General features: G+C 38.2%; 2 protein-coding genes across 2 annotated transcripts in view; both read right to left on the reverse strand.

Moving 5' to 3' along the window:
* Positions 1–1,628: 1,628 nt before the first annotated feature.
* LOC137257590 (uncharacterized) lies at positions 1,629–37,735 on the reverse strand. Its single transcript, XM_067794908.1, has 29 exons — positions 37,621–37,735; positions 37,166–37,297; positions 36,674–36,694; positions 35,394–35,426; positions 33,499–33,519; positions 32,741–32,798; positions 32,381–32,457; positions 30,848–30,880; positions 30,547–30,567; positions 29,712–29,769; positions 28,684–28,727; positions 28,389–28,409; positions 26,720–26,786; positions 26,152–26,195; positions 24,188–24,254; positions 23,620–23,663; positions 21,656–21,722; positions 21,088–21,131; positions 19,124–19,190; positions 18,556–18,599; positions 16,592–16,658; positions 16,024–16,067; positions 15,729–15,749; positions 14,060–14,126; positions 3,656–3,743; positions 3,091–3,214; positions 2,826–2,893; positions 2,398–2,592; positions 1,629–1,772 (listed from the first exon to the last, which is right to left on the reverse strand). The coding sequence occupies exons 1-29, from the start codon at positions 37,733–37,735 to the stop codon at positions 1,638–1,640; spliced, it is 1,887 nt and encodes a 628-aa protein (XP_067651009.1). The 3' UTR covers positions 1,629–1,637.
* Positions 37,736–48,896: 11,161 nt separating this feature from the next.
* The window catches only part of LOC137258309 (uncharacterized), a 31,637-nt gene continuing 8,444 nt past the window's right edge, over positions 48,897–72,089 (reverse strand). Inside the window, exons 11-31 of the mRNA XM_067795944.1 lie at positions 71,628–71,685; positions 69,945–69,988; positions 69,650–69,670; positions 68,820–68,886; positions 68,248–68,291; positions 67,953–67,973; positions 67,123–67,189; positions 66,551–66,594; positions 66,256–66,276; positions 64,706–64,772; positions 64,134–64,177; positions 63,839–63,859; positions 62,289–62,355; positions 61,717–61,760; positions 61,422–61,442; positions 52,600–52,666; positions 52,116–52,203; positions 50,929–51,052; positions 50,064–50,131; positions 49,664–49,858; positions 48,897–49,072 (exon numbers count right to left, since the gene is read on the reverse strand). Coding sequence (XP_067652045.1) covers positions 48,938–49,072; positions 49,664–49,858; positions 50,064–50,131; positions 50,929–51,052; positions 52,116–52,203; positions 52,600–52,666; positions 61,422–61,442; positions 61,717–61,760; positions 62,289–62,355; positions 63,839–63,859; positions 64,134–64,177; positions 64,706–64,772; positions 66,256–66,276; positions 66,551–66,594; positions 67,123–67,189; positions 67,953–67,973; positions 68,248–68,291; positions 68,820–68,886; positions 69,650–69,670; positions 69,945–69,988; positions 71,628–71,685 — 1,328 coding nt within the window. The 3' untranslated portion in view covers positions 48,897–48,937. The remainder of the gene's footprint in view (positions 49,073–49,663; positions 49,859–50,063; positions 50,132–50,928; positions 51,053–52,115; positions 52,204–52,599; positions 52,667–61,421; positions 61,443–61,716; positions 61,761–62,288; positions 62,356–63,838; positions 63,860–64,133; positions 64,178–64,705; positions 64,773–66,255; positions 66,277–66,550; positions 66,595–67,122; positions 67,190–67,952; positions 67,974–68,247; positions 68,292–68,819; positions 68,887–69,649; positions 69,671–69,944; positions 69,989–71,627; positions 71,686–72,089) is intronic.

Genomic DNA, 72,089 nt, shown 5'->3' on the forward strand with positions numbered 1-72,089 from the left:
TATTGTTTGAAATGGGACATGGAGATCAATATCGACAAAACAAAAGTGATTGACTTCAGAAACGGGGGACCATTATCACGATATGAAAAGTGGACTTAATATGAAGAACAAATAGAAGTTGTTAATGCATACAAGTATTTAGGCATCATGATGACCCCTAAGCTTGTATGGACAAGAGCCTGTACCGTTTTATCGCAACAAGCAAACAAAGCCTTATTCCCTTTGAAATGTGTTATTTGCAAGTTTAGTATAGATATTACAGATGCCTTTAAGATGTTCGATGCGAAAATTGTACCGATTTTAATGTATGGTAGCGAAATATGGGGATTCAAGGAAATGAAGCAATTAGAAACTGTTCACCGATCATTTTGTAGATATTTATTAAATGTTAGTAAATCATTTTCAAATATTGCTCTGTATGGCAAATGTGAGAGATATCTATTATACGTGAACTCATATAAGAATTGTAATAGATATTGGTTGAAATTAATCTCCATCCGTCATATAGATATCCTCACCAATCGTACCTTATGATGAAAAAATCCTGTAATAGAAAACGGTCTAATTGGGCAACTAATATAATGCAACTATTATTTACTTACGAGTTTGGCCATGTGTGGATGCAACAAGGGGTAGGGGATATTGATATGTTTTTGAATGCTTTTAAAGAAAGAGTCATTGACTGTGCCAGGCAAGATTGGCATTCTGAACTATCTGATAAAGCGTCATTACAATTTTATTCCTTAATAAAACATTCACTTTCTCCAAAATTGTACATATACAATGTTAAAAATATTAAATATAGAAAAGCGCATCTCTTATTTAGATGCTGTCTTAATTGATTAGGCATACAGCGTATTAGAAAAGACTTAAGCGATTATCAAGATAATGATTTGATGTGCTCTCTTTGAAAAGTTACCGAAGATGAATGTCATAACATATATCATTGTCCTTTGTACAAAAACATTCGTAAGGATGTTCCACACATTTCCACTCATAGCAAAAATACTGATAATTTAAAATCATTATTGATTTCTACCGATTGTGACCACTTGTTTAAGTTGTGAAAATATCTATATAATGTGTTTCGCATAAGAGGAGAATATCTTTGACTATGAGAATATGTTAGCAATTAATGTATAAAACATGTAACGATGTATTATGGGTCATATGGCCTTGAAAACAATAAAGTGAACTGAATTGAATATTTTCTACATTCTAAGTACATATATGTTATGAGCAGTCTTAAAATTAGGTTGCTCAGTCGGGGATTCTATTTCTTTCTATACATTTTATAGTTTTACAATATGTCGTTTTGTCACTGTGTAACGAAGGAAAACTCTTGTTGTGTCTGAGTGGATATTAATTTAAACCACAATGATAATCACAAAAAAGCTTCATATATATTCTTTACCCAGTATACAGGTTCTTAAAAAAATATTGCAATACGTATTGTTTGAAAGTGTATTGTGATATACCAGTATGCGGGTAAAACCGTGGTAGGAGGGAGTAAATGGTCTTGGAGCGTCACTCTTCATCTGTGTATGTTGCCGCCCTATACTTCCCTTGATTCTGTATTCATGTTTAATAAAAAGGCAATGTTTCATTGTGGGGTTTTATTTGATATCCCTTGACATTCATTGACCCGTCAGTTTTGCAGCTACATTCTTGATCTGGGTGAAGACAGATCCGAGTTGAGTCTGGAATGGCTGGAAGAACTTGACGGCCTCAGCAGCGACCTGTGCAGTGGCTTGTCCAGCGTGGGTCAGGAACTGACAGACACCGAGAGTTAGAGCGTGTAAGAGTGTACACCCACATAATACTTAGCACCAAGTGTATCAACATTTTGAAAGATAGTAAGCTTATATTTGAACATTATCCATGGCAGATGTGTGATGTTGAACTGCGATGTGATACAGTACGTGTCATATCTGTGTACATGGTGTGAACGGAGGTATAATATAGGTCATGTCTGTGTATGTGATGTTGAATTAATATTTGATATTGTATATCATGACTGTGTATATACATGCGATGTTGAATTTAGATGCCCCAGTATACAGGTGTCTCTGCACACCAGCTGGGCGATACTTAACATTGCTTCATGAAATACGGCGTACGTTTACATGAAAGATCCCTGTTTGTCGATGCATGCATTCTCTTGGCAAGGTATGGACATGGTGAAAAATGCTTTTCTCTGGTGGAGGCCGAGCGGTGGAGTATGTTTACAAAAGGCGAAGTATACTAACAATCTGTGTGTCCGTGTGCATAGGCATTACAAGCCACTGAATGCAGTAATTCGATGGCACCTAGTCTCCGGGCAACCACCAAGTTTGGATGAATCTATACATTTCCGTCTATGAGGACCATTCAGTTCAATGTTGATAAACAACTTACTGTCTGGGCAAGAGCCTTCAAGTTACCCAGTGCAGGACTCAGAGATTGCACAGCAGTTGACTCGATGTTTGCGATGAATGTTTTAAGATCCCCAAACGCGGTCCCAGACAGGAGACCAAGAACGTCACTCAGAGAGTCCTTCAATCCGTTGATAATACCGCCTATAAGATAACGACGGCTGTGCTTGGAGAAGAGCTGAAACATAAATAACTGAATGTGTAATATGAGATGAATATCCCCAGTGCGATGTCAATACTGCATCTGGAAGCTGCATCTCATGTTTTACTATGTTCTCTATCATGAAACGTAAAACCCAATGAGAGTGATTTAGAATAAACACTGCTTTATGTGTAAATACGAATATGAATACATATAACGGCTTTGTGTGAAATCCCACTAAGGCTGCATTGGAATCATATGATATATACCTTTGAAACAGCGTTGGGGACAATATTCTTGATCAATGAATCAATGTCAATGTCAAATGTGCCTTTGTCTGAAACAATCAAGAAAACGAGAGTTGTGACATCTTCTTATGTTTTTTGTAAAGGCTATTTATCTGAGTAACGTCATGCTTGAAAATGCAGCATATGTGAGCCTCATTGAAACATTGACACATATATGACATATAATCTAGTTATAAGTTCGCATTTACATCATTAAAGCAAGATTCGTGTATGCCTATGCACCCACCCATCACTGACTTGACATCCGCCTCCAGGGAAGACAGCACCATCTGGGCCAGAGCTTTGACATTCTGGCCACTGGTCACACTCTGGGCAGCTGTCTTCAGATTGCTCTCAAGGTTCGTGGCGATCTTAACACGGACATATGAGACCTTAATTGCATTTCTAGAATGTTGTCGTGTAATGGTTATACTGACAAAGTAAAAGTAGTCTTTCCGCAAACTGAACTGCCTCAAAATCCAGTAACAATGTTTCTGTCTTTGTTTAACCCAGCATGACTTTGGGCTGTACATCCATATCAGCATATGGACTGTTTACTTATTACCTATATGAACATTTGTCCATCCCACTAATTACCCTTCGAAATTGCACACTGGACGCCAAGTAGGCCTGTGATTAAAGGAGATCTTTATAAGATTGATGGATGATATATGACGCACAATTTGTAAATCTGAGCTCTGGATACAAGATGCCTGAGCTGCTGGAATAGTGCAGAGTATTGGAGAATAGCTAACTCCTGAAAAGATAAACCGATGCCTCATAGTGTTTTGGATGTTAATGCTGCTACTCACCTTCTCTGCCCCCTCCACCGACTCCTTCAGCTTGTCCACCACACTCAGCATCTCATCCTTCACGTGCCCCAGAAGTCCAGCCTCCACACTGTCAACAAACATGAACAACACTCTCACACCGGACATGTCATCGACACCAACGGACTTGAGTACAAGTGCTACTCTATAACTCCTTCCACTATAAATACGAAGAATCAGAGTCCACTCTTGCAATAGAACAAAAACACCTTTTGAGATTGCGACCAGAATCAATCGTTTATTCCGGCTTCATAACTCACATGTCACGCTTGCCAACACCAGACAGAAGAGAGGGCAATGCAGTCTGAATCACTGTTGGTGCCAGTACTGGAAATAATGGCAAGTATTTATAAACCACACACAATAGATTTCGTCTTACTCGGGCTCTTAACTGTGCATTTAGGACACTGGGTAATTGTACTACGGGTATCTCCCGATCGGCAGACACACATTTGACAGACAGTCGATTGACAGACTCTGGAGTAGAAATTCAATTAGGGTAACACCTACCTGTAGAATGGAACAGTCCACTACGTAGTGAATAGATTAGGCTGAGTCTTAAACAGGTTCGTTACCGAGAAGTTTCATTGTTTGTAAAAATAGAACTTTCTGTTGAGTAAGCGATAATCTTTATTCTCTTCTCACAGTTGCCTTTACCATCAATTACTATCGAATATAAAACAGGTTTCCTGAATGGTAGACAATGGACATTCAAAAAAGTAATGAAAACTTTCCTCACATCGATATCCATGGCCACACTGACCTGAGGCGTCATTTGTAATATCTATTTTAAATAGATCATCATTAAATGTACTCATCATGTCTCTTAATCTTGTCTGCAAAAAGTTTAACTTTCTCATTTCATATGAATAATGTGCAAGTGCACAGGTTTCTTTCACGTGGATATTAGATTTAAATGATGCAATTTCTAATAATTAAGGGAACATTATTCCACATTTTAGCTGCTGATGGAATAAAAGATGACGTTGAATAACTCGGTCTTGTACGTGGTTGGCTAAAATTATTGGTCTTTCTTAACTGCAACCTTGTCCGGTTGCCTACGACACGTTGAAGCAAATCCTGAAGAAAAAACACGTGTAAGAACTTTAATCTGTGAAATGCTCCAATCATTTTAGATGCCTGTTTGACATCATTTTTTCAGTTTGATGCCACCAACACCCGTTAGAGAAGAAGGTTAAACCCAATGTTTATCAAACTCAACTTTTTTAACCCCGCAGCAATCAAAATCCAAATACATGTCTTTTCGACCATCTTTCGAATTAGATATTAGACGTAAACATTTGAGTTTTTCCTGCGTTTTTATTTGGACTATTCCTTCGTAATGTGTAAGCAATAGACAGTAGCTAATCTGTTCAGTGAACCGTAAATGTTGTTGTTATAAGGCGTCTGCAAAATACGTGTGTGCCTAATGAGAAGACACCGATACTACAATTCCATGAAGGTTCTTTTTAATTGAAACATGTACACTATATATGAGGCAGACAGCATACATATGTACATATATATGTACATGTAACACGAACAGGTACATTAGCGCTCAATAAAACTGTCGTTGCAGGCTTCCATCTGTTCCATTATTTAACCTTTGTTCTCTTATTACTTTTGTTGCTCTTATGTGTAGACATATATGCGTTCTGTCTTACACCATTCTTTCCCCTGATTAAAGAGTATATTTATACATTGCAACGTTTTGTCCCTCACAATAAATAGGTTGACATCCATAAGAAACCCCGTCTGTATGCTCCTAAGTGTTAATTTTGATTAGACTGTAAGTGTGTGTATGAGGACACAATGCAGTTACATTGCAATTTCACAAACGTTCTCCATATCTCCTATATCCCACTGGTTGCTACCCTTGAAACAGTTCGCTTAGAATTATTCACAACATAATAGATGTAGTATTCTCACCCTCAACCTCGTGAAGAATGCCTGTAAATTGAAACAAAGTATTAACCTTCAGCAAAATCATCTGTACAGAGTTAGGTAGTGTGGCATATACCATGTCTGTTTGAATGGGTTCCTCGGATTAGTATGGATAATTCCAAGAAACACACACGGACGTGAAACTATAAAGAATATAGATAATCAGGATGTATATCTAGCATGTATTTATTTAAGATATATTTCGGCAAGTTCCTGTGATGATTACTGAAGACCCATACTCTTAGTTTACGTTAATGAGAACTCAATTGCTTTTGGGTACCTTGGCCGACTTTCTTCAGCTCATCCAGAAAGTTTCTGCGGTCACTGGAATTAGGAGAAATAGATATGTAAGTTGTATCAGTTTTGTGTGAATTATACATTGCCTAGGTTAGACGAAAAAACACTAAATATATCCGACCTAGTAAAGAGTGTAATGAATTTATCTTCTAAGGTTGTAACACCTTTGAAGCTTTGGTGAGTAAAAATCCACCCTGGAATGAATTGTTCCTCTAGCATCAACATATTTGAAGAGAAGGAAACGTTTGAGCCATACCCATGTCACTGATTAACTGGGCTCTCTAGAGTGTTCAAAAATGTACCTGTTGTGACAATGTGTTTATTTCCATCCGGTAATAATAACTATACCATTCTCTCTGTTGAGTTAACACATTGAATCGCTTGCATATGTAACTCAATAGCGTTTTCTTTGAAGGGGCCACACTTGACCATCAATGTACCAGATCAACATTTAAAAAAGAATCCATAGGATGCAAATGTGCACTCCTGCAATAGAATGAAAAAAACATTTTGCGATTGCGACCAGAATCAAGCCTATATTCATCACTCACATGTCACGCTTGCCAACACCAGACAGAAGAGAGGGCAATGCAGTCTGAATCACTGTTGGTGCCAGTACTGGAAATAATGGCAAATACTTATAAACCACACAAAATAGATTTCGTCTTACTCGGGCTCTTAACTGTGCATTTAAGGACACTGGGTAATTGTACTACGGGTATCTCCCGATCGGCAGACACACATTTGACAGACAGTCGATTGACAGACTCTGGAGTAGAAAATCAGTTAGGGTAACACCTACCTGTAGAATGGAACAGTCCACTACGTAGTGAATAGATTAGGCTGAGTCTTAAACAGGTTCGTTACCGAGAAGTTTCATTGTTTGTAAAAATAGAACTTTCTGTTCAGTAAGCGATAATCTTTATTCTCTTCTCACAGTTGCCTTTACCATCAATTACTATCGAATATAAAACAGGTTTCCTGAATGGTAGACAATGGACATTCAAAAAAGTAATGAAAACTTTCCTCACATCGATATCCATGGCCACACTGACCTGAGGCGTCATTTGTAATATCTATTTTAAATAGATCATCATTAAATGTACTCATCATGTCTCTTAATCTTGTCTGCAAAAAGTTTAACTTTCTCATTTCATATGAATAATGTGCAAGTGCACAGGTTTCTTTCACGTGGATATTAGATTTAAATGATGCAATTTCTAATAATTAAGGGAACATTATTCCACATTTTAGCTGCTGATGAAATAAAAGATGACGTTGAATAACTCGGTCTTGTACGTGGTTGGCTAAAATTATTGGTCTTTCTTAACTGCAACCTTGTCCGGTTGCCTACGACATGTTGAAGCAAATCCTGAAGAAAAACACGTGTAAGAACTTTAATCTGTGAAATGCTCCAATCATTTTAGATGCCTGTTTGACATCATTTTTTCAGTTTGATGCCACCAACACCCGTTAGAGAAGAAGGTTAAACCCAATGTTTATCAAACTCAACTTTTTTAACCCTGCAGCAATCAAAATCCAAATACATGTCTTTTCGACCATCTTTCGAATTAGATATTAGACGTAAACATTTGAGTTTTTCCTGCGTTTTTATTTGGACTATTCCTTCGTAATGTGTAAGCAATAGACAGTAGCTAATCTGTTCAGTGAACCGTAAATGTTGTTGTTATAAGGCGTCTGCAAAATACGTGTGTGCCTAATGAGAAGACACCGATACTACAATTCCATGAAGGTTCTTTTTAATTGAAACATGTACACTATATATGAGGCAGACAGCATACATATGTACATATATATGTACATGTAACACGAACAGGTACATTAGCGCTCAATAAAACTGTCGTTGCAGGCTTCCATCTGTTCCATTATTTAACCTTTGTTCTCTTATTACATTTGTTGCTCTTATGTGTAGACATATATGCGTTCTGTCTTACACCATTCTTTCCCCTGATTAAAGAGTATATTTATACATTGCAACGTTTTGTCCCTCACAATAAATAGGTTGACATCCATAAGAAACCCCGTCTGTATGCTCCTAAGTGTTAATTTTGATTAGACTGTAAGTGTGTGTATGAGGACACAATGCAGTTACATTGCAATTTCACAAACGTTCTCCATATCTCCTATATCCCACTGGTTGCTACCCTTGAAACAGTTCGCTTAGAATTATTCACAACATAATAGATGTAGTATTCTCACCCTCAACCTCGTGAAGAATGCCTGTAAATTGAAACAAAGTATTAACCTTCAGCAAAATCATCTGTACAGAGTTACTTAGTGTGGCATATACCATGTCTGTTTGAGTGGGTTCCTCGGATTAGTATGGATAATTCCAAGAAACACACACGGACGTGAAACTATAAAGAATATAGATAATCAGGATGTATATCTAGCATGTATTTATTTAAGATATATTTCGGCAAGTTCCTGTGATGATTACTGAAGACCCATACTCTTAGTTTACGTTAATGAGAACTCAATTGCTTTTGGGTACCTTGGCCGACTTTCTTCAGCTCATCCAGAAAGTTTCTGCGGTCACTGGAATTAGGAGAAATAGATATGTAAGTTGTATCAGTTTTGTGTGAATTATACATTGCCTAGGTTAGACGAAAAAACACTAAATATATCCGACCTAGTAAAGAGTGTAATGAATTTATCTTCTAAGGTTGTAACACCTTTGAAGCTTTGGTGAGTAAAAATCCACCCTGGAATGAATTGTTCCTCTAGCATCAACATATTTGAAGAGAAGGAAACGTTTGAGCCATACCCATGTCACTGATTAACTGGGCTCTCTAGAGTGTTCAAAAATGTACCTGTTGTGACAATGTGTTTATTTCCATCCGGTAATAATAACTATACCATTCTCTCTGTTGAGTTAACACATTGAATCGCTTGCATATGTAACTCAATAGCGTTTTCTTTGAAGGGGCCACACTTGACCATCAATGTACCAGATCAACATTTAAAAAAGAATCCATAGGATGCAAATGTGCACTCCTGCAATAGAATGAAAAAAACATTTTGCGATTGCGACCAGAATCAATCCTATATTCATCACTCACATGTCACGCTTGCCAACACCAGACAGAAGAGAGGGCAATGCAGTCTGAATCACTGTTGGTGCCAGTACTGGAAATAATGGCAAATACTTATAAACCACACAAAATAGATTTCGTCTTACTCGGGCTCTTAACTGTGCATTTAAGGACACTGGGTAATTGTACTACGGGTATCTCCCGATCGGCAGACACACATTTGACAGACAGTCGATTGACAGACTCTGGAGTAGAAAATCAGTTAGGGTAACACCTACCTGTAGAATGGAACAGTCCACTACGTAGTGAATAGATTAGGCTGAGTCTTAAACAGGTTCGTTACCGAGAAGTTTCATTGTTTGTAAAAATAGAACTTTCTGTTCAGTAAGCGATAATCTTTATTCTCTTCTCACAGTTGCCTTTACCATCAATTACTATCGAATATAAAACAGGTTTCCTGAATGGTAGACAATGGACATTCAAAAAAGTAATGAAAACTTTCCTCACATCGATATCCATGGCCACACTGACCTGAGGCGTCATTTGTAATATCTATTTTAAATAGATCATCATTAAATGTACTCATCATGTCTCTTAATCTTGTCTGCAAAAAGTTTAACTTTCTCATTTCATATGAATAATGTGCAAGTGCACAGGTTTCTTTCACGTGGATATTAGATTTAAATGATGCAATTTCTAATAATTAAGGGAACATTATTCCACATTTTAGCTGCTGATGGAATAAAAGATGACGTTGAATAACTCGGTCTTGTACGTGGTTGGCTAAAATTATTGGTCTTTCTTAACTGCAACCTTGTCCGGTTGCCTACGACATGTTGAAGCAAATCCTGAAGAAAAACACGTGTAAGAACTTTAATCTGTGAAATGCTCCAATCATTTTAGATGCCTGTTTGACATCATTTTTTCAGTTTGATGCCACCAACACCCGTTAGAGAAGAAGGTTAAACCCAATGTTTATCAAACTCAACTTTTTTAACCCCGCAGCAATCAAAATCCAAATACATGTCTTTTCGACCATCTTTCGAATTAGATATTAGACGTAAACATTTGAGTTTTTCCTGCGTTTTTATTTGGACTATTCCTTCGTAATGTGTAAGCAATAGACAGTAGCTAATCTGTTCAGTGAACCGTAAATGTTGTTGTTATAAGGCGTCTGCAAAATACGTGTGTGCCTAATGAGAAGACACCGATACTACAATTCCATGAAGGTTCTTTTTAATTGAAACATGTACACTATATATGAGGCAGACAGCATACATATGTACATATATATGTACATGTAACACGAACAGGTACATTAGCGCTCAATAAAACTGTCGTTGCAGGCTTCCATCTGATCCATTATTTAACCTTTGTTTTCTTATTACTTTTGTTGCTCTTATGTGTAGACATATATGCGTTCTGTCTTACACCATTCTTTCCCCTGATTAAAGAGTATATTTATACATTGCAACGTTTTGTCCCTCACAATAAATAGGTTGACATCCATAAGAAACCCCGTCTGTATGCTCCTAAGTGTTAATTTTGATTAGACTGTAAGTGTGTGTATGAGGACACAATGCAGTTACATTGCAATTTCACAAACGTTCTCCATATCTCCTATATCCCACTGGTTGCTACCCTTGAAACAGTTCGCTTAGAATTATTCACAACATAATAGATGTAGTATTCTCACCCTCAACCTCGTGAAGAATGCCTGTAAATTGAAACAAAGTATTAACCTTCAGCAAAATCATCTGTACAGAGTTCGGTAGTGTGGCATATACCATGTCTGTTTGAATGGGTTCCTCGGATTAGTATGGATAATTCCAAGAAACACACACGGACGTGAAACTATAAAGAATATAGATAATCAGGATGTATATCTAGCATGTATTTATTTAAGATATATTTCGGCAAGTTCCTGTGATGATTACTGAAGACCCATACTCTTAGTTTACGTTAATGAGAACTCAATTGCTTTTGGGTACCTTGGCCGACTTTCTTCAGCTCATCCAGAAAGTTTCTGCGGTCACTGGAATTAGGAGAAATAGATATGTAAGTTGTATCAGTTTTGTGTGAATTATACATTGCCTAGGTTAGACGAAAAACACTAAATATATCCGACCTAGTAAAGAGTGTAATGAATTTATCTTCTAAGGTTGTAACACCTTTGAAGCTTTGGTGAGTAAAAATCCACCCTGGAATAAATTGTTCCTCTAGCATCAACATATTTGAAGAGAAGGAAACGTTTGAGCCATACCCATGTCACTGATTAACTGGGCTCTCTAGAGTGTTCAAAAATGTACCTGTTGTGACAATGTGTTTATTTCCATCCGGTAATAATAACTATACCATTCTCTCTGTTGAGTTAACACATTGAATCGCTTGCATATGTAACTCAATAGCGTTTTCTTTGAAGGGGCCACACTTGACCATCAATGTACCAGATCAACATTTAAAAAAGAATCCATAGGATGCAAATGTGCACTCCTGCAATAGAATGAAAAAAACATTTTGCGATTGCGACCAGAATCAAGCCTATATTCATCACTCACATGTCACGCTTGCCAACACCAGACAGAAGAGAGGGCAATGCAGTCTGAATCACTGTTGGTGCCAGTACTGGAAATAATGGCAAATACTTATAAACCACACAAAATAGATTTCGTCTTACTCGGGCTCTTAACTGTGCATTTAAGGACACTGGGTAATTGTACTACGGGTATCTCCCGATCGGCAGACACACATTTGACAGACAGTCGATTGACAGACTCTGGAGTAGAAAATCAGTTAGGGTAACACCTACCTGTAGAATGGAACAGTCCACTACGTAGTGAATAGATTAGGCTGAGTCTTAAACAGGTTCGTTACCGAGAAGTTTCATTGTTTGTAAAAATAGAACTTTCTGTTCAGTAAGCGATAATCTTTATTCTCTTCTCACAGTTGCCTTTACCATCAATTACTATCGAATATAAAACAGGTTTCCTGAATGGTAGACAATGGACATTCAAAAAAGTAATGAAAACTTTCCTCACATCGATGTCCATGGCCACACTGACCTGAGGCGTCATTTGTAATATCTATTTTAAATAGATCATCATTAAATGTACTCATCATGTCTCTTAATCTTGTCTGCAAAAAGTTTAACTTTCTCATTTCATATGAATAATGTGCAAGTGCACAGGTTTCTTTCACGTGGATATTAGATTTAAATGATGCAATTTCTAATAATTAAGGGAACATTATTCCACATTTTAGCTGCTGATGAAATAAAAGATGACGTTGAATAACTCGGTCTTGTACGTGGTTGGCTAAAATTATTGGTCTTTCTTAACTGCAACCTTGTCCGGTTGCCTACGACATGTTGAAGCAAATCCTGAAGAAAAACACGTGTAAGAACTTTAATCTGTGAAATGCTCCAATCATTTTAGATGCCTGTTTGACATCATTTTTTCAGTTTGATGCCACCAACACCCGTTAGAGAAGAAGGTTAAACCCAATGTTTATCAAACTCAACTTTTTTAACCCCGCAGCAATCAAAATCCAAATACATGTCTTTTCGACCATCTTTCGAATTAGATATTAGACGTAAACATTTGAGTTTTTCCTGCGTTTTTATTTGGACTATTCCTTCGTAATGTGTAAGCAATAGACAGTAGCTAATCTGTTCAGTGAACCGTAAATGTTGTTGTTATAAGGCGTCTGCAAAATACGTGTGTGCCTAATGAGAAGACACCGATACTACAATTCCATGAAGGTTCTTTTTAATTGAAACATGTACACTATATATGAGGCAGACAGCATACATATGTACATATATATGTACATGTAACACGAACAGGTACATTAGCGCTCAATAAAACTGTCGTTGCAGGCTTCCATCTGATCCATTATTTAACCTTTGTTTTCTTATTACTTTTGTTGCTCTTATGTGTAGACATATATGCGTTCTGTCTTACACCATTCTTTCCCCTGATTAAAGAGTATATTTATACATTGCAACGTTTTGTCCCTCACAATAAATAGGTTGACATCCATAAGAAACCCCGTCTGTATGCTCCTAAGTGTTAATTTTGATTAGACTGTAAGTGTGTGTATGAGGACACAATGCAGTTACATTGCAATTTCACAAACGTTCTCCATATCTCCTATATCCCACTGGTTGCTACCCTTGAAACAGTTCGCTTAGAATTATTCACAACATAATAGATGTAGTATTCTCACCCTCAACCTCGTGAAGAATGCCTGTAAATTGAAACAAAGTATTAACCTTCAGCAAAATCATCTGTACAGAGTTCGGTAGTGTGGCATATACCATGTCTGTTTGAATGGGTTCCTCGGATTAGTATGGATAATTCCAAGAAACACACACGGACGTGAAACTATAAAGAATATAGATAATCAGGATGTATATCTAGCATGTATTTATTTAAGATATATTTCGGCAAGTTCCTGTGATGATTACTGAAGACCCATACTCTTAGTTTACGTTAATGAGAACTCAATTGCTTTTGGGTACCTTGGCCGACTTTCTTCAGCTCATCCAGAAAGTTTCTGCGGTCACTGGAATTAGGAGAAATAGATATGTAAGTTGTATCAGTTTTGTGTGAATTATACATTGCCTAGGTTAGACGAAAAACACTAAATATATCCGACCTAGTAAAGAGTGTAATGAATTTATCTTCTAAGGTTGTAACACCTTTGAAGCTTTGGTGAGTAAAAATCCACCCTGGAATAAATTGTTCCTCTAGCATCAACATATTTGAAGAGAAGGAAACGTTTGAGCCATACCCATGTCACTGATTAACTGGGCTCTCTAGAGTGTTCAAAAATGTACCTGTTGTGACAATGTGTTTATTTCCATCCGGTAATAATAACTATACCATTCTCTCTGTTGAGTTAACACATTGAATCGCTTGCATATGTAACTCAATAGCGTTTTCTTTGAAGGGGCCACACTTGACCATCAATGTACCAGATCAACATTTAAAAAAGAATCCATAGGATGCAAATGTGCACTCCTGCAATAGAATGAAAAAAACATTTTGCGATTGCGACCAGAATCAAGCCTATATTCATCACTCACATGTCACGCTTGCCAACACCAGACAGAAGAGAGGGCAATGCAGTCTGAATCACTGTTGGTGCCAGTACTGGAAATAATGGCAAATACTTATAAACCACACAAAATAGATTTCGTCTTACTCGGGCTCTTAACTGTGCATTTAAGGACACTGGGTAATTGTACTACGGGTATCTCCCGATCGGCAGACACACATTTGACAGACAGTCGATTGACAGACTCTGGAGTAGAAAATCAGTTAGGGTAACACCTACCTGTAGAATGGAACAGTCCACTACGTAGTGAATAGATTAGGCTGAGTCTTAAACAGGTTCGTTACCGAGAAGTTTCATTGTTTGTAAAAATAGAACTTTCTGTTCAGTAAGCGATAATCTTTATTCTCTTCTCACAGTTGCCTTTACCATCAATTACTATCGAATATAAAACAGGTTTCCTGAATGGTAGACAATGGACATTCAAAAAAGTAATGAAAACTTTCCTCACATCGATGTCCATGGCCACACTGACCTGAGGCGTCATTTGTAATATCTATTTTAAATAGATCATCATTAAATGTACTCATCATGTCTCTTAATCTTGTCTGCAAAAAGTTTAACTTTCTCATTTCATATGAATAATGTGCAAGTGCACAGGTTTCTTTCACGTGGATATTAGATTTAAATGATGCAATTTCTAATAATTAAGGGAACATTATTCCACATTTTAGCTGCTGATGAAATAAAAGATGACGTTGAATAACTCGGTCTTGTACGTGGTTGGCTAAAATTATTGGTCTTTCTTAACTGCAACCTTGTCCGGTTGCCTACGACATGTTGAAGCAAATCCTGAAGAAAAACACGTGTAAGAACTTTAATCTGTGAAATGCTCCAATCATTTTAGATGCCTGTTTGACATCATTTTTTCAGTTTGATGCCACCAACACCCGTTAGAGAAGAAGGTTAAACCCAATGTTTATCAAACTCAACTTTTTTAACCCCGCAGCAATCAAAATCCAAATACATGTCTTTTCGACCATCTTTCGAATTAGATATTAGACGTAAACATTTGAGTTTTTCCTGCGTTTTTATTTGGACTATTCCTTCGTAATGTGTAAGCAATAGACAGTAGCTAATCTGTTCAGTGAACCGTAAATGTTGTTGTTATAAGGCGTCTGCAAAATACGTGTGTGCCTAATGAGAAGACACCGATACTACAATTCCATGAAGGTTCTTTTTAATTGAAACATGTACACTATATATGAGGCAGACAGCATACATATGTACATATATATGTACATGTAACACGAACAGGTACATTAGCGCTCAATAAAACTGTCGTTGCAGGCTTCCATCTGATCCATTATTTAACCTTTGTTTTCTTATTACTTTTGTTGCTCTTATGTGTAGACATATATGCGTTCTGTCTTACACCATTCTTTCCCCTGATTAAAGAGTATATTTATACATTGCAACGTTTTGTCCCTCACAATAAATAGGTTGACATCCATAAGAAACCCCGTCTGTATGCTCCTAAGTGTTAATTTTGATTAGACTGTAAGTGTGTGTATGAGGACACAATGCAGTTACATTGCAATTTCACAAACGTTCTCCATATCTCCTATATCCCACTGGTTGCTACCCTTGAAACAGTTCGCTTAGAATTATTCACAACATAATAGATGTAGTATTCTCACCCTCAACCTCGTGAAGAATGCCTGTAAATTGAAACAAAGTATTAACCTTCAGCAAAATCATCTGTACAGAGTTCGGTAGTGTGGCATATACCATGTCTGTTTGAATGGGTTCCTCGGATTAGTATGGATAATTCCAAGAAACACACACGGACGTGAAACTATAAAGAATATAGATAATCAGGATGTATATCTAGCATGTATTTATTTAAGATATATTTCGGCAAGTTCCTGTGATGATTACTGAAGACCCATACTCTTAGTTTACGTTAATGAGAACTCAATTGCTTTTGGGTACCTTGGCCGACTTTCTTCAGCTCATCCAGAAAGTTTCTGCGGTCACTGGAATTAGGAGAAATAGATATGTAAGTTGTATCAGTTTTGTGTGAATTATACATTGCCTAGGTTAGACGAAGAAACACTAAATATATCCGACCTAGTAAAGAGTGTAATGAATTTATCTTCTAAGGTTGTAACACCTTTGAAGCTTTGGTGAGTAAAAATCCACCCTGGAATAAATTGTTCCTCTAGCATCAACATATTTGAAGAGAAGGAAACGTTTGAGCCATACCCATGTCACTGATTAACTGGGCTCTCTAGAGTGTTCAAAAATGTACCTGTTGTGACAATGTGTTTATTTCCATCCGGTAATAATAACTATACCATTCTCTCTGTTGAGTTAACACATTGAATCGCTTGCATATGTAACTCAATAGCGTTTTCTTTGAAGGGGCCACACTTGACCATCAATGTACCAGATCAACATTTAAAAAAGAATCCATAGGATGCAAATGTGCACTCCTGCAATAGAATGAAAAAAACATTTTGCGATTGCGACCAGAATCAAGCCTATATTCATCACTCACATGTCACGCTTGCCAACACCAGACAGAAGAGAGGGCAATGCAGTCTGAATCACTGTTGGTGCCAGTACTGGAAATAATGGCAAATACTTATAAACCACACAAAATAGATTTCGTCTTACTCGGGCTCTTAACTGTGCATTTAAGGACACTGGGTAATTGTACTACGGGTATCTCCCGATCGGCAGACACACATTTGACAGACAGTCGATTGACAGACTCTGGAGTAGAAAATCAGTTAGGGTAACACCTACCTGTAGAATGGAACAGTGCACTACGTAGTGAATAGATTAGGCTGAGTCTTAAACAGGTTCGTTACCGAGAAGTTTCATTGTTTGTAAAAATAGAACTTTCTGTTCAGTAAGCGATAATCTTTATTCTCTTCTCACAGTTGCCTTTACCATCAATTACTATCGAATATAAAACAGGTTTCCTGAATGGTAGACAATGGACATTCAAAAAAGTAATGAAAACTTTCCTCACATCGATGTCCATGGCCACACTGACCTGAGGCGTCATTTGTAATATCTATTTTAAATAGATCATCATTAAATGTACTCATCATGTCTCTTAATCTTGTCTGCAAAAAGTTTAACTTTCTCATTTCATATGAATAATGTGCAAGTGCACAGGTTTCTTTCACGTGGATATTAGATTTAAATGATGCAATTTCTAATAATTAAGGGAACATTATTCCACATTTTAGCTGCTGATGAAATAAAAGATGACGTTGAATAACTCGGTCTTGTACGTGGTTGGCTAAAATTATTGGTCTTTCTTAACTGCAACCTTGTCCGGTTGCCTACGACATGTTGAAGCAAATCCTGAAGAAAAACACGTGTAAGAACTTTAATCTGTGAAATGCTCCAATCATTTTAGATGCCTGTTTGACATCATTTTTTCAGTTTGATGCCACCAACACCCGTTAGAGAAGAAGGTTAAACCCAATGTTTATCAAACTCAACTTTTTTAACCCCGCAGCAATCAAAATCCAAATACATGTCTTTTCGACCATCTTTCGAATTAGATATTAGACGTAAACATTTGAGTTTTTCCTGCGTTTTTATTTGGACTATTCCTTCGTAATGTGTAAGCAATAGACAGTAGCTAATCTGTTCAGTGAACCGTAAATGTTGTTGTTATAAGGCGTCTGCAAAATACGTGTGTGCCTAATGAGAAGACACCGATACTACAATTCCATGAAGGTTCTTTTTAATTGAAACATGTACACTATATATGAGGCAGACAGCATACATATGTACATATATATGTACATGTAACACGAACAGGTACATTAGCGCTCAATAAAACTGTCGTTGCAGGCTTCCATCTGATCCATTATTTAACCTTTGTTTTCTTATTACTTTTGTTGCTCTTATGTGTAGACATATATGCGTTCTGTCTTACACCATTCTTTCCCCTGATTAAAGAGTATATTTATACATTGCAACGTTTTGTCCCTCACAATAAATAGGTTGACATCCATAAGAAACCCCGTCTGTATGCTCCTAAGTGTTAATTTTGATTAGACTGTAAGTGTGTGTATGAGGACACAATGCAGTTACATTGCAATTTCACAAACGTTCTCCATATCTCCTATATCCCACTGGTTGCTACCCTTGAAACAGTTCGCTTAGAATTATTCACAACATAATAGATGTAGTATTCTCACCCTCAACCTCGTGAAGAATGCCTGTAAATTGAAACAAAGTATTAACCTTCAGCAAAATCATCTGTACAGAGTTCGGTAGTGTGGCATATACCATGTCTGTTTGAATGGGTTCCTCGGATTAGTATGGATAATTCCAAGAAACACACACGGACGTGAAACTATAAAGAATATAGATAATCAGGATGTATATCTAGCATGTATTTATTTAAGATATATTTCGGCAAGTTCCTGTGATGATTACTGAAGACCCATACTCTTAGTTTACGTTAATGAGAACTCAATTGCTTTTGGGTACCTTGGCCGACTTTCTTCAGCTCATCCAGAAAGTTTCTGCGGTCACTGGAATTAGGAGAAATAGATATGTAAGTTGTATCAGTTTTGTGTGAATTATACATTGCCTAGGTTAGACGAAAAAACACTAAATATATCCGACCTAGTAAAGAGTGTAATGAATTTATCTTCTAAGGTTGTAACACCTTTGAAGCTTTGGTGAGTAAAAATCCACCCTGGAATGAATTGTTCCTCTAGCATCAACATATTTGTAGAGAAGGAAACGTTTGAGCCATACCCATGTCACTGATTAACTGGGCTCTCTAGAGTGTTCAAAAATGTACCTGTTGTGACAATGTGTTTATTTCCATCCGGTAATAATAACTATACCATTCTCTCTGTTGAGTTAACACATTGAATCGCTTGCATATGTAACTCAATAGCGTTTTCTTTGAAGGGGCCACACTTGACCATCAATGTACCAGATCAACATTTAAAAAAGAATCCATAGGATGCAAATGTGCACTCCTGCAATAGAATGAAAAAAACATTTTGCGATTGCGACCAGAATCAATCCTATATTCATCACTCACATGTCACGCTTGCCAACACCAGACAGAAGAGAGGGCAATGCAGTCTGAATCACTGTTGGTGCCAGTACTGGAAATAATGGCAAATACTTATAAACCACACAAAATAGATTTCGTCTTACTCGGGCTCTTAACTGTGCATTTAAGGACACTGGGTAATTGTACTACGGGTATCTCCCGATCGGCAGACACACATTTGACAGACAGTCGATTGACAGACTCTGGAGTAGAAAATCAGTTAGGGTAACACCTACCTGTAGAATGGAACAGTCCACTACGTAGTGAATAGATTAGGCTGAGTCTTAAACAGGTTCGTTACCGAGAAGTTTCATTGTTTGTAAAAATAGAACTTTCTGTTCAGTAAGCGATAATCTTTATTCTCTTCTCACAGTTGCCTTTACCATCAATTACTATCGAATATAAAACAGGTTTCCTGAATGGTAGACAATGGACATTCAAAAAAGTAATGAAAACTTTCCTCACATCGATGTCCATGGCCACACTGACCTGAGGCGTCATTTGTAATATCTATTTTAAATAGATCATCATTAAATGTACTCATCATGTCTCTTAATCTTGTCTGCAAAAAGTTTAACTTTCTCATTTCATATGAATAATGTGCAAGTGCACAGGTTTCTTTCACGTGGATATTAGATTTAAATGATGCAATTTCTAATAATTAAGGGAACATTATTCCACATTTTAGCTGCTGATGAAATAAAAGATGACGTTGAATAACTCGGTCTTGTACGTGGTTGGCTAAAATTATTGGTCTTTCTTAACTGCAACCTTGTCCGGTTGCCTACGACATGTTGAAGCAAATCCTGAAGAAAAACACGTGTAAGAACTTTAATCTGTGAAATGCTCCAATCATTTTAGATGCCTGTTTGACATCATTTTTTCAGTTTGATGCCACCAACACCCGTTAGAGAAGAAGGTTAAACCCAATGTTTATCAAACTCAACTTTTTTAACCCCGCAGCAATCAAAATCCAAATACATGTCTTTTCGACCATCTTTCGAATTAGATATTAGACGTAAACATTTGAGTTTTTCCTGCGTTTTTATTTGGACTATTCCTTCGTAATGTGTAAGCAATAGACAGTAGCTAATCTGTTCAGTGAACCGTAAATGTTGTTGTTATAAGGCGTCTGCAAAATACGTGTGTGCCTAATGAGAAGACACCGATACTACAATTCCATGAAGGTTCTTTTTAATTGAAACATGTACACTATATATGAGGCAGACAGCATACATATGTACATATATATGTACATGTAACACGAACAGGTACATTAGCGCTCAATAAAACTGTCGTTGCAGGCTTCCATCTGTTCCATTATTTAACCTTTGTGTTCTTATTACTTTTGTTGCTCTTATGTGTAGACATATATGCGTTCTGTCTTACACCATTCTTTCCCCTGATTAAAGAGTATATTTATACATTGCAACGTTTTGTCCCTCACAATAAATAGGTTGACATCCATAAGAAACCCCGTCTGTATGCTCCTAAGTGTTAATTTTGATTAGACTGTAAGTGTGTGTATGAGGACACAATGCAGTTACATTGCAATTTCACAAACGTTCTCCATATCTCCTATATCCCACTGGTTGCTACCCTTGAAACAGTTCGCTTAGAATTATTCACAACATAATAGATGTAGTATTCTCACCCTCAACCTCGTGAAGAATGCCTGTAAATTGAAACAAAGTATTAACCTTCAGCAAAATCATCTGTACAGAGTTCGGTAGTGTGGCATATACCATGTCTGTTTGAATGGGTTCCTCGGATTAGTATGGATAATTCCAAGAAACACACACGGACGTGAAACTATAAAGAATATAGATAATCAGGATGTATATCTAGCATGTATTTATTTAAGATATATTTCGGCAAGTTCCTGTGATGATTACTGAAGACCCATACTCTTAGTTTACGTTAATGAGAACTCAATTGCTTTTGGGTACCTTGGCCGACTTTCTTCAGCTCATCCAGAAAGTTTCTGCGGTCACTGGAATTAGGAGAAATAGATATGTAAGTTGTATCAGTTTTGTGTGAATTATACATTGCCTAGGTTAGACGAAAAAACACTAAATATATCCGACCTAGTAAAGAGTGTAATGAATTTATCTTCTAAGGTTGTAACACCTTTGAAGCTTTGGTGAGTAAAAATCCACCCTGGAATGAATTGTTCCTCTAGCATCAACATATTTGAAGAGAAGGAAACGTTTGAGCCATACCCATGTCACTGATTAACTGGGCTCTCTAGAGTGTTCAAAAATGTACCTGTTGTGACAATGTGTTTATTTCCATCCGGTAATAATAACTATACCATTCTCTCTGTTGAGTTAACACATTGAATCGCTTGCATATGTAACTCAATAGCGTTTTCTTTGAAGGGGCCACACTTGACCATCAATGTACCAGATCAACATTTAAAAAAGAATCCATAGGATGCAAATGTGCACTCCTGCAATAGAATGAAAAAAACATTTTGCGATTGCGACCAGAATCAAGCCTATATTCATCACTCACATGTCACGCTTGCCAACACCAGACAGAAGAGAGGGCAATGCAGTCTGAATCACTGTTGGTGCCAGTACTGGAAATAATGGCAAATACTTATAAACCACACAAAATAGATTTCGTCTTACTCGGGCTCTTAACTGTGCATTTAAGGACACTGGGTAATTGTACTACGGGTATCTCCCGATCGGCAGACACACATTTGACAGACAGTCGATTGACAGACTCTGGAGTAGAAAATCAGTTAGGGTAACACCTACCTGTAGAATGGAACAGTCCACTACGTAGTGAATAGATTAGGCTGAGTCTTAAACAGGTTCGTTACCGAGAAGTTTCATTGTTTGTAAAAATAGAACTTTCTGTTCAGTAAGCGATAATCTTTATTCTCTTCTCACAGTTGCCTTTACCATCAATTACTATCGAATATAAAACAGGTTTCCTGAATGGTAGACAATGGACATTCAAAAAAGTAATGAAAACTTTCCTCACATCGATGTCCATGGCCACACTGACCTGAGGCGTCATTTGTAATATCTATTTTAAATAGATCATCATTAAATGTACTCATCATGTCTCTTAATCTTGTCTGCAAAAAGTTTAACTTTCTCATTTCATATGAATAATGTGCAAGTGCACAGGTTTCTTTCACGTGGATATTAGATTTAAATGATGCAATTTCTAATAATTAAGGGAACATTATTCCACATTTTAGCTGCTGATGAAATAAAAGATGACGTTGAATAACTCGGTCTTGTACGTGGTTGGCTAAAATTATTGGTCTTTCTTAACTGCAACCTTGTCCGGTTGCCTACGACATGTTGAAGCAAATCCTGAAGAAAAACACGTGTAAGAACTTTAATCTGTGAAATGCTCCAATCATTTTAGATGCCTGTTTGACATCATTTTTTCAGTTTGATGCCACCAACACCCGTTAGAGAAGAAGGTTAAACCCAATGTTTATCAAACTCAACTTTTTTAACCCCGCAGCAATCAAAATCCAAATACATGTCTTTTCGACCATCTTTCGAATTAGATATTAGACGTAAACATTTGAGTTTTTCCTGCGTTTTTATTTGGACTATTCCTTCGTAATGTGTAAGCAATAGACAGTAGCTAATCTGTTCAGTGAACCGTAAATGTTGTTGTTATAAGGCGTCTGCAAAATACGTGTGTGCCTAATGAGAAGACACCGATACTACAATTCCATGAAGGTTCTTTTTAATTGAAACATGTACACTATATATGAGGCAGACAGCATACATATGTACATATATATGTACATGTAACACGAACAGGTACATTAGCGCTCAATAAAACTGTCGTTGCAGGCTTCCATCTGTTCCATTATTTAACCTTTGTGTTCTTATTACTTTTGTTGCTCTTATGTGTAGACATATATGCGTTCTGTCTTACACCATTCTTTCCCCTGATTAAAGAGTATATTTATACATTGCAACGTTTTGTCCCTCACAATAAATAGGTTGACATCCATAAGAAACCCCGTCTGTATGCTCCTAAGTGTTAATTTTGATTAGACTGTAAGTGTGTGTATGAGGACACAATGCAGTTACATTGCAATTTCACAAACGTTCTCCATATCTCCTATATCCCACTGGTTGCTACCCTTGAAACAGTTCGCTTAGAATTATTCACAACATAATAGATGTAGTATTCTCACCCTCAACCTCGTGAAGAATGCCTGTAAATTGAAACAAAGTATTAACCTTCAGCAAAATCATCTGTACAGAGTTCGGTAGTGTGGCATATACCATGTCTGTTTGAATGGGTTCCTCGGATTAGTATGGATAATTCCAAGAAACACACACGGACGTGAAACTATAAAGAATATAGATAATCAGGATGTATATCTAGCATGTATTTATTTAAGATATATTTCGGCAAGTTCCTGTGATGATTACTGAAGACCCATACTCTTAGTTTACGTTAATGAGAACTCAATTGCTTTTGGGTACCTTGGCCGACTTTCTTCAGCTCATCCAGAAAGTTTCTGCGGTCACTGGAATTAGGAGAAATAGATATGTAAGTTGTATCAGTTTTGTGTGAATTATACATTGCCTAGGTTAGACGAAAAAACACTAAATATATCCGACCTAGTAAAGAGTGTAATGAATTTATCTTCTAAGGTTGTAACACCTTTGAAGCTTTGGTGAGTAAAAATCCACCCTGGAATGAATTGTTCCTCTAGCATCAACATATTTGAAGAGAAGGAAACGTTTGAGCCATACCCATGTCACTGATTAACTGGGCTCTCTAGAGTGTTCAAAAATGTACCTGTTGTGACAATGTGTTTATTTCCATCCGGTAATAATAACTATACCATTCTCTCTGTTGAGTTAACACATTGAATCGCTTGCATATGTAACTCAATAGCGTTTTCTTTGAAGGGGCCACACTTGACCATCAATGTACCAGATCAACATTTAAAAAAGAATCCATAGGATGCAAATGTGCACTCCTGCAATAGAATGAAAAAAACATTTTGCGATTGCGACCAGAATCAAGCCTATATTCATCACTCACATGTCACGCTTGCCAACACCAGACAGAAGAGAGGGCAATGCAGTCTGAATCACTGTTGGTGCCAGTACTGGAAATAATGGCAAATACTTATAAACCACACAAAATAGATTTCGTCTTACTCGGGCTCTTAACTGTGCATTTAAGGACACTGGGTAATTGTACTACGGGTATCTCCCGATCGGCAGACACACATTTGACAGACAGTCGATTGACAGACTCTGGAGTAGAAAATCAGTTAGGGTAACACCTACCTGTAGAATGGAACAGTCCACTACGTAGTGAATAGATTAGGCTGAGTCTTAAACAGGTTCGTTACCGAGAAGTTTCATTGTTTGTAAAAATAGAACTTTCTGTTCAGTAAGCGATAATCTTTATTCTCTTCTCACAGTTGCCTTTACCATCAATTACTATCGAATATAAAACAGGTTTCCTGAATGGTAGACAATGGACATTCAAAAAAGTAATGAAAACTTTCCTCACATCGATGTCCATGGCCACACTGACCTGAGGCGTCATTTGTAATATCTATTTTAAATAGATCATCATTAAATGTACTCATCATGTCTCTTAATCTTGTCTGCAAAAAGTTTAACTTTCTCATTTCATATGAATAATGTGCAAGTGCACAGGTTTCTTTCACGTGGATATTAGATTTAAATGATGCAATTTCTAATAATTAAGGGAACATTATTCCACATTTTAGCTGCTGATGAAATAAAAGATGACGTTGAATAACTCGGTCTTGTACGTGGTTGGCTAAAATTATTGGTCTTTCTTAACTGCAACCTTGTCCGGTTGCCTACGACATGTTGAAGCAAATCCTGAAGAAAAACACGTGTAAGAACTTTAATCTGTGAAATGCTCCAATCATTTTAGATGCCTGTTTGACATCATTTTTTCAGTTTGATGCCACCAACACCCGTTAGAGAAGAAGGTTAAACCCAATGTTTATCAAACTCAACTTTTTTAACCCCGCAGCAATCAAAATCCAAATACATGTCTTTTCGACCATCTTTCGAATTAGATATTAGACGTAAACATTTGAGTTTTTCCTGCGTTTTTATTTGGACTATTCCTTCGTAATGTGTAAGCAATAGACAGTAGCTAATCTGTTCAGTGAACCGTAAATGTTGTTGTTATAAGGCGTCTGCAAAATACGTGTGTGCCTAATGAGAAGACACCGATACTACAATTCCATGAAGGTTCTTTTTAATTGAAACATGTACACTATATATGAGGCAGACAGCATACATATGTACATATATATGTACATGTAACACGAACAGGTACATTAGCGCTCAATAAAACTGTCGTTGCAGGCTTCCATCTGTTCCATTATTTAACCTTTGTGTTCTTATTACTTTTGTTGCTCTTATGTGTAGACATATATGCGTTCTGTCTTACACCATTCTTTCCCCTGATTAAAGAGTATATTTATACATTGCAACGTTTTGTCCCTCACAATAAATAGGTTGACATCCATAAGAAACCCCGTCTGTATGCTCCTAAGTGTTAATTTTGATTAGACTGTAAGTGTGTGTATGAGGACACAATGCAGTTACATTGCAATTTCACAAACGTTCTCCATATCTCCTATATCCCACTGGTTGCTACCCTTGAAACAGTTCGCTTAGAATTATTCACAACATAATAGATGTAGTATTCTCACCCTCAACCTCGTGAAGAATGCCTGTAAATTGAAACAAAGTATTAACCTTCAGCAAAATCATCTGTACAGAGTTCGGTAGTGTGGCATATACCATGTCTGTTTGAATGGGTTCCTCGGATTAGTATGGATAATTCCAAGAAACACACACGGACGTGAAACTATAAAGAATATAGATAATCAGGATGTATATCTAGCATGTATTTATTTAAGATATATTTCGGCAAGTTCCTGTGATGATTACTGAAGACCCATACTCTTAGTTTACGTTAATGAGAACTCAATTGCTTTTGGGTACCTTGGCCGACTTTCTTCAGCTCATCCAGAAAGTTTCTGCGGTCACTGGAATTAGGAGAAATAGATATGTAAGTTGTATCAGTTTTGTGTGAATTATACATTGCCTAGGTTAGACGAAAAAACACTAAATATATCCGACCTAGTAAAGAGTGTAATGAATTTATCTTCTAAGGTTGTAACACCTTTGAAGCTTTGGTGAGTAAAAATCCACCCTGGAATGAATTGTTCCTCTAGCATCAACATATTTGAAGAGAAGGAAACGTTTGAGCCATACCCATGTCACTGATTAACTGGGCTCTCTAGAGTGTTCAAAAATGTACCTGTTGTGACAATGTGTTTATTTCCATCCGGTAATAATAACTATACCATTCTCTCTGTTGAGTTAACACATTGAATCGCTTGCATATGTAACTCAATAGCGTTTTCTTTGAAGGGGCCACACTTGACCATCAATGTACCAGATCAACATTTAAAAAAGAATCCATAGGATGCAAATGTGCACTCCTGCAATAGAATGAAAAAAACATTTTGCGATTGCGACCAGAATCAAGCCTATATTCATCACTCACATGTCACGCTTGCCAACACCAGACAGAAGAGAGGGCAATGCAGTCTGAATCACTGTTGGTGCCAGTACTGGAAATAATGGCAAATACTTATAAACCACACAAAATAGATTTCGTCTTACTCGGGCTCTTAACTGTGCATTTAAGGACACTGGGTAATTGTACTACGGGTATCTCCCGATCGGCAGACACACATTTGACAGACAGTCGATTGACAGACTCTGGAGTAGAAAATCAGTTAGGGTAACACCTACCTGTAGAATGGAACAGTCCACTACGTAGTGAATAGATTAGGCTGAGTCTTAAACAGGTTCGTTACCGAGAAGTTTCATTGTTTGTAAAAATAGAACTTTCTGTTCAGTAAGCGATAATCTTTATTCTCTTCTCACAGTTGCCTTTACCATCAATTACTATCGAATATAAAACAGGTTTCCTGAATGGTAGACAATGGACATTCAAAAAAGTAATGAAAACTTTCCTCACATCGATGTCCATGGCCACACTGACCTGAGGCGTCATTTGTAATATCTATTTTAAATAGATCATCATTAAATGTACTCATCATGTCTCTTAATCTTGTCTGCAAAAAGTTTAACTTTCTCATTTCATATGAATAATGTGCAAGTGCACAGGTTTCTTTCACGTGGATATTAGATTTAAATGATGCAATTTCTAATAATTAAGGGAACATTATTCCACATTTTAGCTGCTGATGAAATAAAAGATGACGTTGAATAACTCGGTCTTGTACGTGGTTGGCTAAAATTATTGGTCTTTCTTAACTGCAACCTTGTCCGGTTGCCTACGACATGTTGAAGCAAATCCTGAAGAAAAACACGTGTAAGAACTTTAATCTGTGAAATGCTCCAATCATTTTAGATGCCTGTTTGACATCATTTTTTCAGTTTGATGCCACCAACACCCGTTAGAGAAGAAGGTTAAACCCAATGTTTATCAAACTCAACTTTTTTAACCCCGCAGCAATCAAAATCCAAATACATGTCTTTTCGACCATCTTTCGAATTAGATATTAGACGTAAACATTTGAGTTTTTCCTGCGTTTTTATTTGGACTATTCCTTCGTAATGTGTAAGCAATAGACAGTAGCTAATCTGTTCAGTGAACCGTAAATGTTGTTGTTATAAGGCGTCTGCAAAATACGTGTGTGCCTAATGAGAAGACACCGATACTACAATTCCATGAAGGTTCTTTTTAATTGAAACATGTACACTATATATGAGGCAGACAGCATACATATGTACATATATATGTACATGTAACACGAACAGGTACATTAGCGCTCAATAAAACTGTCGTTGCAGGCTTCCATCTGTTCCATTATTTAACCTTTGTTTTCTTATTACTTTTGTTGCTCTTATGTGTAGACATATATGCGTTCTGTCTTATACCATTCTTTCCCCTGATTAAAGAGTATATTTATACATTGCAACGTTTTGTCCCTCACAATAAATAGGTTGACATCCATAAGAAACCCCGTCTGTATGCCCCTAAGTGTTAATTTTGATTAGACTGTAAGTGTGTGTATGAGGACACAATGCAGTTACATTGCAATTTCACAAACGTTCTCCATATCTCCTATATCCCACTGGTTGCTACCCTTGAAACAGTTCGCTTAGAATTATTCACAACATAATAGATGTAGTATTCTCACCCTCAACCTCGTGAAGAATGCCTGTAAATTGAAACAAAGTATTAACCTTCAGCAAAATCATCTGTACAGAGTTAGGTAGTGTGGCATATACCATGTCTGTTTGAATGGGTTCCTCGGATTAGTATGGATAATTCCAAGAAACACACACGGACGTGAAACTATAAAGAATATAGATAATCAGGATGTATATCTAGCATGTATTTATTTAAGATATATTTCGGCAAGTTCCTGTGATGGTTACTGAAGACCCATACTCTTAGTTTACGTTAATGAGAACTCAATTGCTTTTGGGTACCTTGGCCGACTTTCTTCAGCTCATCCAGAAAGTTTCTGCGGTCACTGGAATTAGGAGAAATAGATATGTAAGTTGTATCAGTTTTGTGTGAATTATACATTGCCTAGGTTAGACGAAAAAACACTAAATATATCCGACCTAGTAAAGAGTGTAATGAATTTATCTTCTTAGGTTGTAACACCTTTGAAGCTTTGGTGAGTAAAAATCCACCCTGGAATGAATTGTTCCTCTAGCATCAACATATTTGAAGAGAAGGAAACGTTTGAGAAATACCCATGTCACTGATTAACTGGGCTCTCTAGAGTGTTCAAAAATGTACCTGTTGTGACAATGTGTTTCTTGGTTTATGCATGTTATCTACACCGTTTTTTCTGTTCTCTTAACATATGGAATCCGTTACATTTGTGACTCCCTGGCAATGTTTTGAAGTATTAAAGCTTCAGTCTACTCGATCAACATATAACAATAATTTTGCCAGATGAACGCTGATCAATGAGTCTAATGAATCAGCATATAATGCTCGATCTGCCACATCAACACACATTTTGCGATTTCGACTACATTTATAAGCGGATGTTTAATCTGTAACTCTTAGTCTGCCAGGTCAAATCTTGAAAATCAGCCTGCCGGATGAAATCTTAACAATCTATCTGTCAGATCGAATGTTACCAATAAGTCCGCTAGATCAACACATAACAATCAATCTGTCAGATGAAAGGTTAACAATCATTGTGCCAGATCAGCATGTAAGAATCAGTCTGCCATATCCAATCTTAACAATCTGTCTGCCAGATCAAATCTTCAAATTAGTCTCATAGATCAACACGTAACAATCAATCTGTAAGTTTCACCCTGGGAAGAAAGATTCCACAAACTGGTGAAGAAAAAGAAATGTCCTGGAAATATAATGGAAAATCTACTCTCCCAAAAGATATAAACGAAAATATATGTCACTGAAAAGTACTTTGTCGATACTAACTGTATGAGAGACAGATATTGGTACATTTTTTTCCACGGCAATTACTCACACATCTCGTCTTCCAACTAGAGCAGTCAGTCCAGCACTGATTAGACTTGGGGCAACCTCTGAAAATATGTATATATATATATATTGTATCTATAGTAGCAATAGCACTATAAGTAGTACTAACAGCAGGTATTGGTATTGGTATTGGTTTTGGTATTGGTATTGGTATTGGTTTTGGTTGGTATAGTGGTAGTGGTAGTGGTAGTGGTAGTGGTAGTGGTAGTGGTAGTGGTAGTGGTAGTGGTAGTGGTAGTGGTAGAGGTAGAGGTAGTGGTAGAGGTAGTAGTGGTAGTGGTGGTTTTAGTGTTGGTAGTAGTAGTAGTTGTGGTGTTAGTGTTAGTGTTAGTGTTAGTGTTAGTGTTAGTGGTAGTGGTATTGGTAACAGGAACTTCTTTGAGAAGAGGCCTGTGGTTGTGTTTAGTGTGTTTGAAGGGATGCATGAGGCAGTGTGTTTGGTGTGTGTGAAGAAAAGTTTTTTTGTGTGAAGAGAGGCATTTGTGTGTGTGTGTGTATGTGCTTGTGTGTGCGTGTGTTCGGTGTGTATGAAGAAAGGCATGTGGTTGTGTTTTTGTTGTGATTGCAGAAATCTAACTGCTTATCACCATTGATTTTAATATTAAAGCCACGTTTTACCATAACTGTGATTGCATGACTATTATGCAACTCAACTGTGGGTGTACCACACATAAATTTCTACATGAAGGTGTCAAATTAAAAAACGGTCACCTCCTGTGTGTTTGATGAGTGAAGATAGGTATGTGACGGAGTGAGTGCTGTGTGAAGAAAAACATATGGAATTATAACCGCATGTAAGATTACTTATGTAGAAAACTCACTTTCAGCAACTGGTAGCACCTCTGAAACAAAAGTGTGTTGGCATTCTTTGATATTCTCTTTAAACTTAAATATAGCATTTGATATTTATTCTTATATCTACAATAACGCAAAGCCCACAAATCGCTTTTCTTAATATCTTATAAAAATGATCTTTCATTTGAAGCACACACATTTTGTTTGGTTTATCGTAGCCCACATTATTACTTCGAACACTTATTTTATGGACATGCTGAGGGTAAGCTCATTTATGGAGCTGAGAGGTATTCTCCCACTTAATGAACTGTACGTGGACATACTTACGTTTTCCAATCTCTTCAACAACGGGTAGAGCGGCTAGAGAATAAAGATAAAAACTGTAATTTCTTTTTTTTTATTGGTATGGTAATGTATGCTGTAAAAAATCGTAAAATAGGCAATATGATATTCTGTGAAGATATATGCAGTATAAGGTTATTGTGTTTCTTGACAAAGATTGATCCATGTAACTCCGAGCACACAACATGAAATGTGCTCTTGGTTTAATTGCTGGAAATCAAGCATCTCACCAACGTACTCATTGGTGAATCTCTGCAACTTAGAAGTATTTTCACACTGACAGAAACATACATGAACTTACGTTTTCCAATATCTTCGACAACGGGTAGAGCGGACAGAAAACATAATGCATATTCTTCTAATTTGTATTGCAAATATATGACATAAATTATTCCCAAGAGGAGCTACAAAACCTTCTCCACATTCATACCAAATCTCGACTTCAAGTACACATATTCTGCTTGACTGTGCGAACTTTTCATCTACAAGGGATTCACATTATGATGCGACAAATCTGGAAGATCTGTTTTACCACGTGAGCGGACATCTCATTGTGAACCACTTCAGAGACATTCTGATCCAAGTGGCAGATCCAGGCTGGGCAGATGAGGAAGCAGATTTTTTCAGAACGAGAGTTGAAAACACAACTGTGTGCTGGACTGAACATATTTAAACGTAATGTATTGACTCACTGCTGGGAAAATTTAGAGCGGCGTTGTTCAAAGGAAAGTTAGTTGCATTGTGGAGATGTTTTTGTTACTCTGAATGTTCGTACAAAAAATGTAACTGTTGAGGCGGTCAGGCAGTGGAAGAATGTAATGAGCTCTTTCATGTTAAATCATCGAAGCTTAAGTTAAACTTATGCTATGTATGGCCACAAATAGTGTAAGTGTAGGCCACAAACAAACTGTGTAAGTGTAGGCCACTGCAGGGAAAGTTGCTATGTTGCTCTGAATCTTCGTGCATAGGTCTACAGATGTAACAGTTGAGGCTGTCAGGTGGGTAAGGCAGTGGAAGAATGTAATGAGCTATTTGAGTTTTATTGATATTAAATCATCGAATAGTTAAACTTATGTTATGTACAGGCTACACACAAACTGTTTATGCATAGGTCACAAACAAACTGTTCATGTTTATGTCATAAACAAACTATGTAAGTGCAGGTCACCAACAAATAGTGTAAGTGTAGGCCACAAACAAACTGTTCATGTAGAGGTCACAAAATAACTGTGTAAGTGTAGGCCACAGACTGTGTAGGTGTAGGTCGGAAACAAACTGTTAATGTATAAGTCACAAACAGACTGTGTAAGTGTAGGTCACAAACAGATTGTTTATGTGTAGGTCACAAACAAAATGTGGAAGTGTAGGTCACAAACAGATTGTTTATGTGTAGGTCACAAACAGACTGTGGAAGTGTAGGTCACAAACAAACTGTGGAAGTGTATGGCCACTGTGAATGCGTTGTGTGATACAGGAAAGCGACGTCACAGACAACACCATGGGTAGACAGCATCCAACCTTTGGCGGCAGTGGTGATGGCATTCCCGACTGTTTCCAGTCCTTTCTTCATGTCATCAAAGATATTCCTCCTCTCCCTGTGTGACGATAAACAACATCTATACGTGTACTCTGTTCAGTTGCATCTCTACATTCTGTCATGTAAATGTGTCTATCGGGAATTTATAACAGTTTATATCCGAAAAAGATCAACTCTGTTAATCACTTTCAGTAACTTTATTTGGTGCAGAATTTGGACATTTTGTCTCAAATACTGAAACCAGATATTATCGTGTATATTATACCTACATACATACTGAATGTAACAGTGTAGAGAGGATATTATTTCTGATAACGGGCTATTGACAGTCGCTGACTTACAGATCCCTTCTTCCAACAGCTGCTGTTAGAGTCGTGCTGATGAGTGATGGTGCCAGCTCTGTAACATTGTCAACGTCAGAATAACATACAGCGTACAGAATGTTAATGACAAGTGTTAATGACAAAACAACATAAGGCAAAACTGAAAACAAGTCACCAAATACACGACGCCATCTCATAAAACACAAAACCGTCTTAGCGGTAACATTCAAACTGCACTGACTGTTAACCACACAGATTGTGTGTTAACACACAAACGGCATTAGCCGTGTGCTAACACACAAACCACACTTATTGCGTTTTAACAAACAAACAGAACATAAAACCAAACTGACTGAATATCCACGCCTTTACAACATCAACCACATTGACTGAATGTCCATCATATGTGGTATTTGGCGTTAGTATTTTACCTGAAACGTCCACTACGAGCTAGCAAGTCTCATGTAGCACCTGAATTGATCCTTTCTCAGATCCAGTTAGACTATGTTCCTTGCATATATGTCTTATGGGGTAGTGATTTTCATTGTGTAACAATGCTCAAAGTATGATATATTGTACGTTGTAACGGCTAAAGGGGTGGAGTCCTTGTAACGGCTAGAGGGGTGGAGTCCTTGTAATGGCTAGAGGGGTGGAGTCCTTGTAACGGCTAGAGGGCGAAGTCCATGCAACAATCAGCATTGGACCACCCTTAACCATTAGTGACAAGTGTAATGATCTATTTTCATTTATTGTGAAGATGTTTTTAATGTACTTACGTTCCAAAGTGGGCAGCACATCTATAATATAAACAAAGGCAATACTCTTAGAAGCTGGTCAGTTCACATGAAAACAGCATTGTTCAGACTTTTGTTCAGACTTTTGGTTTGGTGTTACTGCTGTAATGGATCTGCGGGAAAGTCAGACATATGGATGTCAATCTCTGTATTGTGAATAGCACGACGTTTTGGAGTGTATACTTGCTCCTTCATCAGGAGAGTGGTATCTGGTACAAAGATCACATATACACGTATACATGTATGAAGAAAACATTTATAACACTGTCTAACAACGTTGAGGAAATGAATGTTTGTTCATCACAATAAGGAAGATGACATCCATAAATCTTGCTTTCGTTATGCTTTCCATATCTTATATCCCTCTGCATATTTTTGATGACGTTATAACGTGTCTGTGTTCTGTTGTCAATATTATAATGCGTACTGTTGTAAATTCTATAATGTAATTGAGTAATGTTGTTAATTTTATAATGCATCTGAATACTGTTGCTCAATTATATTGTATCTCTCTTTTGTTGTTAATACTATGATGTATCTTTGTACCGGTGTTAAAACTGTAATGTATCTGTGTTTTCTTGTTAATACTATAATGTATCTGTGTAGTGTTGTTAAGTATTATAATGCGTTTGTGTACTGTTGTTAATAGTGTAATGTATCTGTGTCGTGTTGTTAAGTATTATAATGCATTTGTATATTGTTGTTAATAGTGTAATGTATCTGTGTAGTGTTATTAAGTATTATAATGCATTTGTGTACTGTTGTTAATAGTGTAATGTATCTGTGTACTGTTGTTAAGTATTATAATGTATTTGTGTACTGTTGTTAAGTATTATAATGTATTTGTGTACTGTTGTTAATAGTGTCATGTATCTATGTAGTGTTGTTAGTATTAAAATGTATTTGTGTACTGTTGTTAATAGTGTAATGTATCTGTGTACTGTTGTTAAGTATTATAATGTATTTGTGTACTGTTGTTAATAGTGTAATGTATCTGTGTACTGTTGTTAAGTATTATAATGTATTTGTGTACTGTTGTTAATAGTGTCATGTATCTATGTAGTGTTGTTAGTATTAAAATGTATTTGTGTACTGTTGTTAATAGTGTAATGTATCTGTGTACTGTTGTTAAGTATTATAATGTATTTCTGTACTGTTGATAATAGTGTAATGTATCTATGTATTATTGTGTTGTTGTTATTACTATATTGGTTCTGTGTGTCCAGCCGTTCAGATGCTTGTTGTTTATAATGTATCTGTGTGTCTGGATGTGACACTGTCCTCAGTTGTAGACTTGAGCATTGAGAAAACAGACTGATTATCAACTGGAGAGATAATATACATCACCAGATTAGCATTTTCAACTCGAAAATTGTTCCAAGCATAGCATCCCTGTCACACCAGTCAATATACCCGGGTAGGGAAAGGATCATAACAGAGGAATCACAACCACCAATGTGTCCACTGTGTATACATAATGACAGAGGAATCATCACCAGTGTGTCCATTGTGTATACATCATGACAGAGGAATCATCACCAGTGTGTCCATTGTGTATATACATCATGACAGAGGAGCCACCACCAATGTGGCCACTGTGTATACATCATAACAGAGGAATCACAACCAGTGTGCCCACTGTGTATACATCATGACAGAGGAATCATCACCAATATGTCCATTGTGTATATACATCATGACAGAGGAGTCACCACCAATATGTCCATTGTGTATATACATAATGACAGAGAAATCATCACCAATGTGTCCATTGTGTATATACATAATGACAGAGGAGTCACCACCAATGTGTCATGTATGTAATCCTCATCACTGTTTGTTTTACATCACCAGGAAAGTGTCTGTTCAGTACTCACCTTTTCCGATCTGTTCCACCACAGGGAGTGCCTCTGCAAGATAAGTGTATTGTTTCGAGTCTGTCACGCATGACACAAACATGTATATGCTACAGTCATATTGTAAAATCAGCCATTTCATGGAATGGCTAAACATTTCAGTCACATCGTGGAATGACTAAACATTCCAATCATTACGTGGAAAAAAATAAGAGCATAAGACACTTCACGTCATTTTGTGTAACAACTCATGTATACTCATTTCGTGTATGCTCATTTCATGAAATTTTACTAAAAGCTTAATATACAAGAAGTGGTCGCTATTATAGCAGCGACTGTTGCACTTCAGCTTGGCTTTGGAACAAGACGACTGGCGACTGGAACAAGGTTCTTGTTTTGTGGGATATTGTTTGCACGCTCGTCACTTCAAGATACCTGTTTGAGTTATGCTAATGTGAGGTGGAAAAGTGAAAAGCGGAAACTTGTAGGCATTGTTGAATGCTTTGAATAAGATACTCCGAACCGCCGTAGCAGTTGTGTTGGCCACAAGGTTGGAGAGGCACTAGTCGCTATCTGCCAGATACCGTCCTTTGTACCAGCTAGCTGTCCACATCCAGCAACGTACATACATGTCCTAACGGCAACGCCTCCCCAGCAACGTACATACATGTCCTATCGGCAACGCCTCCCCAGCAACGTATATACATGTCCTAACGGCAGCGTCTCTCTAGCAACGTACATACATGTCCTAACGGCAACGCCTCCCCAGCAACGTACATACATGTCCTAACGGCAACGTCTCCTCAGCAACATACACGCGTGTCCTGACGGTATTGTCACCCCAGCAACGTGCGTGCATGTCCTAACGGTAACATCTCCCAGCAACGTACATACATGTCCTAACATCAACGTCTCCTCAGCACCGCACACACGTGTCCTAGCGGCATTGTCACCCCAGCAACGTACATACATGTCCTAACATCAACATCTCCCCACCTTTTGTTAATGAACACCCAAAGATGTACCTACCCTAATTCTTATATTGCATTCTGATATTACATAACACTACTTACCGGTTGCTCTTATCCTGCCGAGAAACCTACATTGTGACACTGCTTCGCTGCCATTCACGGTTACAGAAAACCAAAAGTTAGAGTCCTTTGTTTATACAAACCCTGCACTGGTACGATGTGTGAACGGTATTTGCGAATTTGACTCAGAACTATACCGTACCCTTTCAACTTTCCAATTTCATAACAAAATGATTCATACTGAAAATGGTGCACACTGAAAATACTTACTTTGAGCGACGTTTGCGATGTCTGAAATCAAAATCAGTAAACATTTATTCAGGATTGTATGCTTCTGTCTGATAGAAAGTCATGCAATAGGAATACAAAGCATCATGGATATATATTATTTTATTTGTCCAAATGCCAAAGATTACTTGGCATGGGACGTCCACACAGATTACTTGGCATGGGACGTCCACACAGATTACTTGGCATGGGACGTCCACACAGATTACTTGGCATGGGACGTCCACACAGATTACTTGGCATGGGACGTCCACACAGATTACTTGACATGGGACGTCCACACAGATTACTTGACATGGGACGTCCACACAGATTACTTGACATGGGACGTCCACACAGATTACTATTATCAGAACGTGTCCAATTTGTGTTTGTTTTTCTTCCAGAATGCAGGAATACCCGAGATCCATCCCTCTGATCATCTATTTTACATCAAAGGGCTCGTTCCAGCAAAGGAATATGATTTCTGCCTACCGTGACCGAACTTTTCAAATCCATTTTTCAGCTTGTCCAGGAGACTCCTCTTGTTCAAAGTGTTGGAGATAGCCTCGATCTGATGCTCAAGACCTTGGACATAGTTGGTGATACCATGGACATAGTTGTTAACTGGAGGCAGATATAATTGTGTAACGCTATGTCAGCTGCACATGTGCTACCCAGTGATACATACACAAATGATACCCTCTGACAGATGCTCATCATCCCCTGTTCATAGCGTGGCTATGATGCTTGTGATGAATTTTATGTAATCTGAACCGAAACTGACAGTAGACTCCTAGTGTTGACGATATATTCGTGGTGTACACAACAAAGTCATTATTCTGACAGAGCTGTTAGCAAAGTTCTTGTGGTTTGGACGATAGATTCGAACGGCGGCAGTTCATAGTAATTAGAATACGGGGATACCGAACAAATGATGGTTGACCAACCTTCATGCTCCTTGGCGATGACCTGCTGGATGACCTCCTTCTCCTTCTGGAGGAGGTCTTGCAGGAGGTCAGCTCGACTCACAGCTAGGATGCAGAGAACAAGGAACACCCTCATCATGCTGGACAAACAGACAAAGGCCGTCAGGAAGCATGCCTGTACTTTAAATAACATATCTGACAATATACCTCACAAACTTTCCGAGATGTCGGTGCCCCATGGAACAATAGTCAGCACATCTCTTCAGAGTGATCAGAGGTGTAAACGTAAAGTAAACATAAGCCATCAGGAATAAACACGCTCTCGCTTGGACGTTGACGGTTGACGTGGATTCACTTCGAAGTGATAAACCAAGTACATCTGATATAGTCTGTATTGATAAGTCTGGTATATCAACTATTGACCGAAGTGAGAAACCATGTACATCATCTTGTCTCTTATCACGTAAATTAACGTCATCTGTGATCGGTTTGTTCAAACATATCACCTGAGGAGCGGCTGGTACATCAGTTGCATGGTTTCCCCAGAGGTGATACAGCACATACAATATAAACTGTTCACTGGTCACGAGGGGGGCATGGGTTGATGCATCCTCCATGTTTGTTTATTGCAGACTACACGAGAAAAGCAGATTAAGATTCCATTCTATCAATTCGCATTCGCAAAACATCTGTCATTTCCGTGCATTTCAATGTTTAAAATAAAAATCCAGTGTGCACAGCTGGGAATGACGAACTCATTTGGTACTTTGTTTATGGCTCAGGAAACCATAGACATATATCGAGGCTATATTCGACCAAGTATCACTTGGATTGAACTGAACGATTTAATATCCGAAGCCCAAGCTGGCTTTAGGTCTAGTTACTCTACCACTGACAATATATTCACTTTACAAGCATTGATTTCTAAATATCTGTGTAAACCACGTGGTAGGTTTTATTGTGTATTTATTGACTTCAAGAAAGCCTTTGACTATGTAGACAGAAACAAGTTATTATTTAAATTAGCACTAAAGGGCTGCCATTGGAAAATGTTTCATTTACTTAAGAATACGTATTCATCAGTTAAGTCAGGTGTGAGATCAAACTCAGAAAGAACCAGTAACGTTATTACTTCAGCAGGTGTTCGACAAGGATGTGTTCTAAGTCCTATACTTTTCACCTTTTTCATAAATTTGCTTGTAACTGAAATGTATGATAAATGTGATCATGGTATATTTGTCACACAAAATATTTATGATATAATGCTACTTTTGTTTGCTGATGATGTTACAATGTTCTCTTACACTGTTTCAGGGTTGTAAAAGCAATTGAATGTGCTTCAATCTTTCTGTGAGAGATGGGGGTTCCAAGTCAATTTAGATAAAACTAATGTTATTGTATTCAGAAATGGAGGTATCGTTGCTAAACGTGAAAGCTGGGTTCTAAACACCATAACTCTAAAAAATACACCATATTGTAATTATCTAGGCATTCTGTTTTCATCAACGTTAAATTGGGCAAAAGCGTGTCAAACGCTAGCAGCTCAAGCATCACGTGCAATGATACCTCTGTACACATTACTTCGAAAAAACACTTGCATATCCTTTTCTGCGACTAAAATATTTGATAGCAAAGTTTCACCAATTTTGCTGCATGGGTCTGAAATATGGGGGACAAGATATTTTGAAGTTATAGAAAAAGTTCACACCCAGTATTTAAAACGTTTCTTACATATTGGCAAATTCGCATCAAATAAGGCTATACTTGGTGAAACAGGGCGACACACGATGTATGTTTTAACACAGACAAGGGTTATAAGATACTGGATAAAAATACTCCATATGAATTGTACTAGATATCCATACCAATGCTATTTAATGTTGAAAGAATTACATGAAGCTGGAAAGCAAAACTGGGTGTCAAATCTCAGACATTTACTGTTTTACACAGGCTTTTCACACGTTTGGTTATCAGAAGATGTGGGTGATTCTATCATGTTTATAAATATATTCAAACAACGGTTGAAAGATATTGATTGCCAAAATTGGCATAGTTTTATATCATCTTCACACTATTTAAGTTATTATAGTAGCATTAAGTCCTTGTTGCAGCCTGAAAAAAATGTGTCTCTCTGATAGGTCTTTGCTAAGAGCCTTATGCAAATTTAGAATATCTCTTCATGATTTTAATATTAACAACAAACGTAGAAACAAAAATGAGCAGGTATACAAATCATTCTGTTTACAGTGTGATCTCAACGTTATGGAGGACGAATTTCACGTTCTTTTTATTTGTGAAAAGTATCATGATCTGAGATTAAAATATCTCCCAAGCCTATCCAATGTAAAGCACTATTCAGTGAAACTCTTGCGTAATACATTAAACACAAATAATGGGGATACCTTACGAGCTCTCGCCATTTTCTTAAAAATGTGTTTATATTGAGGCATCAATGGAAATAGAAATATTGCTGTATGGTTTACCACGTGACATGTGTTCTTTCAAATATAATTGTATTCTAGGCTGTAACGCCGAATTACTGAATAAATGTATATCGGTAATATCGGATATATTCAACCCAATGTCCGCCTCTGGACCAATGAACAACTTATCATGTCACCTGTTGATGAGGGTGATAAACACCATCGCTTCACCACTGTGACGAAAATGGTGTATGTTGTGATTCATCTGGACCATACACACAGAGTGAACATGAACGTTGACCCAGTGATAAAAAACGAATATAAGGTTTCGACCGCAGTGATAAAACACGCACACCATCTCCTTTTGAAATACTGACAAAACATGTACTTCAGCTCGTGACAGTCGTTAAAACCCATACTTCAACTCGTGACAGTAGTTAGAAGTCACATACTTTAGCTCGTGACAGTAGTTAGAAGTCACATACTTCAACTCGTGACAGTAGTTAGAAGTTACATACTTCAACTCGTGACAGTAGTTAGAAGTCACATACTTTAGTTCGTGACAGTAGTTAAAAGTTACATACTTCAACTCGTGACAGTAGTTAGAAGTCACATACTTCAACTCGTGACAGTACTTAAAAGTCACATACTTCAACTCGTGACAGTAGTTAGAAGTCACCTACTTTAGCTCGTGACAGTAGTTAGAAGTTACATACTTCAACTCGTGACAGTAGTTAAAAGTCACATACTTCAACTCGTGACAGTAGTTAAAAGTCACATACTTCAACTCGTGACAGTAGTTAGAAGTGATGGAAAACTACAGGACTCCGTTGCTCTCCAAGTAACGTGTAAACCAAAATGTACCTTTACAAATACATCTCAATGCATGCAGAATAATGAAAGTGAAAATGAAGCATTACAAATAATCCCCCAATCCTGCAGATTACCGATATGGTCAGAGAAGAAAAGAAATTTCGTTGTTATGGTCCTTTTCACAAGAACATAATATAGCCAAGCAAGCACCTTCTCAATGATCTAGATTAGACACATATTCAAGGGAACAAAAGGTTGCCTCACACATACACCCTCAAAAACACTGTGCTAAAAACTCAAAACAAAACTCAAGCGACAACACACAGGTTCGAGGCTGCCAAGTCAACAGCCCAGCAGGTGTAGGTCAGACAGCATCAACAGACAACCACTCAGCAGGTGTAGGTCAGACAGCATCAAAACAACCACTCAGCAGGTGTAGGTCAGACAGCATCAACAGACAACCACCCAGCCGGTGTACGTCAGACAGCATCAACAGACAACCACTCAGCAGGTGTAGGTCAGACAGCATCAACAGACAGCCACTCAGCAGGTGTAGGTCAGACAGCATCAACAGACAACCACTCAGCAGGTGTAGGTCAGACAGCATCAACAGACAACCACTCAGCAGGTGTAGGTCAGACAGCATCAACAGACAACCACTCGACAGAACTATTAGGTAATAATACGTGAACTTTCCACCTGAGCATAACCGTCAAAATGTAACGCTTGAATATCCACCTGAGCATAACCATCAAAATGTAATGCTTGAATATCCACCTGAGTATAACCATCAAAATGTAATGCTTGAATATCCACCTGAGCATAACCATCAAAATGTAACGCTTGAATATCCACCTGAGCATAACCATCAAAATGTAACGCTTGAATATCCACCTGAGCATAACCGTCAAAATGTAACGCTTGAATATCCACCTGAGCATAACCATCAAAATGTAATGCTTGAATATCCACCTGAGCATAACCATCAAAATGTAACGCTTGAATATCCACCTGAGCATAACCATCAAAATGTAACGCTTGAATATCCACCTGAGCATAACCGTCAAAATGTAACGCTTGAATATCCACCTGAGCATAACCGTCAAAATGTAACGCTTGAATATCCACCTGAGCATAACCGTCAAAATGTAACGCTTGAATATCCACCTGAGCATAACCGTCAAAATGTAACGCTTGAATATCCACTTGAGCATAACCATCAAAATGTAACGCTTGAATATCCACCTGAGCATAACCATCAAAATGTAACGCTTGAATATCCACCTGAGCATAACCATCAAAATGTAACGCTTGAACATCCACCTGAGAACAACCATCAAAATATAATGCTTCAATGTCTAGCCAGAGTACAGCCATCAGAATGTAACCATATAATGTCTATTAAGAGACGCAACCATCGGAATATTACAGGTAAATGTCCAGGTAGAGCTCGACTGATGCGAGCTTAATTTTCTGACCGCACAGACATGCCATGTTTGACAACAAGTTAAGTGCAAAGTAAACCATAACATGAGGACCGGTAACAACGAAGGACTACTAAACATGTACAGTGATGAAGGAAATGGTATCAAACAAACTCCACGAGTAACGTTCATCACTTCTGAATGCCCCTCAAAGACCTCAGTGAAAGATCAGCAGCAATATCTGAAGACCCTTGATCTACATACCTGGTGCGGCGACTGTGGTCAGTACAGGCGCTAAATGTGAGTAGGTCAGGGTTTTTATACTGGCTGTGAAAGGAGTGGACGAGGACAGAAAGTTTTGACATTTGCTGTATTCCCAGGGTTCTGCACCTGTTGTGACATCGCCCTCTAGAGACTTTATCCATGATTGTTGACATAAATCCACCACAAGCATATTTGGGTAGTCATCAGCGCAATATGTCATGAAACATTAACTTTACTCTTTGCAGTCAGTCACAAAAGTAGTTTGTGAATTGGCATTGCCTAAACCACAAAGGAATATGTACTTCTTTTATCAGCAATAATTTAACCTTGCGTGGTAAATGTGTTGATATCAAACAAAATGCATTTCAGATCATCCACCACTGTAACATGGAGAATACCTTCACTTTTTACAAAGTGAAAACACTATCACTCTACATGGAGAATACATTCACTTCTTACATAGAGAAAGCGCTACCACCCTACATGGAGAATGCCTTCACTTCTTACACAGTGAAAATACAATCACCTTACATGAAGAATACTTTCACTTCTTACATAGTGAAAACACAATCACCCTACATGGTGAATCGTGAAAACATTATCACCGCACATGGTGAATAACTTGACTTCTGAAAGAGTGAAAACACTATCAATTATATACTGAATATCTTCACTTCTTACATAGTGAAAACACTATCACCCTACATAGTGAATGCTTTCAGTTCTTGTGTAGTGAAAAGCAGCATCACCCTACATGACCTTCACTTCGCTGCCGATGTACATGGCGAATGCTTTCACTTCTCACATGCTTACACCACTATCCCTCTACATGGTGAATACAGTAACTTCTTACAGGGTTCAATCACTTCAATCACTATCCGTCCATGGTGAATGTCTTCACTTCTCACGTTTACAGCACTATCGCCTTACAAGGTGAATACTTTTACATTTCACATGCTTACACATCTGTACATTTATGATCCTATATGGTCAATATACTCCCATCTCACATGCCTACATCACTACCAACTTACATGATCAGTACATTTCCATCTTACAAGATTACATCACTACCAACTTACATGATCAGTAGATTTCCATCTTACAAGATTACATCACTACCAACTTACACGATCAGTAGATTTCCATCTTAAACGTTTACAAGGTTATATCACTACCAGCCTACATGGTGAATATGTTCCAAACTGACAAGGTGACTTCACTACCAACCTACAAAGTGAATATCTTCAAACCTTATATGCTTACAGGATTACATCACTACACAGAAAATACATGCTCACACCATACAAGGTTACATCGCTACCAAAGTACGCAGTCTAGACTACCAGTTGTCCGACTTTCATTTTTCTGGAAGTCGCGGTGGCTGAGCGGGCTAGGCGGCTGACTTTGTGTACTGGCGATTAGGTGCCTGGCTCTGAGGTTCAAATCCCGGATGGGACTCAACTTAAACAGTACTAGAATTTGTACTTTACTAAGTAAGTGAAATCCCAAACATAAAATCCCATCTTAGATGCTTACAAGGTTCCATCATTCCCTACCTACATAGTGAATATTTTCCATCTTACATGCTTACAAGGTTACATGACTCCCAACCCACACAGTGAATATGTTCCCATCTTGGAAGGTGACTATGTTCCGAACTGGTAGAGCCTGCGCGTTGTTATCCTTACCAAACCACTCATGCATGATGCTTCTATTTAACCAGTATTGCATTTTCCGTCTCAACATCTCAAGATTAGGAAGAAGTCCGAGTAGTGTATGTGTGCGTGCTCTCGTTGCTCTTGACATTTCTGTCCTCACACCATGAGAAGGTCGCTTTGGAAAATGCACCAAACTACTCGTAATAACCACTTACTCGGAATTAGCTTTGGAATGGTCACTAAACAGCTCGTTTTGAACGGTTACTCGAAAATAGCTTTGGAATACTAGTATTTACTAAACCGCTCGTAATGACCCTTTACTCGAAATTAGCTTTAGAAGGTCCACCAAACAGCTTGCAATGACGCTCACGGGTTACTAGCTGATTAGCTGAGAGTTCACTGAGTGATCCCATTCACGAGCTTTGTCATAACACACTTTGTACTTTCATATCGCGATGTATTATCTCTGGCTGTGGTAACACAAATATGGTAATGTATTGTCAGACCGCTGTGTCAGCTGTATTTCACTTTGTGACGCCATGTTTGACATTTGTGTCTGTAATTGTAGCAACCATGCATATATACTGATAGTAAAATTTGAAGAAACACATGAAATCGGAAGTTACGAAAACTTTCAAATGCGTGCTTGGTTAGCAAATGCAATGTGACCTTCAAACATTCTCTGTCCGGAAAGTAACTGTAGCGACAAAAGACAGCATGTTTATTGGATGAAGATCATGTCGGTAATAATCCTAACATGATGAGGACGTGCATTGTCGTTCATGTAGATGTGTATTACATGAGGATTGGCATGAAGGGTAGGCAGCAAAATGTTCTTGATGATGTCATACGTCTGTGCATGCAGCGTTGAAAGTTCCAGTGTCACATTCACTCCTGTCGTTGCTGCCACCTTTGGCGGAGTTGATCTGAAGTCCAAAATGGTTCCTGACTTGCCATTCGTAGCAGCCATCTATCATCCATCAAATCGATTTTTTGAGTCGGCCTCGACCAGAGGCAACCTTAACTTCACCTTTCCTGCGGTGTTTTCTTTCACGAACTCGCTGATGGCGCTGAGACAGTCGTTAACGCGTCTTGCAACCTTTGCAAGGACATGCCACCTTCTCTCATGCCAACAATGTGCCTGGTTGTGAGCCATATTACTTAATCATCAACTCTCACTGCACCACTCTCGTAACAGTGCATTGGTAAATATGGGCATGGATTTCTTCTGAATGCTCGAGCAAATATGTAATGCCTGTGCATATTTTTGGCTGATCTGGTGGGACGAATACATAGTCCACTGAAAGCTGTAATCTATTCAGGGTATTTACTTCAATCATTTACATCACCATCAGTCAAGTAAAGCTTCAGATTTTACCATCTGTATATCTGTACCAAGTAGAGGAAAAATTGGTGCGTCTGTCTGTGTGTGTCTGTGTGGCTTTGTATGTTGGTAAATGTAGTACTCAGTAGTACTGAGATGTATGTGTTGGTAAATGCTGTACTCAGTAGCACTGAAATATGTGTGTTGGTAAATGTAGTACCCAATCTGAGATATGTGTGTTGGTAAATGTAGTACTCAGTAGTACTGAGATATGTGTGTTGGTAAATGTAGTACTCAGTAGTACTGAGATGTGTATGTTGGTAAATGTAGTACTCAGTAGTACTGAGATGTGTATGTTGGTAAATGTAGTACTCAGTAGCACTGAGATGTGTATGTTGGTAAATGGTGTACACAGTTGTACTGAGATGTGTGTGTTGGTAAATGTAGTACTCAGTAGTACTGAGATGTGTATGTTGGTAAATGTAGTACTCAGTAGCACTGAGATGTGTATGTTGGTAAATGGTGTACACAGTAGTACTGAGATGTGTGTGTTGGTAAATGTAGTACTCAGTAGTACTGAGATGTGTATGTTGGTAAATGTAGTACTCAGTAGTACTGAGATGTGTGTGTTGGTAAATGTAGTACTCAGTAGCACTGAGATGTGTATGTTGGTAAATGTAGTACTCAGTAGTACTGAGATGTGTGTGTTGGTAAATGTAGTACTCAGTAGCACAGAGTTGTGTATGTTGGTAAATGTTGTACTCAGTAGTACTGAGATGTGTGTGTTGGTAAATGTAGTACTCAGTAGCACTGAGTTGTGTATGTTGGTAAATGTTGTACTCAGTAGTACTGAGATGTGTATGTTGGTAAATGTAGTACTCAGTAGTACTGAGATGTGTATGTTGGTAAATGTTGTACTCAGTAGTACTGAGATGTGTTTGTTGGTAAATGTAGTACTCAGTAGCACTGAGATGTGTATGTTGGTAAATGTTGTACTCAGTAGTACTGAGATGTGTTTGTTGGTAAATGTAGTACTCAGTAGCACTGAGTTGTGTATGTTGGTAAATGTTGTACTCAGTAGCACTGAGTTGTGTATGTTGGTAAATGTTGTACTCAGTAGTACTGAGATGTGTATGTTGGTAAATGTAGTACTCAGTAGTACTGAGATGTGTATGTTGGTAAATGTTGTACTCAGTAGTACTGAGATGTGTTTGTTGGTAAATGTAGTACTCAGTAGCACTGAGATGTGTATGTTGGTAAATGTTGTACTCAGTAGTACTGAGATGTGTTTGTTGGTAAATGTAGTACTCAGTAGCACTGAGTTGTGTATGTTGGTAAATGTTGTACTCAGTAGCATTAAAATCTCCCTTTTATGATTTTACTGCATCATTTCATCCTATAAAAAATGTTTCTCAAAAGCAAGTATAGATTTCAACCGAGTACCTTTAAGGCTCATTTCCAGTCGTGAATATATTGGTCACTTTTTGTAATTACATTTAAACTCATGTTTTGGGAGTGTAAGCGTCAGTGTACCATCAATTGTGTACTTCTACCATCTGAACAGTTTGAACGTGCAACCTGTCGCTATATTTATATTAGATTTGCATCCTCCAAATTCTGTCTCTATGCGTCAAATGAAAAATGCAAATATTTAGCCTTCTCATTCGGGTCAGATTAAGTGATGAGTGTGTACAGCATCGAGTGTTATTGAGGAACATCACAACAAATCTCCGTACCCTTTGTGATGGTTGAAAATGAAGTCCTCCACACGATCTCCTGACTGGGTGATTATCACCTTTTATAAGCACAAAAGCCTTTACTGACAGAAAACAAAACCATCACGAATAAGCAGTAATCTATTCTAGTTGAAGACAAAGCTATGACGCAAATGAACAAAATGGATTCTTTGACTTATTTTTAAAGTATACAATAAGCTGAGTTCTGTTCGGTAATGTAAATGTCGCATAGTTCATACCTACAACGAACATCAGTTGAGAGATGATGTAACACCTTCAGTGTCTCTGCATCAGTTGAGAGATGATGTAACACCTTCAGTGTCTCTGCATCAGTTGAGAGATGATGTAACACCTTCAGTGTCTCTGCATCAGTTGAGAGATGATGTAACACCTTCAGTGTCTCTGCATCAGTTGAGAGATGATGTAACACCTTCAGTGTCTCTGCATCAGTTGCGATGTGATCATCCACAAATACAGAGCTTGCTTCATCAGAGTGACACTATCTGGTGGGTGATGTCATCTCGGGGGACGTTTGTTGACGATTTCACTTGAGGGGGTCCCAGTTATAAGAGTCGTCTCACATACATGGAGGTATTCTTCTTCTGCTCGTCTTTTGAGAGTTTGTGGTGTATTTTCAAGATATGAGTCAAGGTAGACTTGGGTTGAGAAAGCGTTAGAATATAGTTTTATGGTATATTGTGAAGCGAAATTTATGCAACGATCGTTAAGAGATAGTTCCTCAGCCTGGACGTAAAGACTGTCAACAGGTCAGAATTGTCGAAGTTCCTTCTTGATGAAGGTAGATCATGACCACTGGTCATCATGGATCATCCATTCGGATTCATTACACAAGATGGAGTCGCAGATTGACAGATCAAGGGAAGAGTATGTTCCCGTATATGCATGTAAATAGGTGTCTGAATCATCACTGAAAATAAATACATTAATACCGGAAATGAATTTCTCATTGAATTTACCGCTACTGTTAGTATGGCCTGAAGGCAGGTTGTGACTGACCGTTCACATCCCCAGTGATGAGGCATTGCTTCAAAGGTTATCTTACAGATTTTTATGAACCGACTGTTGAATATTTGAACAGGGAGGTGTATATAACCTGCATAGTGCCACTGAAATGTGCAGGGTGATACAAACAGCAACGGTTTGGAGATTAGTAAATGATTGATGATCTCTCTCGTGAATGTGTGGAGGAACTATTCCTCCTGGGATGGTAAAATGACGCATGGTATCTTGCACGAAACAGTTGACCTGGGATTACTAAGAATCACGGTAATGATAGACAAAAAAATAGATGGCAAAATCCTAGCTGCACAAGAAATGTGACACCAGGTCGGATCACACAATCGTAACTGCAAAGAAACATAGCAAGGTTAGGACAAAAACAATGGCATGTTCACTCTGTCATATTGGCTTTATGCATTGTATATATCTGCTGGTGTTGGTTGGCTCAGCCATACACGAGCTCTGTCTATTTAATATTCGAGCAGTAATTGTTTAATATATTCTCTGTGCAGGATATTGGTGATACTAGGTGGAAGGACGGACCACATGATCTTGGAGCGTCACTCACCATCTGACTACATATGCCGTCCCTTGATTATCTGTAGTCATGTTTCCCGAAACAAATAAAGAGGCAATGTTTCATTGTGGGGTTTTATTTGATATCCCTTGACATTCATTGACCCGTCAGTTTTGCAGCTACATCCTTGATCTGGGTGAAGACAGATCCGAGTTGAGTCTGGAATGGTTGGAAGAACTTGACGGCCTCAGCAGCGACCTGTGCAGTGGCTTGTCCAGCGTGGGTCAGGAACTGACAGACACCGAGAGTTAGCACCAAGTGTATCAACATTTTGAAAGATAGTAAGCTTATATTTGCACATTATCCATGGCAGATGTGTGATGTTGAATTGCGATGTGATACAGTACGTGTCATATCTGTGTACATGGTGTGAACGGAGGTATAATATAGGTCATGTCTGTGCATGTGATGTTGAATTAAAATTATACATTGTATATCATAACTGTGTATATACATTCGATGTTGAATTTAGATGTCCCAATATGCAGGTGTCTCTGTACACCAGCTGGGCGATACTTAACCTTGCTTCATGAAATACGGCGTACGTTTACATGAAAGATCCCTGTTTGTCGATGCATGCATTCTCTTGGCAAGGTATGGATATGGTGAAAAATGCTTTTCTCTAGTGGTGGCCGAGTGGTGGAGTATGTTTGCAAAAGGCGAAGTATACTAACAATCTGTGTGTCCGTGTACATAGGCATTACAAGCCACTGAATGCAGTAATTCGATGGCGCCTAGTCTCCGGGCAACCACCAAGTTTGGATGAATCTATACATTTCCGTCTATGAGGACCATTCAGTTCAATGTTGATAAACAACTTACTGTCTGGGCAAGAGCCTTCAAGTTACCCAGTGCAGGACTCAGAGATTGCACAGCAGTTGACTCGATGTTTGCGATGAATGCTTTAAGATCCCCAAACGCGGTCCCAGACAGGAGACCAAGAACGTCACTCAGTGAGTCTTTCAATCCGTTAATAATATCGCCGAGAAGAAAACGACGGCTGTGCTTCGAGAAGAGCTAAAAACATACACAAGTGTCATGAATATCCCCACTGCGATGGCAATATTGTTTCTGGAAGCTGCATCTCATGTTTAACTACGTTCACTATCTCCAAAACGTGAATTTAGAATAAACAATGTTTTGCGTGTAAATATATGCATAAATATATTGGCTTTGGGTGGAATCCTACTAAAGTTTCCTTGGAATCCATTATGATGTTTACCTTTGCAACAGCGTTGGGGACAATATTCTTGATCAACGAATCAATATCAATGTCAAATGTGCCTTTGTCTGAAACAATCAACAAAACAGAAAGTTGTGATAATACAATGCTGACATCGTTAATACGGTTAGTAAATCGCCGTGACAAAAGGTATAAGAAATCCCTTTTGAACCAGCAAAATATAACACAGACAAGTCTAAAATATTCAATGATATATTGAGCAAACAAAACACATTTCTAGTACAAGGCATTTGAGTCACACATCTAAGGTAATGGGTCACAAATTTAAAATATTAACTCACTAGAGTCTTGGTATTTAGAGTGAGAGCAGATATGCTAAATGAAGATAGTTTACAAAGTGTCAGTCCTGAATGCAAGTAAGATGATGTTGACAAGTAGACGACAAGGCAGCCAGATATATGAAGTGATTGTCCGTGTATGTGTCACAACAACCGGCCTCTATATATGTTGACACAGATTATTGAACCATCCAGCAAAGCGTGTTTGTATCAATAATCACTTAGAATTTCACATAGAGGTAACTATGAAGCGCTATCGTAAAAGGTGTGCAGCTAAAATATTGTTGCCGTTAAACATATGTGATGCGAGATAAATGGGACCCATAATACCTTTATCCTAATCAATGATTGATTATAGATATAATAAAATAATAATAATAAATGAATAAATAATAAAAGACCAAACCACTCTCGTAACGCTAAGGGAGATATGACTCAGTGATGTAATTCTTGTGATGCAACATACGCGAGCCTCGCTTTATTGAAACACTGACACACGTATGAAACATAATCAAGTTCGTATTCATTTTCACTAAAGTAAGATTTGTGTACGTTTTTCCACGCACCCATCATTGACTTCACATCCGCCTCCAGGGTAGACAGCACCATCTGGGCGAGGGCTTTCACATCCTGGCCACTGGTCAGACCCTGGGCAGCTGTCTTCAGATTGCCCTCAAGGTTCGTGGCGATCTTAACACGGAACCATGAAATCGTTTGTCACCAAAATTACATACAGCAAATTTGATATACGTGTCTCAGGGATTTCTGCCCCGTGCATTCCGTCATACTGACCCCCCTGGCAGTTTGACAAATTTTAGTTTTTGAGTATGAACTCATCAATACTCATTCGAATACTGGCTTGTGAAAAGGGACAGACCTTTTGATGTCTTCGTATGTAGGGATATGTGCATGATCAATGAACATCAGTCTAAAAATGAGACAACTTCTCGACAGAAAATGCATGGCATTGTTTGAAATAGATTCTCTGAAGCAACGGGTTCGATTTTATGTCAAGTGTGAAACAAATGTACAATATTCCAGGCTTGGTGGAATATAGCGCACCATACAGAAAAAGGTTGACTCGAGTGTTAATGTTGTTACTCACAGTGTCCTGTTCTGAAGTCACGTCACATTCTCACAGAAACCGCGTGTTAATATTACTTCTCAAAAGGTCCTGTTGTGACGTCACGTCACATTCTGTTAGGATCCACGAGTTAATATTACCATTCACATACTCCTGTTCCGACGTCACGTCATATTATCTCAGGACTCGCGCGTAAATGTTGCTACTCACACAGTCCTGGGCCCACTTGCACAAAGCGATCTTAGCGCTGCAACTAGCCTACGCCTATGTTGGAGAATGGGATTTACAATCATTGTAGTGCTAAGACCGCTTTGTGCAAGTAAGCCCTCATGTGACGTCATGCCGCATTCAAGGCCCACAAGTTAATGTTGCTACTCAGTATCGTTGTGACATCGCGTCAGATTATCTCGGAACTCGCGTATTAATACTGCTGTGGCGTCATGTCGCATTCAGTTCGGACCCACGTGTTAATGTTGCTGCCCACAGTCCTGTTGAGGCATCACGTCACATACTCTCGGGACACGAGTGTTAATGTTGCTGCCCACAGTCCTGTTGAGGCATCACGTCACATTCTCTCGGGACCCGAGTGTTAATGTTGCAGCTCAAACAGTCCTGCTGTGACGTCAAATCACATTCTGTCAGGACCCATGTGTCAGCGTTGCTACTTACCTTCTCTGCTCCCTCCACCGACTCCTTCAGCTTGTCCACCACACTCAGCATCTCATCCTTCACGTGCCCCAGAAGTCCAGCCTCAACACTGTCAACAAACATGAACAACACTGTCACACAGGACATGTCACCGCCAACACTAGACTTAAGTACACATACTACTCTATAACTGCTTCCACTTTAAATACGAAGAATGACATCCCGCTATGAAATACAACTACGTTTACGTGCACAGCAACTCACACACCACGTTTTCCAACACTAGAATGATGAGCAGTAAGTGTTTTTACAAGTAAGGAAAAAATTGATCTGCCAGACTAAATTTTAATAATCGGCATGTCGGGTCAGCACTCATCAATCAATCTGCCAGATCAACATTTAAGAAAGAATCCATAGAGTGCAAATGTGCACCCCTGCAATAGAACGAAAACACATTTTGCGATTGTGACCAGAATCAAACCTATATTCCGGCTTCATCACTCACATGTCACGCTTGCCAACACCAGACAGAAGAGCGGGCAATGCAGTCTCAATCACTGTTGGGGCCAGTACTGGAAATAATGGCAAGTGCTTATAAACCACACAAACAATTGTGATATGTAACATATCTTCCTGAAATTACGTCTTACTCGGGCTCTCCTAAATGTGCATTTATGGACACTGGGTAGCGGCACCACGATTATCTCCCAATTGGCAGACACCCATTTGACAGACAGTCTATTGACAAACTCTGGAGTAGAAATTGTCTTTACCATCAATTACTGTCGAATATAAAAACAGCTTTCCTGAATGGTAGACAATGGACATTCAAAAAAGTAATGCAAACTATTCTCACATCTATATCCATGGTCACACTGACCTGATCCGTCATTTTTAATATTTATTCTAAAAAGAACATCATTAAATGTACTCATCATGTCTCTTAATCTTGTGTGCAAAAAAATTTAACTTTCTCATTTCATATGAATAATGTGCAAATGCACAGGTTTCGTTCACGTGAATATTAGATTTAACTGATGCAATTTCTAATAATTAAGGAGACATTATTCCACATTTTAGCTGCTGGTGAAATAAAAGATGACATTGAATAACTCAGTCTTGTATGCAGTTGCCTAAAATGATTGGTGTTTCTTAACTCCAACCTTGTCCGGTTGCCTGCTACATGTTGGAGCAAATCCAGAAGAAAAACACGTGTTGTTTTACCTAGTAAGAACTTTAATCTCTGAAATGCTCCAATCATTTTAAATGCCTGTTTGACAGCATTTTTTCAGTTTGATGCCACCAACTCCCGTTAGACAAGAAGGTTAAAACCAAATGTTTATCAAAATCAAGTTTTCTAAAACTGCAGCAATCAAAATCCAAATAAATGTCTTTTCGACCATTTTTCAAATTAGATATTAGAGGTAGACGTTTGAGGTTTTACTGCATTTTTTTACTATTCCTTCGTAATGTGTAAGCAATAGACAGTATCTAATCTGTTCAATGAACCGTAAATGTTGTGTTATAAGGCGTCTGCAATGTACTTGTTTGCCTAATGAGAAGACACCGATACTACAATTCCATGAAGGTTCTTTTTAACTGAAACATGTACACATTGTATGAGGCAGACGGTATACACATGTACATATATATGTACATGTAACACCGATAGGTAAATTAGCGCTCAATAAAACTGTCGTTGCAGCCTTCCATCTGTTCCATTGTATAACCGTGGTTGTCTTATTACTTTTGTTGTTCTTACCTGTAGACATATGTAGCAGTGATGAAATAGTAGAGTTATAATTCTCTATATATCATGTACTTATTTAACAAATGCTTGAATCAATTTCCCACTTGTGTTTTAAGGATGTCATTATGTTATGGTTGTGGTCATTTTAATATAAGTTATAAAATGCAAATAAAAAAATTATATATAGATAAAAGAAAACAGTTCATAAAAAGGTTTTAGGTGGTAGTATTTTTTTAGATTATTCAGTTTATTTGTGGTAAAAGAGTTCATAAAGTATCTTGATGGCACAGGTAGCATTTCATGAGAAATGCTTTTATTCTGAGATTTCTTATATAAGTCAAGGATGTCAGACAAGGCTCATAGTTCAAGGGGTTGTGTCATGTCAGGTCATGTCAGGTCATGACACTAGCAATTGTTTATCATGTGAGCACGTATGCTGATTTATGATTGGTTGATTGGCAAACAGTGGGTTCCACATGTTGCACCTGAGCAATTAACCTTCACTTCACATTGGGATACAGAGATAGACAGGTGAGCCATTTTCTCGTTGGCGTGGCATTTTTACAGTGCTTGTTGGTATGGGTGAGGCGGGAATTATCATCTAATTCATAGTGAAACATTGTAGCACTTTTTAACTGTAATTGTGTTCTAATTGTAGTTGAATTAGCATTAATAAATCTGTAATATTTATATAAACGTAACATTATCTTTACAAACTTGTAGTTACTTTTCAGACTAAATTGTTCTACTTCATGATACAATTCTTTGCACATTATCATTGCCCAATAGGCGATTTGTGACTGAATTTCTGTACTGTTTGTGTACTACAGACTGTAGCGATTGCCATGTGGTTGGGGAGGACGGCGCCATGTGCTCGATAGGCTGTATACCATATATATGTGAGTGCATGTCTGAGTATTTTGTTTCATGATATTAAGCTGTATTACTCTTGGTTTTATCTTTCTATGTACTGTGAGAATATGTATACTATTATGTGATATTTTAGAGGGCATTTGTACAACAAGGCAATGAAATGAAATTCGTTGTAGTTTCAGTCTAAATCCAGTGTATTTGACATAATGTACTAAGTGTAACTTTTATTTCACATAATGTAAAGGCTGACATGTGATACGTTGAAATGTCATAATTGCCTAAATGTTTCAGGGCAATAAATAGTTGAAACTTGAAACTATCAGTATCCAACTGGATCCACTAGAATAAACAACTGAACCCCAGACAGCGCCTTATTCGTCATTCGCTCCGGCGGAAAAAAGCTATTATAACTTGGAGCCCCCAGTGAGGATCCAGTGACATGGCTAAGCAGTCCACTAGCCACCACATGTCGTCTGTCTGCGCAACATGTGATCGTCTGTAGAAGATTTGGGTGAGAACTTTCTCATACTTTTGTGCACCTGAATAGAACTGTAAACACTACATTTGTGCATAAGACGATCCACCAGTCTGAAGTGTCAGAGGAAACTGTGTCCCAGGCCTTGATGGCTACATGAACTTTTGAAGTTTTAATCATGTGAAGTATATACACGAATTGTGAATTACTTTTATTTAACATATTGGATATTTACATCCATTGTTTATAATTTTACCTTTTTTGGGGTTCACCTATTTTCATAGGTACATTTGGCCAATGATATAAATATTTTAGCAATTTTTTATACTTTATGTACCTGTTTATGTGAATGAATATTTGACAGTGCAGTGAAGGCATGCAGTGATGGGCAATTATTGAGTTTGTGTGATGAAATCTACTATCCACATGCACACACACCTGACATAAGCTAGGTCAATTTGCGTAAGCTAGGTCAATTTGTCAAAGTAATAACATCTATCGTATATAGTTGGTATCCTTGCCTTTCTGGTATTGGTTTGGACTGTGGAAGTTTCATGTCAGGATTGCTTGCCTGTCTGTCTCTGGGTCTTCTTTGTTGCACCCCAAGTTTACTCCTTCACCTTTCACCCCTGTAGTTGCATTGCTGATAGACTTATCCTCTTTGTAGTTGGGTTTTCTTGTCTTGTGGAACTGGTGGTTCTAGTGGTGCCGATATGGCTCATAAGATAGAACAGGATCATAAGTTGATAGAGGAGTTAGAGTCAAAAGATATACCGCCTTTCGAGGATGGGGATGAAGGTGAATCTAATGTTCTACTTTTAGGTCAGGCTCTTAAGTCAATGGGTGTAACATCAAAGGTGAATAGTGCTGAGGAGTTGCAGGATTTGATGGTGTCTTATTTGCAATCAGTCGGTAAATTGTCAAGTAAGGAGCCGGAAGGTGTTCCAGGGAATGTTCCCAGTGGTATACCAACGGATTCTGTGTCATGGAATAAGGGTGTTAACTTTCAGAGTCATCAAGGTCCTAGTCAGTTCCCTGCCATGCCAGGTCCCATTCCTCGTCTGTCATTGTTCTTTGGTGAATCAGGTAAAGGAGAAGCTTCCTATGATCTGTGGGTATACGAAGTCAATTGTCTTCTAGCAGAGAAAACTTACCCTAAGAATATCATATTTGAGGCTGTTCGGCGTTCACTGAAGGGCAAGGCCGGCAAAGTGGCTTCACTCTTAGGATCACGTGCCAGTTTAGAGACCGTGTTGAACAAGTTACAGAGTGTTTATGGGACATGTGAGGAAAGTGAATCCCTTATGGCAAGCTTCTACAGTGCTAAGCAATTACCAGATGAAGATGTAACCACATGGGGCTGTAGGCTAGAGGATCTTTATGCCAAGGCTACTCAGAATAGTAATCCTTCAATAGATGAAATCAATCAAGCCCTCAAAAGTGTCTTTTGGCAAGGACTTAAGCCAGCTCTTAAGGATATTTCTGGTCACAAGTATGATTCCATTCAAGACTTTGACAAGTTTCGGGTTGCAATACGGAGGTTGGAACATGAGTTGAGTCAAAGGAATCCCCCTGACGGTTCTAAGAAACCTCATCCGGCTAAGATGGCTTATCAAAAACCCTCTGAGATGCAAGAATTAAAAGATATGGTTAAGGAATTGTCTGCAGAGTTAACCAATATCAAGAAACAGATGACAAAACCCCATAGTAGCCCTCCTGTTCGAGGTAATATAGGTGGTGGCAACTCAAGGAAAGGCAGATATAACCCCAATGTAGACAAAGACCTGAATGTTCGTGGCAAAACAACTTATGATACCCCTTACCTACCATACAAAGGTCAGACTTCACCTGAAGGGAGTTCATTACCAGTTTGTTGGAAATGTGGACAGCTCGGTCATATTTGGCGTGGATGTAGGATTAATATGGATCATCATCAGCCTTTAAACGGACAGGGACCCATGGGCATGGGCAACTCATGGGTCAGTTCACCACTTTCTCAAGTAACAAACATTTCCCAGAAGGATTAGTTGGGGAATCCAATGAGACATCAGTAGTAGTTTGCAATAAGCCATGCGTAGCTCTACTTGACACAGGTTCCACAGTTTCTACCATTAGTGAGTCCTTTTACAAGCAGCATCTCTCACATCTTCCACTCCATACTCTTCAAACACTGATAGACATTGAATGTGCAGATGGTGGTACTTTGCCATATCTAGGATTCATAGCTGTTGACTTATCAGTCTCAGGGGTTGCGTCGGAAACTATCTTGCAATGTTTGTTACTGGTCGTGCCTGACAGTCGCTATAACTATTCTGTACCTATCTTATTAGGAACAAATGTCCTTTCCACTCTCCTGAATAGATGCAAATCTGAGCATGGTCCAAGGTTTCTTCAACATGCTAAACTTCATAGCCCATGGTATTTCACTTTTCGAAACATGGTTATCAGAGAGAAGGAACTGGTTAAAAGAAATTGGAGATTAGGACTTGTAAGGAATGCAGAAGGTAGAAGTATTGTTGTGCCTGCCAATTCACAAGTTGTTCTTCGGGGATCTGTAGACAAGGAGATTTGTTATCCAAAAGTACTTGCTACTTTTCAGGCAAGTTGTACCTCAACAATACCTGCTGATCTGGATGTATCACCTTCTCTTATGTACTACAAGTATCAGGAGCAAGATCCCGTTGAGGTTCATGTGTCCAATGTTACAACTCGTACTGTAGTCATACAACCTAGAGCGGTACTTTGTGAACTTCAACCGGTTTCTGTTGAAGACATCAACTTAGATCCCACATTTGACATGGAAAGTGTACTTAGTAAAATAGAAGTCCACAAGGATAATTTATCTGAAGATCAATTATCAGCAGGACTTAAGGTTATCAAAGATCATATTGATGTTTTTTCTCATGGAGACTTAGATCTTGGCCATTCAGCTGCGGTTCAACATAGAATCGAATTAGTGGACAACACACCCTTTAAACAGCGCTATCGCAGAATTCCCCCATCATTATTTGAGGAGGTAAGAGAACATTTGAAACAGTTGATGGCATGTGGTGTCATTCGAAAATCCCATAGCCCCTGGGCTTCGAATATTGTCCTATGTCGCAAGAAAAATGGAAAACTTAGGATTTGTGTAGACTTCAGACAGCTCAATAAAGCCACGATTAAGGACAGCTTTGCTTTACCTAGAATAGATGAAGTACTTGATTGTTTGGCTGGAAGTTCTTACTATTCTAAGTTGGATATGAAATCGGGATATCACCAGGTCGAGATTTCAGAGGAGCACAAGGAGCGCACTGCATTTACTGTAGGTCCGCTTGGATTTTTTGAGTACAATAGACTTCCATTTGGCCTCTGCAATAGTCCTGCGACATTTCAGCGATTGATGCAAGATTGTCTAGGGGACTTACATCTATCTATTTGCGTAATCTACATAGATGACCTGATCATCTTTGCTGAGAGTTTTGAGGAACATCTCCGTAGACTGACCAAAGTACTGCAGCGATTGAGAGAATGCAATCTAAAACTAGCCTCGGATAAGTGTGAGTTCTTTAAGGAAAAATGTACTTACATTGGACATGTCATATCCAAGGATGGTATCGAACCCGATCCTTCCAAAATTGAAACCATTAGAAACTGGCCAAGACCATCAAACCCAGAGGAAGTCAGAAAATTTCTAGGTTTCGCAGGGTATTATAGGAAGTTTGTTCATAACTTTTCACAGATATCCAAACCATTGTCTACTGTAATGCCGAAACCAACTGATAAGAAGGGTAAATCAAAAGTGGATTGGATTTGGGGGGATGCGCAAGAACAAGCATTCATGGAACTTAAGGATAGACTCTCATCACCACCTGTATTGGGATTTTGTGATTACTCACTTCCATTCGAATTGCACACGGATGCAAGTCAAAGTGGGTTAGGTGCCGTTCTGTATCAAACCCAAAATGGACACAAGAGAGTTATATCTTATGCCAGTAGAGGATTATCAAAGCCAGAAAAAAACTATTCAGCCCACAAGTTAGAATTTCTTGCTTTGAAATGGTCAATCACTGAGAAATTTCATGAGTACTTGTATCAAAATGAATTCACCGTCTTTACAGACAATAATCCTTTGACCTACATTTTAACCACAGCTAAGCTTGACGCGACTGGCCATAGATGGTTGGCGGAGTTAGCAGCTTACAATTTTGACATTAAGTACCGGCCTGGAAAATCCAATGTGGATGCAGATGTGTTATCTAGGATTCCAGGATATGCAACAGAGGCAAGTGAAACGATTTCCTCAGAATCTATAAAGGCCATTTGTCAGTCTGTATCAGCATTTAACTATGTTGAGTGTTTGAGCATGTCACCTGATTCGGTACTTGATAATGAGGCAGGTCAAGATCTGAAGGCAATGACTCCAAGGGACTGGAGAAAGGAACAACTTCAGGATCAGACTTTGGCTGAAGTCATAACATGGATTAGATTAGCGAAAGCGCCAAAGAAAGGTCATGTCACCGGTGAATTTAACTCTTATTTACGGACATTTGAGAATCTGAAACTACGACAAGGTGTTCTTTACAGAATTACAGAAAGTTCTGAAGGCACTAGTGAACAGCTAGTTATTCCCTCTCATTTGAGGAAACAGGTACTACAAAGCTTACACAATGATATGGGACACTTGGGCAGAGACAAAACACTGTCACTGATTAGGGAGAGATTCTTTTGGCCCGGAATGGCAAAAGAGACTGAGAGTTGGATTAAGGGATGTGCACGTTGTTTACGCAGGAAATCGAGAACAAGTTCTAAAGCACCATTAGTGACTGTACAAACATCATATCCATTAGAACTGGTTGCCATGGATTTCTTGACATTGGAACCTTCCAAAAATAACTTCCAGTACATCTTAGTGATTACAGATCACTTTACCAAGTACTCATTAGCTGTTCCTACCAAGAACATGACTGCACGTACGACTGCGGAAGTATTTTTGAACAACTTTGTTTATCAGTTTGGTTACCCGGCAAGAATTCATTCTGATCAGGGTGCAAATTTTGAGGGACGACTAATTCAAGAATTGTGTGCAATTACAGGTATGAAGAAGTCACGAACAACGCCATATCACCCCATGGGTAATGGGCAATGTGAAAGGTTTAATCGTACTCTTCTCAGCATGTTAGGTACTCTAGAGCCAGATAAGAAGGCAGACTGGAAAGCACATGTCGCACCTTTGGTTCATGCCTACAATTGTACTCGTCATGAGACGACTGGGTTTTCACCATTCTATTTGATGTACGGTCGACATCCCAGACTACCAATTGATTTGGCATTTGGTATTGAGAGACATGCGAAAGAACCACAACAGTCTTATACAAAAGCACTGAAGGAGCGATTACAGAAGTCCTACGACCTTGCAGCAAAACTTTCCAGGAAATCTAAGCACAGGCAAAAACAAAGTTATGATCAACGGGCACGAGGAGCAAAAGTCATAGTTGGTGACAGAGTGTTGGTAAGAAAGCTTGCGTTTGAAGGCAAACATAAACTGGCTGATAAATGGGAAAATGAAGCATATGTTGTTGAAGAACAGCCAAATTTAGACATTCCAGTGTATGTGGTCACTTCAGAAGCTGGAGAAGGAAAGTCAAAAACAATGCACAGAAATCATCTTCTTCCTATTAGCAGTGTTGACATTGACCAGAAGCAGCGTCCGACACCTAAGCCAAGGAAGGTGTTAAAGACCCAGGGTACTGCTAATCCAACAAGTGAATATTCTTTTGAAGGTTCTTTTTAACTGAAACATGTACACATTGTATGAGGCAGACGGTATACACATGTACATATATATGTACATGTAACACCGATAGGTAAATTAGCGCGGGAGAAAACTGTCGTTGCAGCCTTCCATCTGTTCCATTGTATAACCGTGGTTGTCTTATTACTTTTGTTGTTCTTACCTGTAGACATATATACGTTCTGTCTTATACCACTCTTTCCCCTGATTAAAGAGTATGGCTATACATTGCAACGTTTTGTCCCTCACAATAAACAGGTTGCCAATCATAAGAAACCTCTTCTTTATGCCCCTAAGTGCTAATTTTGATTAGACTCTAAGTGTGTGTATGAGGACACAATGCAGTTACACTGCAATTTCACAAACGTTCTCCATATGTCCTATATCACGATGGCTGCTACCCTTGAAACAGTTCGCTTAGAATTATTCACAACACAATAGATGTAGTATTCTCACCCTCAACCTCGTGAAGAATGCCTGTAAATTGAAACAAAGTATTGACCTTCAGCAAAATCATCTGTACAGAGTTAGGTTGTGTGGCATATACTGTATCTGTTTGAACGGGTTTCTCGGAGTAGAATGGATAATTCCAAGAAACACACACAGAGGTGAAACTATAAAGAATATAGATAATCAGGATGTATATCTAGCATGTATTTATTTAAGATATATTTCGGCAAGTTCCTGTGATGGTTACTGAAGACCCACACTCTTAGCTTACGTTAATCAGAACTCAATTGCTTTTGGGTACCTTCGCCGACTTTTTTCAGTCCATCCAGAAAGCCTCTGCGGTCACTGGAATTAGGAGAAATAGACATGTAAGTTGTATTAGTTTTGTGTGAATTATACATTGCCTAGGTTAGACGAAAAAACACTAAATATATGCGACGTAGTAATGAGTGTAATAAATTTATCTTCTAGGGTTGTAACACCTTTTAAGCTTTGAAGAGTAAATATTCACCTTGGAATTAATGGTTCCTCTAGCATCAAAATATTTGAAGAGAAGGAAACGTTTGAGCCATACCCATGTCATTGATTAACTGGGTTTTCTAGAGTGGGTGAAAATGTACCTGTTGTGACAATGTGTTTCCTGGTTAGTTCATATTATCTACATCATTCTCTCTGTTGAGTTAACACATTCAATCTGTTACATATGTAACTCAATAGCGTTTTCTTTGAAGGGATCACACTTGACAATCAATCTGCCAGATCAACATTTAAGAAAGAATCCATAGAGTGCAAATGTGCACCCCTGCAATAGAACGAAAACACATTTTGCGATTGTGACCAGAATCAAACCTATATTCCGGCTTCATCACTCACATGTCACGCTTGCCAACACCAGACAGAAGAGCGGGCAATGCAGTCTCAATCACTGTTGGGGCCAGTACTGGAAATAATGGCAAGTGCTTATAAACCACACAAACAATTGTGATATGTAACATATCTTCCTGAAATTACGTCTTACTCGGGCTCTCCTAAATGTGCATTTATGGACACTGGGTAGCGGCACCACGATTATCTCCCAATTGGCAGACACCCATTTGACAGACAGTCTATTGACAAACTCTGGAGTAGAAATTGTCTTTACCATCAATTACTGTCGAATATAAAAACAGCTTTCCTGAATGGTAGACAATGGACATTCAAAAAAGTAATGCAAACTATTCTCACATCTATATCCATGGTCACACTGACCTGATCCGTCATTTTTAATATTTATTCTAAAAAGAACATCATTAAATGTACTCATCATGTCTCTTAATCTTGTGTGCAAAAAAATTTAACTTTCTCATTTCATATGAATAATGTGCAAATGCACAGGTTTCGTTCACGTGAATATTAGATTTAACTGATGCAATTTCTAATAATTAAGGAGACATTATTCCACATTTTAGCTGCTGGTGAAATAAAAGATGACATTGAATAACTCAGTCTTGTATGCAGTTGCCTAAAATGATTGGTGTTTCTTAACTCCAACCTTGTCCGGTTGCCTGCTACATGTTGGAGCAAATCCAGAAGAAAAACACGTGTTGTTTTACCTAGTAAGAACTTTAATCTCTGAAATGCTCCAATCATTTTAAATGCCTGTTTGACAGCATTTTTTCAGTTTGATGCCACCAACTCCCGTTAGACAAGAAGGTTAAAACCAAATGTTTATCAAAATCAAGTTTTCTAAAACTGCAGCAATCAAAATCCAAATAAATGTCTTTTCGACCATTTTTCAAATTAGATATTAGAGGTAGACGTTTGAGGTTTTACTGCATTTTTTTACTATTCCTTCGTAATATGTAAGCAATAGACAGTATCTAATCTGTTCAATGAACCGTAAATGTTGTGTTTTAAGGCGTCTGCAATGTACTTGTTTGCCTAATGAGAAGACACCGATACTACAATTCCATGAAGGTTCTTTTTAACTGAAACATGTACACATTGTATGAGGCAGACGGTATACACATGTACATATATATGTACATGTAACACCGATAGGTAAATTAGCGCGGGAGAAAACTGTCGTTGCAGCCTTCCATCTGTTCCATTGTATAACCGTGGTTGTCTTATTACTTTTGTTGTTCTTACCTGTAGACATATATACGTTCCGTCTTATACCACTCTTTCCCCTGATTAAAGAGTATGGCTATACATTGCAACGTTTTGTCCCTCACAATAAACAGGTTGCCAATCATAAGAAACCTCTTCTTTATGCCCCTAAGTGCTAATTTTGATTAGACTCTAAGTGTGTGTATGAGGATACAATGCAGTTACACTGCAATTTCACAAACGTTCTCCATATGTCCTATATCACGATGGCTGCTACCCTTGAAACAGTTCGCTTAGAATTATTCACAACACAATAGATGTAGTATTCTCACCCTCAACCTCGTGAAGAATGCCTGTAAATTGAAACAAAGTATTGACCTTCAGCAAAATCATCTGTACAGAGTTAGGTTGTGTGGCATATACTGTATCTGTTTGAACGGGTTTCTCGGAGTAGAATGGATAATTCCAAGAAACACACACAGAGGTGAAACTATAAAGAATATAGATAATCAGGATGTATATCTAGCATGTATTTATTTAAGATATATTTCGGCAAGTTCCTGTGATGGTTACTGGAGACCCACACTCTTAGCTTACGTTAATCAGAACTCAATTGCTTTTGGGTACCTTCGCCGACTTTTTTCAGTCCATCCAGAAAGCCTCTGCGGTCACTGGAATTAGGAGAAATAGACATGTAAGTTGTATTAGTTTTGTGTGAATTATACATTGCCTAGGTTAGACGAAAAAACACTAAATATATGCGACGTAGTAATGAGTGTAATACATTTATCTTCTAGGGTTGTAACACCTTTTAAGCTTTGAAGAGTAAATATTCACCTTGGAATTAATGGTTCCTCTAGCATCAAAATATTTGAAGAGAAGGAAACGTTTGAGCCATACCCATGTCATTGATTAACTGGGCTTTCTAGAGTGGGTGAAAATGTACCTGTTGTGACAATGTGTTTCCTGGTTAGTTCATATTATCTACATCATTCTCTCTGTTGAGTTAACACATTCAATCTGTTACATATGTAACTCAATAGCGTTTTCTTTGAAGGGATCACACTTGACAATCAATCTGCCAGATCAACATTTAAGAAAGAATCCATAGAGTGCAAATGTGCACCCCTGCAATAGAACGAAAACACATTTTGCGATTGTGACCAGAATCAAACCTATATTCCGGCTTCATCACTCACATGTCACGCTTGCCAACACCAGACAGAAGAGCGGGCAATGCAGTCTCAATCACTGTTGGGGCCAGTACTGGAAATAATGGCAAGTGCTTATAAACCACACAAACAATTGTGATATGTAACATATCTTCCTGAAATTACGTCTTACTCGGGCTCTCCTAAATGTGCATTTATGGACACTGGGTAGCGGCACCACGATTATCTCCCAATTGGCAGACACCCATTTGACAGACAGTCTATTGACAAACTCTGGAGTAGAAATTGTCTTTACCATCAATTACTGTCGAATATAAAAACAGCTTTCCTGAATGGTAGACAATGGACATTCAAAAAAGTAATGCAAACTATTCTCACATCTATATCCATGGTCACACTGACCTGATCCGTCATTTTTAATATTTATTCTAAAAAGAACATCATTAAATGTACTCATCATGTCTCTTAATCTTGTGTGCAAAAAAATTTAACTTTCTCATTTCATATGAATAATGTGCAAATGCACAGGTTTCGTTCACGTGAATATTAGATTTAACTGATGCAATTTCTAATAATTAAGGAGACATTATTCCACATTTTAGCTGCTGGTGAAATAAAAGATGACATTGAATAACTCAGTCTTGTATGCAGTTGCCTAAAATGATTGGTGTTTCTTAACTCCAACCTTGTCCGGTTGCCTGCTACATGTTGGAGCAAATCCAGAAGAAAAACACGTGTTGTTTTACCTAGTAAGAACTTTAATCTCTGAAATGCTCCAATCATTTTAAATGCCTGTTTGACAGCATTTTTTCAGTTTGATGCCACCAACTCCCGTTAGACAAGAAGGTTAAAACCAAATGTTTATCAAAATCAAGTTTTCTAACACTGCAGCAATCAAAATCCAAATAAATGTCTTTTCGACCATTTTTCAAATTAGATATTAGAGGTAGACGTTTGAGGTTTTACTGCATTTTTTTACTATTCCTTCGTAATATGTAAGCAATAGACAGTATCTAATCTGTTCAATGAACCGTAAATGTTGTGTTTTAAGGCGTCTGCAATGTACTTGTTTGCCTAATGAGAAGACACCGATACTACAATTCCATGAAGGTTCTTTTTAACTGTAACATGTACACATTGTATGAGGCAGACGGTATACACATGTACATATATATGTACATGTAACACCGATAGGTAAATTAGCGCTCAATAAAACTGTCGTTGCAGCCTTCCATCTGTTCCATTGTATAACCGTGGTTGTCTTATTACTTTTGTTGTTCTTACCTGTAGACATATATGCGTTCCGTCTTATACCACTCTTTCCCCTGATTAAAGAGTATGGCTATACATTGCAACGTTTTGTCCCTCACAATAAACAGGTTGCCAATCATAAGAAACCTCTTCTTTATGCCCCTAAGTGCTAATTTTGATTAGACTCTAAGTGTGTGTATGAGGATACAATGCAGTTACACTGCAATTTCACAAACGTTCTCCATATGTCCTATATCACGATGGCTGCTACCCTTGAAACAGTTCGCTTAGAATTATTCACAACATAATAGATGTAGTATTCTCACCCTCAACCTCGTGAAGAATGCCTGTAAATTGAAACAAAGTATTGACCTTCAGCAAAATCATCTGTACAGAGTTAGGTTGTGTGGCATATACTGTATCTGTTTGAACGGGTTTCTCGGAGTAGAATGGATAATTCCAAGAAACACACACAGAGGTGAAACTATAAAGAATATAGATAATCAGGATGTATATCTAGCATGTATTTATTTAAGATATATTTCGGCAAGTTCCTGTGATGGTTACTGAAGACCCATACTCTTAGCTTACGTTAATCAGAACTCAATTGCTTTTGGGTACCTTCGCCGACTTTTTTCAGTCCATCCAGAAAGCCTCTGCGGTCACTGGAATTAGGAGAAATAGACATGTAAGTTGTATTAGTTTTGTGTGAATTATACATTGCCTAGGTTAGACGAAAAAACACTAAATATATGCGACGTAGTAATGAGTGTAATAAATTTATCTTCTAGGGTTGTAACACCTTTTAAGCTTTGAAGAGTAAATATTCACCTTGGAATTAATGGTTCCTCTAGCATCAAAATATTTGAAGAGAAGGAAACGTTTGAGCCATACCCATGTCATTGATTAACTGGGTTTTCTAGAGTGGGTGAAAATGTACCTGTTGTGACAATGTGTTTCCTGGTTAGTTCATATTATCTACATCATTCTCTCTGTTGAGTTAACACATTCAATCTGTTACATATGTAACTCAATAGCGTTTTCTTTGAAGGGATCACACTTGACAATCAATCTGCCAGATCAACATTTAAGAAAGAATCCATAGAGTGCAAATGTGCACCCCTGCAATAGAACGAAAACACATTTTGCGATTGTGACCAGAATCAAACCTATATTCCGGCTTCATCACTCACATGTCACGCTTGCCAACACCAGACAGAAGAGCGGGCAATGCAGTCTCAATCACTGTTGGGGCCAGTACTGGAAATAATGGCAAGTGCTTATAAACCACACAAACAATTGTGATATGTAACATATCTTCCTGAAATTACGTCTTACTCGGGCTCTCCTAAATGTGCATTTATGGACACTGGGTAGCGGCACCACGATTATCTCCCAATTGGCAGACACCCATTTGACACCCATATTCCTTCGTAATATGTAAGCAATAGACAGTATCTAATCTGTTCAGTGAACCGTAAATGTTGTTGTTTTAAGGCGTCTGCAATGTACTTGTTTGCCTAATGAGAAGACACCGATACTACAATTCCATGAAGGTTCTTTTTAACTGAAACATGTACACATTGTATGAGGCAGACGGTATACACATGTACATATATATGTACATGTAACACCGATAGGTAAATTAGCGCTCAATAAAACTGTCGTTGCAGCCTTCCATCTGTTCCATTGTATAACCGTGGTTGTCTTATTACTTTTGTTGTTCTTACCTGTAGACATATATACGTTCTGTCTTATACCACTCTTTCCCCTGATTAAAGAGTATGGCTATACATTGCAACGTTTTGTCCCTCACAATAAACAGGTTGCCAATCATAAGAATCCTCTTCTTTATGCCCCTAAGTGCTAATTTTGATTAGACTCTAAGTGTGTGTATGAGGATACAATGCAGTTACACTGCAATTTCACAAACGTTCTCCATATGTCCTATATCACGATGGCTGCTACCCTTGAAACAGTTCGCTTAGAATTATTCACAACATAATAGATGTAGTATTCTCACCCTCAACCTCGTGAAGAATGCCTGTAAATTGAAACAAAGTATTGACCTTCAGCAAAATCATCTGTACAGAGTTAGGTTGTGTGGCATATACTGTATCTGTTTGAACGGGTTTCTCGGAGTAGAATGGATAATTCCAAGAAACACACACAGAGGTGAAACTATAAAGAATATAGATAATCAGGATGTATATCTAGCATGTATTTATTTAAGATATATTTCGGCAAGTTCCTGTGATGGTTACTGAAGACCCATACTCTTAGCTTACGTTAATCAGAACTCAATTGCTTTTGGGTACCTTCGCCGACTTTTTTCAGTCCATCCAGAAAGCCTCTGCGGTCACTGGAATTAGGAGAAATAGACATGTAAGTTGTATTAGTTTTGTGTGAATTATACATTGCCTAGGTTAGACGAAAAAACACTAAATATATGCGACGTAGTAATGAGTGTAATAAATTTATCTTCTAGGGTTGTAACACCTTTTAAGCTTTGAAGAGTAAATATTCACCTTGGAATTAATGGTTCCTCTAGCATCAAAATATTTGAAGAGAAGGAAACGTTTGAGCCATACCCATGTCATTGATTAACTGGGTTTTCTAGAGTGGGTGAAAATGTACCTGTTGTGACAATGTGTTTCCTGGTTAGTTCATATTATCTACATCATTCTCTCTGTTGAGTTAACACATTCAATCTGTTACATATGTAACTCAATAGCGTTTTCTTTGAAGGGATCACACTTGACAATCAATCTGCCAGATCAACATTTAAGAAAGAATCCATAGAGTGCAAATGTGCACCCCTGCAATAGAACGAAAACACATTTTGCGATTGTGACCAGAATCAAACCTATATTCCGGCTTCATCACTCACATGTCACGCTTGCCAACACCAGACAGAAGAGCGGGCAATGCAGTCTCAATCACTGTTGGGGCCAGTACTGGAAATAATGGCAAGTGCTTATAAACCACACAAACAATTGTGATATGTAACATATCTTCCTGAAATTACGTCTTACTCGGGCTCTCCTAAATGTGCATTTATGGACACTGGGTAGCGGCACCACGATTATCTCCCAATTGGCAGACACCCATTTGACACCCATATTCCTTCGTAATATGTAAGCAATAGACAGTATCTAATCTGTTCAGTGAACCGTAAATGTTGTTGTTTTAAGGCGTCTGCAATGTACTTGTTTGCCTAATGAGAAGACACCGATACTACAATTCCATGAAGGTTCTTTTTAACTGAAACATGTACACATTGTATGAGGCAGACGGTATACACATGTACATATATATGTACATGTAACACCGATAGGTAAATTAGCGCTCAATAAAACTGTCGTTGCAGCCTTCCATCTGTTCCATTGTATAACCGTGGTTGTCTTATTACTTTTGTTGTTCTTACCTGTAGACATATATACGTTCTGTCTTATACCACTCTTTCCCCTGATTAAAGAGTATGGCTATACATTGCAACGTTTTGTCCCTCACAATAAACAGGTTGCCAATCATAAGAAACCTCTTCTTTATGCCCCTAAGTGTTAATTTTGATTAGACTCTAAGTGTGTGTATGAGGACACAATGCAGTTACACTGCAATTTCACAAACGTTCTCCATATCTAATATATCCCACTGGTTGCTACCCTTGAAACAGTTCGCTTAGAATTATTCACAACATAATAGATGTAGTATTCTCACCCTCAACCTCGTGAAGAATGCCTGTAAATTGAAACAAAGTATTGACCTTCAGCAAAATCATCTGTACAGAGTTAGGTTGTGTGGCATATACTGTATCTGTTTGAACGGGTTTCTCGGAGTAGAATGGATAATTCCAAGAAACACACACAGAGGTGAAACTATAAAGAATATAGATAATCAGGATGTATATCTAGCATGTATTTATTTAAGATATATTTCGGCAAGTTCCTGTGATGGTTACTGGAGACCCACACTCTTAGCTTACGTTAATCAGAACTCAATTGCTTTTGGGTACCTTCGCCGACTTTTTTCAGTCCATCCAGAAAGCCTCTGCGGTCACTGGAATTAGGAGAAATAGACATGTAAGTTGTATTAGTTTTGTGTGAATTATACATTGCCTAGGTTAGACGAAAAAACACTAAATATATGCGACGTAGTAATGAGTGTAATACATTTATCTTCTAGGGTTGTAACACCTTTTAAGCTTTGAAGAGTAAATATTCACCTTGGAATTAATGGTTCCTCTAGCATCAAAATATTTGAAGAGAAGGAAACGTTTGAGCCATACCCATGTCATTGATTAACTGGGCTTTCTAGAGTGGGTGAAAATGTACCTGTTGTGACAATGTGTTTGTTGGTTTATGGATATGACCTGCACCGTTTTTTCTGTTGGCTTAACATATGGAATCTGTTACATCTGTATGTCCCTGGCATTTTTTCTGAAGTGTGAACACTTGAATCTACTGTATCAACATATAACAATCAATCTGCCACATGAACGCTCATCAGTCAATCTACTCGATCAATATATAACAATCAATCTGCCACATGAACGCTCATCAGTCAATCTACTCGATCAATATATAACAATCAATCTGCCACATGAACGCTCATCAGTCAATCTACTCGATCAATATATAACAATCAATCTGCCACATGAACGCTGATCAGTCAATCTACTCGATCAATATATAACAATCAATCTGCCACATGAACGCTCATCAGTCAATCTACTCGATCAATATATAACAATCAATCTGCCACATGAACGCTCATCAGTCAATCTACTCGATCAATATATAACAATCAATCTGCCACATGAACGCTGATCAGTCAATCTACTCGATCAATATATAACAATACATTTGCCAGATGAACGCTGATCAGTCTAATCGATCAACCTGTAACAATACATCTGCCAGATCAACGGTTATCAATCAGTCTACTCGACCAACATGTAACGACCAATCTACCACATCAACACTTAATAAAACGAAAACACAGTTTGCGATTTCGACTATATTTATAAGCAGATGTTTAATCTGTACCTCTTAGTCTGCCAGGCCAAATCTTAAAAATCAGCCTACCAGATGAAATGTTAAGAATCAATCTGTCATATCAAATGTTACCAACAAATCTGCTAGATCAGCATGTAACAATCAATATGCCAGTTTGAAGGTTAACAATCATTCTGTCAGATAAGTATGTAACAATCAAACTGCTAGATCAAAAGTTAACAATCATTGTGCCAGATCAACATGTAACAATCAATCTGTCATGTTAAATCTCAACAATCTCTCTGCCAGATTAAAGGTTAACAATCATTGTGCCAGATCAACGCATAACAATCAATCTGCCAGATGAAAGGTTAACAATCATTCTGCCAGATCAACATGTAAGAATCAATCTACCATATCCAATCTTAACAATCTATCTGCCAGATCAAATCTTCAAATCAGTCTCCTAGATCAACACGTAACAATCAATCTGTAAGTTTCACCCTGGGAAGAATGATTCCACAAACTGGTAAAGAAAAAGAAATGCCCTGGAAATATAATGGAAAGTCTACTCTCCAAAAAATATAAACGAAAATGTATGTCATTGAGAAGTACTTTGTCGATACTAACTGTATGAGAGACAGATATTCCGTCGATATCACTCACATGTAAACGTACGTCTTTCCACGGTTAATACTCACACATCTCGTCTTCCAACTAGAGCAGTTAACCCAGCACTGATTAGACTTGGGGCAACCTCTGAAAATGGGCACAGTTATATATTGTATGTATAGTAGTAAAAGCACTATAAGTACTAGCAGCAGCAGTAGTGGTAGTGGTGGTAGTGGTAGTGGTAGTGGTAGTGGTAGTGGTAGTGGTAGTGGTAGTGGTAGTGGTAGTGGTAGTGGTAGTGGTAGTGGTAGTGGTAGTGGTAGTGGTAGTGGTAGTGGTAGTGGTAGCGGTAGTGGTAGTGGTAGTCTTGGCAGTGGTGGTGGTGGTGTTAGTGGTAGTGTTAGTGGTAGTGTTAGTGGTAGTGGTAGTGGTAGTGGTAGTGGTAGTGGTAGTGGTAGTGGTAGTGGTAGTGGTAGTGGTAGTGGTAGTGGTAGTGGTAGTGGTAGTGGTAGTGGTAGTTGTAGTGGTAGTGGTGTTAGTGGTAGTGGTGG

Source organism: Haliotis asinina, chromosome 12, assembly GCF_037392515.1.
Source record: "Haliotis asinina isolate JCU_RB_2024 chromosome 12, JCU_Hal_asi_v2, whole genome shotgun sequence".
Classification (NCBI taxonomy): domain Eukaryota; kingdom Metazoa; phylum Mollusca; class Gastropoda; order Lepetellida; family Haliotidae; genus Haliotis; species Haliotis asinina.

Coding starts and splice junctions, on each gene's coding strand:
- LOC137257590 (XM_067794908.1), bottom strand. CDS start 37,735: ATGAGGGTGTTCCTTGTTCTCTGCATCCTAGCTGTGAGTCGAGCTGAC. Junction 37,298..37,620: donor CATCGCCAAGGAGCATGAAG/GTTGGTCAACCA, acceptor ATCTGCCTCCAG/TTAACAACTATGTCCATGGT. Junction 2,593..2,825: donor TCCCCAACGCTGTTTCAAAG/GTATATATCATA, acceptor TTTATGTTTCAG/CTCTTCTCCAAGCACAGCCG.